Below are 72,089 nucleotides of genomic sequence, written 5' to 3' on the forward strand. Positions count from 1 at the left end.
AAACACAATATTTAATTTTGGTATGACTTTACCTTCCTGACCGGACACTCACAAACACGAAACTCTAAAATGATTGTATGCACAAAACAATATCCAGTTAATAATATTAAAAATAATAATAATAATAATAATAATAATAATAATAATAATAATAATAATAACAAGGGTTGGCGGAGGGTTAGTGCCCCTCCCCGGAAAACAACTAACTAAAAAGATGAACAAGAAGCCTCGGACAAGGACTGACCAAAAGATGACGACCAAGGACCGGACAAAGGACATGGTAATTGCAACATGGGATGTAAGAGGTGCGAATGATGAGGTGATAGAGAGAGAGATTGTCCAGGAGCTTGAGGGTGCGAAAGTTGATGTATGTGGAGTAACTGAAACTAAATGGATGGGTGAGATTATGAGAGAATGGGATTATGGATGGGGTATACGTGCAGGATTAGGTGTGAATGAGAGGACAAAAGAAGGAGTGTGTATAGCTGTGAGTAAAAGATGGAAGAACATAATAGAGTATGGATCAGTTGGGTCAAGGATAGTGTGGGTAAGATTGAAAGCTGGAATGCAAATGTGGGCGGTTGTGTGCGTGTATGCGCCAACGCAAGATCGTGCAAGCAGAGTGAGAGAAGAGTTCTGGACAAATGTAGAAGTGTGCATGGAAAAGTTTGGAAGGAATGAGAGAGTGTTTTTGATCGGTGATATGAATGGTAAAGTAGGGAATGTGAAGGTGGATGGAATAGTTGGTGAGTGGGGTGTGCCTGCTGAGATAGATGAGAATGGCAGTGCATTAGTGGACATTTGTGCTGGGAGGGGGTTGGTGATAGCCATTACCCTCTTCAGGCATAAAATGATCCACAGGTATACATGGCGAGTGATGAGAAGGGTGATGGTGAACTGAATGAAAGGAAGGCAATGATTATGTGTGTGTGGATGAAAGGATGCGAAGGTGTGTAATGGATGCAAGAGCTTATAGAGGTTGGGGGAGTGGACTTTCTGACCACTATTTGGCGGTGGCCAGAATCAAGATCCAAATACGATGGAGAAATAGACGAAGGGAAGGACGGGAAGAAGGAGTATTTGCAAGGAGAGTGGAAAGGTTACAAGAGAATGAGAAGAAGGCAGAATATAAGAAAGAAGTGGAGGAACTTGGCAAATATGAATTGGAGCAGATGGGGGACGTGGAAGGTGTGTGCAGGATATTCACAGAAGAAATATGTGCAGCATGTGATGTGGTGAGTGGGATGAAGAGAAGACGGAGGGGGGTGCAAGGAACAGTGTGGTGGAATGAAGAGGTGAGACAGGCTGTGGCACAAAACAAGAAAGCATACAATGAATGGATGAGAAATAGGGGCACGGAAGAAGTTGAGAGGCGGAAGAAAGAGTTATATGTAGAAAGAAAGATAGAGGTGAAAAGATTAGTAAGAGAGAGTAAGAAGAGAGTGGATGAGGAATTTGGAAGGAATTTGAGTGTAAAGTGGAGGGACTGTAAGAAAATGTTCTGGCAAGAGGTGAGGAGAGTAAGACAGGGCGAAAGTGAAGTCAGCAAGGAAGTGAAAGATAAAAATGGTAGATTACTAGTGGAGAAGGGAGAAAAAGTGAGCAGATGGAGAGAACACTTTAAGGAATTGTTGAACATAGAGGATGGAAGTAATGCGAATATAAGTGGTTAGGGAATGGCTGGGAGAAGGAGGGAGGTGAGAAGACAAGAAAAAAACAGTAGGATAGAAGTTGTGGAAGCAATGAAGAAAGTTAAATTGGGGAAAGCCCCAGGAATTGATGGAGTGTGTGGTGAAATGCTGAAGCATGGGGGAAAGATAGTAGTAGAATGGATGTGGAAGATGTGCAGATTGGCCTGGGTGGAAGGTAGAGTCCCGGAGGATTGGAAGTCAGATATAGTTATTCCCTTGTACAAAGGAAAAGGGAAAAAAGAAGTGTGTGGTAATCATAGGGGCATTTGTCTTCTTAGTATAATAGGAAAAGTGTATGGTAGGATACTTATTGACAGAGTTAGAGAAAGAACAGAGGAATTAGTTGGAGAAGAACAGGGAGGCTTTAGGAAGGGAAGAGGTTGTGTAGATCAGATATTCATTCTTAGATCTTTGATGGAAAAGTTTCTAGAGAAGGAAAAGAAGTTGTATGTGGCTTTCATGGATTTGGAGAAAGCATATGACAGGGTGGACAGACAAGGATTGTGGAAAGTATTAAGAGTATATGGAGTAGATGGGAAGTTGTTGAATGCTGTGAAGAGTAAGTATGATGGTGCTAAGGCTGCAGTGCGTGTGGATGGTGAACTGAGTGAATTTTTCTCTTTGAAGGTTGGGTTGAAACAGGGATGTGTCATGTCTCCATGGTTATTCAATCTGTACATTGATTGGGTAATAAAAGAGGTAGAAGGTAGGGTAGTGGATGTTGGAGTGGCGCTGGTGAGAGAGGGTAGTGTTTGGAAACTCCTTGTACTGTTGTTTGCATTTGATACTGTGTTGTTGAATGAAGACGAAGGGGAGCTGCAAGGCTTGGTGGATGAGTTTGGGAGAGTGTGTAAGAAACGGAATCTAAAGATGAATGTAGGGAAGAGTAAAGTGATGTTCTTTGAGATAGGTAAAGTCAGTGAATGTATAGCGAGGTTGGATGGTGAGGAATTGGAAAATGTTAGTACGTTTAAGTCCTTGGGCAGTGTGATGAGTAAGGATGCAGGTTTGGAGGGTGAAATGCTTGAAAGGGTACAGCAGGGAAGAAAGGTTGCTGGTTCTTTGAAAGCAGTGATAAGAAACAGGGAAGTAAGCATGGAAATGAAAAAGCTATTACATGACAGTATTGTGATACCAACTCTAACGTATGGAAGTGAAGCTTGGACGTTGTTGGAAGGATAAGTCAAGAGTGAGAGCAGTGGAAATGAGTTGTTTAAGAGGACCCTATGGAGTCACATGGAGAGACAGGCTGACAAATGAGGATATAAAGGAGCGTTGTGGTGTGGATGTGGATGTGATAGGAAGCGTTAGGAGGAATACACTGAGGTAGTTTGGCCATGTGGAGAGGATGGAGGGTGAATGACTGACGAAGACAGTGTATGTGAGTGAGGTGGAGGGGGGGAGAGAGAGGGGGAGGACGAGGATGAGATGGAGGGATGGGGTGGAGAGGTATATGAGAGAGAGGGGTATGAGTTGGGAGCAGGGGAGTGAAATGGCGAGGGACAGGACGACGTGGAGACGATTTGTTTGTGGCCACCCCGAACGGGATTGAGGCGTCTGGCAATAGATAGATAGATAGATTGTTAATACTTTATCATTATTATTATTATTATTATTATTATTATTATTATTATCATTATTATTACTATCATTATGATAATGATAATGATGATGATACGTGTAGGCTTTAAAAGAGTATGAATACTCTTTACATGACTCATATTAACATAATAAAAATAAAACGAACGTGCTCTCAGTCAAAGATCACAGACATACCTCTCCCTTTCGCTCCATTGTCCTCACAATGGCTGGGTTCTCAGTCAATAAATATCATTATGCTGCTTCAGGCAACAGTGAACCCAGCCAGAGGGACGAGGAAGAAGGAGAGACGACAAGAGGAGGAAGAAAGCATAATAAGACATAGGCAGGGAAAACAGGGAAACAAAACAATTACGAGGCAGTTAAGTGTACGTGCGGGCTGTGAAGAAGAGAAGGGGATGGAAGAGTGGGGGGAAGGGGCTGACTAGAGAAAGCAAGGACTGGTGAAGTGGGGACGATGGGTGAATATAGAATGAATGAAGAAGGAATGGAGGAAGGGAAGGACAATCACAGTGATAAGATGAAAGTAGAATGGTTGATAAAACTGTGCGGGATGAGGAACGTAGTTGCATTATTTTGCTTGTGGTTGCTATTTCATATATTTATCGTTTTCTTTTACTCAGCACCATTAGATCCTTTCCACCTGAACACTATGTTTGACAAATGGAAGACCATCACGGTTATCTTACGACACTTCTCGCAAAAGAAAATCCCTCAGGATTTTCCGTTCCTCAAGAGTCAAGAGTTTACCTTGCCAGACTCTGATGTGCTCTTCACACATATGGCCTTTGGTATTTACAAGGAAATTCTTAATAAACTACACACAACCCACTCTGCCCTCAATATAATGTTTCCCCTCATAATCACAATACATTTATAATTCATGCACCCCATCCTCACAATACAGATATTCCTTCACATCAGCCTCAGTAAGAATCTTCCAAAGTAGTGGCTAGATTTTTGCCGTTTACTGAGTTCAGCTGTATATGCACCTGGACAAACATCAACCACAACAACACAGGTTGCAATATAAACCCCTGTACGCTAACAATTCACACTTAATTGTCTACTCAGTGTCCATAGTTACATATACAATCTGTTTCGTAATCAGTAATTGTCCACTACCTTCACTCCGCATACCTGCTCGTTTCATCTCTGTACCCACTCCAGTTATCCTGGATCTCTGGCCAACAGTCCCTACTGAATCAAGGTATATTGCAGAACTATACGTTTCTCCTGTAACTACCACATTCTATAATTACCATCCAGAGTTGTAAATGGCTTCCTGGGTATCATAAAATCCTTAGGCTTGTCGCTCACTGTAAAGCCATTTGAAGTGGAAAGAACAGTAATAATAAAAAGTGACAGGAAGGATGTGAGAAATACGAAGAGAGGAGAGCAAACAAAGAAGATGAGTGTTAATTTGAAGAAAGAAACAGGCGGCACTACACTACGTACAGTACCACCATGGAAGAATAGATAATCAAAGTGAGTGGAAAATTATGGAATAACTCTGCTGACTGTTACAGGAAACGTATATGGCAGATGGATTCAGGAGAACGCAAGGAACATAGTCAAACGTCTGGTGGATAATGAAAAGGGAGATTTAGAAGTAGAAGGGAATTTGAGGATTATATATCTGTAGTAAAACAGGTACTGAAGAGAGCATGTGAGAGGGACTGGAAAGTATTCATGGCACCAGTGGATCTGGAAAAGTATGTGACATAGTAAATAGGTAAGGAATATGGAAAATTATTATGCATTTTTTGTGTGGAAGGAAAACTTAAAATACTTCAGTGATTAACCTGCTCTAAGGTCTCACTCGCGTCATATCTCTGTGTGTTTTAGATTACTCCAGTCCTTACACTATCTGCTACGTCATTAATATATCCAATCAATTCTGTCCAAAAAAGTAAATTCTTTTGAGCTTGCTACCTTACAGTAAGATATCAGTCAACTTAAGAGATACTTTTCGGACTGGATGAGTCAAACAGTTTTTAATAACCCTTTCACTACTAGTGAGCATTTCCAAGATGTACAAAAAACTGTTAGATTATTCACAAAAAGTCGTCTTCGTAGTCAATGTATAAATCCTTATTTCCTCAGCTTTCAGGTCGATCTCTTCCCCCTCCCCTTCCACCATTCCCTCTTCCCACGCTAATCCTCTGCAAGTGCTCGGTTGGGTCTGATTATCTACTTTCTCGTCCTTAACTTGTGTCATGCCTTTGCCTGCACAGGACTGTTCCTTTCGTAACACACATTTCCATTCCCGCATCATTAGTCACTGATGGTAGTCCTCTGCTCCTCTCTGGCTATACAATTTCCTTATATCGCAGTTCGTTTCTCAACAGTCCTCTGTTCCTCTCTGCCTATACAATTTCCTTAAATCGCAGTTCGTTTCTCCACACCTTCCCAGTTGAACCCACTTTCATTACATTACCAGCACTCCTCTCTCTCTCTTTCTCTCTCTTCATAAATGACGGCCAGGTCCATTAGAAAGGAGGAGGCGTTAACCCTGGACCCCATAAGGTCATGATGGCAACCCTCGAGACGGATCACCGGCAATGTATTACTACCTGAACTGCAGGAGGGAGAGGGCCTGTCTGATTTGAAAATGAGGCAGGGGGGGCATGGCGTTGTAGAGGCAGGAGGGGGAAGGATGATAGTCTGTGCACCAGGAAGGCCATTGGAAGGTAGAAAATTAAAAAACCTATGACCGATCACTGGGATGACATTTTCTCTTGTTTTTGTTTTTGTTTTCCCTCTCATTTCTTAATTCAGATTCTCGCTACAGAGGTGCAATTAACATAAGAAATGCTACACTGTTGCATCCCTCCACTTGACCAAGCACATACCCTACCCCACCTCCGTGCACGCCTGTCCAACCGCAAAACAGCCCTCACTTCCCCCCCTCCCCCAATCTTTTCTTTAAAGGTGGGGGTAAGAACTCCTTGAGAACACATAACCTGGGCTCATCTGAATTCCTTGAGCAAGTCGCATTGGACTCTCTGGATAAATTATTATATTATTTTTTGTTTAACTTTTCCATTATTTAAAAAATTGTAACAGCAACAATAATAAGACATAGCATTCTACCTATCAAAAGACACCAGTTAACCGTAAGACACATAACTATGTGAAATTTCATGACTCTTTAGTGAATACTTCTGAGTTCTTGCCCTGAAACGAAATTTGTACATCCAGCCAGCCGTCCTGCCGCCCAACTCTACGGACGGACACCTATTGATCCCAGTGATAACAACATCCTCTTCTGACTTTGTCAGGTGGAGGGTGAAAATGGAATGAACCTTTATTTGTGAAAAGCAGAATGAGGACTGTAACAACACCTTCATTTTATAAAATCTATTCTAAGGTGAACGAAATAGTCTGGACACAGCAAGTATGGAGTATAGCATACATTATCTGAATGAAATGGCTAAGAAGGTTCAGAGGAACTCAAATGAAAACGCTAAGATCTGGAAAAAAAAAATTCATGATGGCCATCATTTGTTTTCGAATTTCACACTCAATTACCCGCTGCGACAAGCAGATGTGATCATTTGGAAGCAACGGCATATCTGTGCCCATGTAATAATGCAACTGAAAGCTCACTTGTTTAGTATTTCTACTGTCACATCAAGATAATGTTGTTTTCGTTTAAGTGTACAGCCAACGCGCAACATGTCCACAAATATTACAGTACAAACACGCCGAGTGATATAACTGAACGCAAGCTAAACATATACACTTGAACACTCCTTCACTTACAATGGCACATTTACTAACTCTCAGTAAGATACAGATAGACACAAAGTACCTTGTGTCCTGGGTTAAGAACAACCTGAAGTGAACTATATGCTTGGTAAATCTACCCCTTCTTCCGTGCCCACTTTCTCTCTCTCTCTCTCTCACACCCCAGCCCACAATCATTTCACTCAATTTCTTCCACAGGAAAACAAGGGAAACATTTAGTTTACACAGGGTGCACTCGTCCTTTCTTATTCCACCAATAACGTGTCCACATCACCCATTCGCCACCACTGTTTCATCTCATTACACTGTTCCCTCTCCTTCCACCAGACCCATTTCTGCTCCCAGGATAAAATAATAAAATTGGCTGCCTCGACTACATGCTGGCTTACAGTGTCTGTGACCATAAGGTACAATTCGCACGTGGCGCCCTAGCATCCAACATTATTCCAACCCATCCCACTCTTTCATGTCCGCCGGCTTTACCAAGTCAGTACTAAAATAACATATCAAAACACCATTACACGGGGGGGCGGGGTCTAGCACATGACTTCTTATGCTTAATTCTATTGTAAGCAAGTTTTAATGACATAAACTGATTTCAAGAATCTACAGAGACCCGAATGAACTTGAGGGATCTGAATCTCATATTTCAATGTCCGTCACAACAACAGGGCTTACTTTCGGCAATACCTTGTTGATTAGAACAGATAGGAGTTCACCTGAACTTATAAGGTGAACCTAAAGTCACATGGCCCGACGGGAATCTAATTTTAATGAAGAGGGCCAACATTAATCTACATGGGCTTGAAGATGACGGTACTGATATCAAATGACTAAAATGGACTTAGCTCACCTGGACAGATGTGGTTGAACCTGGAATTACCTGAATATACCTAATGGATGTGAATTGATTTAAATAAACCTGGGATGATATAAATGTGAAGGTCCTGGATGAAAATAACGACATTTTAATTGACTATTGGAAATGAGTGACTCTGAATTCCGACTGTGCATAAACATATGTAAAATATGTGAATGGACCTCAAAATGGTCTAATTTGAACTAAAATGTTCAGCTTTGCTCGATATGCATATGAATGGCCTCCCTCCCCCACCCCCCAGAAAAAATAATGTAATGGAACTGACCAACGTGACCTATCTGGATGTAATCTCACTGGAAGGCGCTGAACTAACTTAAACCTGTCTTACTGGTCTGATTTAGATGAAGAAAAACTAAACAAACACACAGTGACCCAAGTTAACTTTACTAGCCGAAATGACCAGAATGGCCATAAACTGAACTGAATGTGTCTGAGTCAGTGTGATGGGCCAAAATGAACCTCAAGTAGACTTAATTGGACAGAGGACTGATTTATTGCCGGTTACATCATGCTAAATAGTTTTTCACCACTTCCAGTGTTGTTCTGTTGGTTATGCTGGCTGACGGTTATGCTGGTTGACAGTTATGCCGGCACGGCACGGGTTAACGGTCGATGAAGGCACCTATTATCTCATCACCCGAGTAACTAGTTGGCTTCTTAGTTGTATGTGTAGGCTACATATAAAATTATCAGCAGCTTAAGATCCGAGACAACTTCACCTTGACTTCCTTTCCAGTTTTGGTACAGCCTGGGACAAAAGCTCATCTACTCTTGCACTGACTATATTGTACACTTAGTCATGCCAACCACTTTCCTCCTTGACTCATCATATCAAGGAGAATCATCTGTGAGCAGAAAACCATACAAAACCCCTCTCATTTTAGTATAACAGCTAGCAGAGGGAGGTGAGAAATATGAATGATGACATATTAGGCAAACTTTTATTTGCGACTCCACTTTGGCATTTTGATTTCCATGGTGCTCTGGTATACTGGTTTTATTTATGTGCTAAGAACATTAGATTGGATAGCCGACCACTCAATACAGAGGATATATTGTTGTTTGCAAAGGAAGTGTGAATGACTGTCTGTTGGTCGGGTGATGATATCGATAACGACGATGATGATGTAAGTGTGTGTGTGTGTGTGTGTGTGTGTGTGTGTGTGTGTGTGTGTGTGTGTGTGTGTGTGTGTGTGTGTGTGTTTAACCCACTCCATCCCGACAACGTATGGATACATCACCACGTTTTGTCACCTGACACCTGACAACGTACTCATACGTTTTGCAATTGCAAGGTCTGTCATTTGCACATTTTTCAAATCTCGCGAGTGATTTTTGGTATGTAGGCGCGGGACACCTTCCACAACCCACCACCACGTGGGGACACTCCCCAACCCCACGTGACCCGTGTGCTCCCTTGTCTTGGTCACCCACTTGTTAGCAGTGACCCTGAATAGACATGGCGCACCGAGGTCTATCTGACACTGAAATTCAAGCCGTCCTGGACGCCTTCACAGGCGACAGCGATTCCCCACTTGATGACAAAGTGGCAGACAAGGATTACTTGCTTTCCGAGGACGAAACAAGCAGCAGTGACAAGGAAGTACCGTCTCCAAGGAAGCGGCGATACGTGATGTATTGTGAGGCTGGAGAAGGCCAGCCTGGACCCCAGCCACATGCACACACCTCCCTCCAGCCCCGAGAGGAAAGGGAGGACGAGGACGAGGACGGAGCCGTGGAACGTGGTTCTACCTTGTGGCTCAGGAGAGAAAGGATTTCGCTGCTGGGAGCTGAAGGGGCGGTGAGGAGGAGAATTAGGTATGGGCCTTGTGCTTTGTATGGGGAAGGCGAGAGTGATGTGGTAGTAGTGAGTGGTAAAAGCAAAAGTGGTGTGTCGGGAGAGAGCGGTGAAAGTGAAAGTCGTGATGTGAGGGAGACAGCGTGAGCTCGTGCTGTGAGGCAGTGGGGAGGCGAGGAGGAGCTGCTCCTTAGCACATCTTTCGCCCCACAATATTCCCGTGCTTCCTCCCTACAGCCCCGTGATGTGAAGAAAGGAAGGAAAGGGAAGGGAAAGGGGAAAGGAAAAGGCGGGGGGAAAAGAAGAGGCAAAGGCAATGGTAGAGGAGTACCTTCAGAATGGTACGTGCTGTACCTGGACAACTGGTACACTAGCCCCCTTCTCGCACGGTACCTACACGAGCACGACACTGGAGTCTGTGGTACAGTAAAGAGAAACTGTCAGCATATGGTCAAGGTTGGGAGGAAACTTGACATGAATGAAGTGTTTTTTTTTTTTCAAGGCAAATAACATCCTCACCACCCTGTGGAACCACAACAGGGAAGTTTCCCTCCTATCGATGGTACACCGCCCCCTCATGCACCGCACAGACTCTGTGGATTACCCCAGCAAGAGGAGGCGCCACGTCTGGGAATCTGAGTCGGTATTGGACTACAATATCAATTTAAGGCAAGTGGATCAGTCCGACTCCATAATTTCCAGTGTGGAGTGTGCCAGGACCACGATGAAGTGGTACAAGAAGCTCTTCTTCCACTTGCTTGATATCACGGTCCTGAACTGCCACTACCTCCATGCCTTGACAACGGGAACCTCAGAGACCTTAGAGGGGTTTGTGAGGGAGCTGTCCTGCGAAATCATAGCGAAATATGCAGAGGACAGGCCCCACCACCGCCACTGTCCCGCCACTGCCACACAGACTCCCCTATGCCTGATCGCACGCCATTTCCCCAGCACCATACCTCCACAACCAAACCGCCTTAGACCCCAGTGGTGGTGTCACATCTGTAGCAGTTCCCGAGTGAGAGAAACCACTCAGACAAAAAACTTGAGGTACTAGTGTGTGGACTGCAACATTGGCTTGTGCGTTGAGCCTTGCTTCAAAGAATACCACACATTAGTGCATTACTGATACTGTGTGTGCTTGCGATATTGACGTTCTTAGTGATGCAAATATGCGATAATCTGACGCTCACTAAAACAGTAAGGTCTGTAAGTGATAACAGTAATATTAGGTGAAAACTGGTATAGTGTAAGTGGAAAAGTGTAATATAAGTGGAAAATAAAATGTAAGTTGAAACAGTAGTCATAGTGAGTTTGCTCACTATGTATATATGCGATAATCTGACGCTCACTATAATAGTAAGGCCTGTAAATATGCAATAACAGCTATATAAAGTGGAAACGGGTATAATGTTAGCGGAAAAGTATTTTGTAAGTTGAAAAAAATGAAATGTATGTTGAAACAACAGTCATAGCGAATGCGTTCACTATGTAAATACATGCTAATATTATGCTAAATACAATCGTAAGGGCTGTAAATAGGTGAAAACAGTTATATAAAGTGGAAACTGGTATAATGTTATTGGAAAAGTATTATGCAAGTTGAAAAAATGAAATGTATGTTGAAGCAACAATGTTAGCGGATCATTACTGACCAATTGGAACAATTTCGCTAGGTTCGCCCAATGGAACAATGCTTATTTCACCTTTATTTTCGTATAAAAAACAATATACTCTTGTACTACATGTTTTTTTGTTTGTAATAAAGGAATATCTACATATTCTGAATGGTTTCCCGTACTAAGCCCTACCATAGAAAACATGAGAGCCGCAGAGCATCTCCATAGAACACGGTACCAGATGTATGGAAGGTATACCTGAGTAGGCCACTTACAGACCCTGGTGACCACTTTCTTGGTGATTTTCCATTGTTTCTCACCGAAAGTGGAGGTTTAAGCCAAAAAAATTGTTTTCCCAAATCTGCCGGGATTAGGGAGAGTCAGTGGTGGAAAATCTGCTGGGACGTGGCGGGTTAAAAACCAAAAGATAAAAGAGATTTGCTGTGGAATAGATACAGAAGACACAATAGTGTGAGGGCATATAACAACTATAAACAGACAAAAAATAATTATACAAAGATAAGGAGGGAGGCTCAAAGACAGTTTGAGGAAGACAATATAAATAAAATTAGCGATCAACCAGAGCTATTTTACAGCTACATCCTGAGCAAAACCAAAGTTAAAGATAAAATGCATGCCATTACGGACGAGAGGATCATCTGTACACAAAAGACAGATATTTGTGAAGCATTAAATAAAAGTTTCCAATTAGGTTTTACCAAAGAAAATAATTATGAGAGAGATGTTATGGAACATGCATGTCCACACATATTACCAGATATACTAATATCAGAAAAAAGAAGTACAGGAAGATTTAAGAAAATTAGACAAAGGAAAAGCATATGGTCCTGACAAAATTTCAGGTTGGGTGCTACATGAATATGCAGAAGAGTTAAGCAGACCATTATAAATAATATTCAGGGAATCCTTACAGTAGGTCAAGGTAAACTACCTGATATCTGGAAGAAAGCAAACATTGTTCCCTTATTCAAGAAAGGGAATAGGCAGAATCCACTCAATTACCAACCAGTATCACTGACCAGTGTTGATGAGAAAAAATTTGGGTAAACCATCTAGAACAGGGGTTCTTAACCTGGGGTCCATGGATCTCCAAGGGGTCCATGGATGGGTTTCAGGGGGTCCGTGAAGGTCAGAAAAATTGTGAACAATTTAGCGATATTGCATGATGCCGTTTGGCGTCATTAACTAAAAAAAAAAAAAAAAAAAAAAAAAAGAGGAGTCTTGAGTTCTGGTGTTCGTTGACACAAGCCTACTCTCGTCTGGCAACACGAGCTATGGGTGCTCTGATTCAGTTTGCTACTACATACCTTTGTGAGTCAGGGTTTTCAGCGCTTGTTGCTATCGAAACAAAAAGTCGAAATCAACTGGATGTCAGCGATGACATAAGTGTTTCCTTGTCAAAGACCACTCCACAGTTTCATCTTCTTGTTCAAGCCAAACAACAACAATGCTCTAGTTGAAATAAACTTTTGAGCAGAATTAAAGTTTTGTATTGTTTAATTTGCTTAAGTTGGATGTAATTCATTTTTGCGTCGAGTGGCCATTAGTTTTTGCATGAAAAAGATTAAGAAAATAATTCTTTGTAAAGACTATTATATACTTTGTGTATGTCATATACTGCGTGAGGTAGTTTTCAATAAAATAAAGTATATTCATTGCATGCAAAATGCTGTGTTTATGTGCTTATGTGCATTTTTATAGGGAAGGGGTTCATAGCTTTCACCAGATTCTCAAAGGGGTCCGTGACTCAAAAAAAGGTTAAGAACCACTGATCTAGAAGAACACAGTCTGATAACACAAGGGCAGTTCGGTTTTAGAAAGGGTAAATCATGTGTTACTAATCTATTCACCTGTGGCATCCTGGCATTTTTTTTTTTTTTTTTTTTGGCTAAAACCTCATTTTATGAGAAACATTGAAAATTCAGAGAGAAATTGCTCACCTGAGCTTAGAAATGCCTGGTACAGGTGACCCTACCCTCATCTGGTATTGTGTTCTATCGAGCCTGGTTCCAGAGAAGACGTTTTCTATGGGAGGAGTAACTATTCCAAACCACTCAGAATAAGTAGATATTTATTTATTTGATACGAATTTATATGTAGTAAACGTATATTGGCTTTCACACAGCAATACAGGTGATATAAGCATAGTTTCACTCACCAAACACATCAACATACTGCACCTTTTTTGACAACATTACCTGCTCATCACTTCTGCACGTTTCTTCCTCTGACACCACGTAAACTTTGTCCCTCACATTGTCATCAGCTGGAGAATCACTCTTGCCTTGAATTTCGTACTGTGGTGCGGCATGTCTTTACTAGCCAGGTCACTGGTAACAGGTGAGTTGCCGAGACAATGGCGTGAATGGGGCGGAAGGTCACAGTGTAAGGCATTGTCCCTGCCTGGTCTTGGGGAGAGGAAGGTGTCCCGCGTATATGTACCAAAAATCATGCGTGAAATTTGAAATATGTGCAGATGACAGACCTTGCAATTGCAGCGCATTTATAGACATCAGCGGGAGTCACAGTGATAAAACGTTTGGGGGCATATGTACATCAACAGGACGCGGCGGGTTAAATAGAAGCTAGATGCAATAAAAAATGTGAAGCTAAAATAATCATGCACTTATTATATACTGAAATCTTATATGAAACAAGTGATTGCAGGTGAGACAGTTGGCTACTTTGAAGACCTAGCTTCTGGAATTCTGGGTCCCCACCAGACCTGCCTGCAGGGAGACAGTTTGAGGAGAGCAGATTGTAGCACCAGTCGAGCAGGGCAATACTCCTGAGGTGGATGGAAAGCTGATGACAGGGAGTGCTGGAGCTCCCATTTCTTCAGCCCTCAGGACTAGTTCCTGACCATTCTCCTTTGCTGAAATTTTTCAGTGTCTCAGTTACACAGAGAGTAGGCCAGCATGCTCTCCAACACAAATTTCCCTAACTATCTACACCAAACTACATGCACAGTACACACTACACTTCCTTTTCCAAAATTTTTAAAAAATGGCGTCTCATCACCCAGCCTCGGAGACCCCAGGGGGGTGGACCATAAATGCCCCCACCTTCCGCCCCTCTCCCGGTGATGACTCGAGGTGCCTGGAACCACTGTCTGACTTCTTCTTCATTTCTGCAACATTCGCGGCCTTTCCTCTAACTTTCACTCTGTTGAGTACCACCTCCCCTCCTCTAAACCTCACCTTCTTTTTCTAACTGAGTCTCAGCTGTCTGAGGCAACTGACAGCAAACCCTTTTCTGTATCCTCCTACTTTCTCTATACTCATTTCAAAGCCAAAGGTGGCTGTTGTGTATATATACACAACGACTTATCTTGCTCTCGTGTTCCTGAACTCGTTTCTTCTGAATTCTCTACACTCTGGCTTCAGCTTTCCTGTCATTCTCTGACTAAATATATCTGTGCTGTTTACTTATCCCCTAATTCTACTGACTATCAAAAATTCTTCGACTATCTTACTTCAATGATGGAACACATTCTATCCACTTTTCCTTTCTCTGAAATCTCCATTCTAGGAGATTCCAATGTTCACCACCACTTTTGGCTCTCCTCTCCTTTCACTGATCCACCTGGTGAACAAGCCTACATCTTTTCTATCCTTAATGACCTAGAGCAGCTTGTACAGCATCCTACCCGTATCCCAGACTGCCTTGGAGAGAGCTCCAACATACTTAACCTCTTCCTTACAACTAATCCTTCTGCTTACACTGTTAATCTTTTCTCTCCATTTGGCTCCTCCAAGCACAACCTTATCACCTTAACCTGTCCTATCACTCTGGTACGGCCTGTGGACCCTCCAGGGAAACGTCATCTGTGGCATTTTGGAGCTGCGGATTGGGAGGCCCTCAGGCAGTACCTCTTTGATTTTCCGTGGAATGATTATTGTTTCCATGGCCGGGAGTCATCTGAGTGTGCCTTGCACATTACGGAGATTATTCTCTCAGGCATGGAAGCATACATTCCTTTCTCATATCCTTTGACTAACGCAAGAAAGCCTTGGTTTAATCACGCTTGTTCTAATGCTGTCCGCAACAAGGAGAGGGCCTACAAAAGGTACCGGAGCCAACCCACCCTTCAATCACATCATCTTTACGTTTCTGCCCGGAATCGTCCTAAGTCTGTTCTTCGCTCTGCTAAAAATAATTTCATCCGTACTAAATGCTCTCAATTCTTCAACTCAAATTCTTCCTGCTCCTTCTGGGACCTTGCCAAAAACCTTTCTAGCAACTTTACCTCATCATCCTTCCCTCCTCTTTTCTACTCTGATGGTTCTGTAGCTATTTCTTCTACTGATAAATCAGATCTCTTCACACAAACTTTCTCCTCCAATTCCACCTCAGACGATTCCGGTGCTGTTCCTCCAATACTTCCCGCCTCTGACTTCCTCATGGCTGACATTAAAATTTCTTCAGCTGATGTATTTTCTGCCATCACTGGCCTCATTACTTACAAAGAATATGGGCCTAATGGAGTCCCTCCTGTTGCTCTCAAGAACTGTGCTTCTGTGCTTACACCCTGCTTAGGCAAACTCTTTCGCCTTTGTCTGTCAACTTGTACCTTTCCTTCTTGCTGGAAGTTTGCTCTCATTCAGCCAGTGCCAAAGAAGGGTGACCACTCCCAACCCTCCAACTATCGTCCAATTGCTTTAACGTCCTGTATTTCAAAAGTTTTCGAGTAGATTCTCAATAGAAAAATTTTAAGGCATCTTTCCTATCACAACATTCTTTCTGATCGTCAGCACGGGTTCCGTCAGGGATGCTCCACTGGCGATCTTCTCACCTATCTTTCAGACTCCTGGTCATCCTCCTTTCGGGACTTTGGCGAAAGCTTTGCCATTGCACTTGACATCTCAAAGGCTTTCGATCGAGTCTGGCATAAAATCTTTAATTTCCAAACTGCCCTCTTACGGTTTTTATCCTTCTATCTGTGCCTTCATTGCTAGCTTCCCTTCTGGTCGTTCTATAGCCGCTGTTGTAGACGGCCATCGTTCTTCTCCTAGATCTATCAACAGTGGTGTTCCTCAGGGCTCTGTCCTATCACCAACTCTCTTCCTTTTATTCATCAATGACCTTCTAAGCTGTACATCTAACCCTATCCACTCATACGCTGATGACTACACCCTTCACCTTTCCATTCGGTTCCCGCAACGTCCATCTCAGCAGTTACTTCAACAAACAAGGGATGAGGCTATGGCACACCTAATGTCTGACTTGGCTCGTATCTCTGACTTGGGTAAAAATAATTTTGTTGTTTTTAATGCATCTAAGACTCAGTTCTTACACCTATCAACCCGTCAAGATCTTCCACAGGTATACCCACTAATGTTTAATGATATTCAGCTTAATCCTGCATCATCCTTGAACATGCTTGGGATTTCATTTAGTCGGGACTTATCTTGGAAAGATCATATTACATCTTTTGTAAAATCTGCTTCCAAGAGATTGGGTGTGCTAAGCCGACTCCGTTCTTTCTTTAACCCTGCACAGTTGTTGACTCTATACAGGGGTTTTATCCGCCCCTGCGTGGAGTACAACTCGCATGTGTGGGGAGGCTCCCCACATACAGCTCTTCTCAATAGGGTGGAGTCAAAGGCTTTTCGTCTCATTAACTCTCCTCCTCTTACTGACTCCCTTCAACCTCTGTCTCTTCGCCGCACTGTTGCATCTTTATCTCTTTTCTATCGCAACTTTAATGGTCACTGCTCCTCTTCAGTGTCTGCATGCATTCCTCCACCTCCACTACGGGCGCGTAGCACCCGTCTAGCAGCAAACTCTCATCCCTTTTCTGTCCAACCCTCTAATGCAAGAATTAACCGTTACTCCCAGTCCTTCATTTATGCAACGGGTCAACTCTGGAACTGTCTCCCTCTGTCTGTATTTCCTGCTGCCTATGATCTCCAGTCTTTCAAACGCAGTGTGTCCAGGCATCCCGAAATGAATGGATCTTGAATTTGGCTCTCTCTTGTATTTTGTTTTTCTCTTGCAGGGAACTGTTATTGCGGGCTCATGACCTTTGGCTCCTTTTTCCTCGCATAAAAAAAATACAAACAGGTAATGGAGATGGATATCACGAATGCGTTCTACACTTACAAGATTATCATTGCTGTCTTATGTAGAAGTCTCGGTGTCGATTCCCGGTCCGGAGCGTAAAAAAACGTTTGTACTCACACGTGTAATGTGTCTCTCCAATGTAAAGAGCTCGTGTTGTGGCTGGGATGGATTAAAACTGCTCTGTCATTTGCCGGGATGTGTGGGGCTGAGCAATAGTGCTAATATGTTGTGACTGAAATATGACCTTCCATAATGAATTCACATAGTTCATCAAAAAATTCAGGTAGCTTTATCAGGCTATGGTGTTGTGGTAACAGTGCCTGACATTTATCTATAAGTCTTGGGTTCGATTCCCGGTCAGGAACGTAATATATATATATATATATATATATATATATATATATGTATATATATAGATAGATATATATCAAAGCCAGCACAAACATAATCTTATTTATTCTCGCTACGTTTCGATCTTCACAATCATAATAAACAAACCAAACTACAGTACATTGATGCTTTTATCAACAATACCCGAGAAATTTGGTAATATAATGTATTGCTAAATAAAATGAAGGGATACAGGGGTAAATAACAGGAAACTTTGCCTCCCAGAGGGAGAGTAAGTGATATATATATATATATATATATATATATATATATATATATATATATATATATATATATATATATGTATATATATATATATATATATATATATATATATATATATATATATATATATATATATAGTCCCAAACGCACATTGCCACGGGCTCCAACAACAGTAGTTCAGTACAGTAAGGACTTTGCTCAGTGAGTTGTTCTTCCTATGGTCAGCCTTTAGGTGTAGCACACGAGATCAGTTGAGGAGATAATAAACACTGGCTCCTGAAAGTTCACTGTATTTTCCAAATAATTCCACTTAATTCTTTCAACTTCACTGTTCTCACAAGCAACGGAGCTATACACACTTTGCTGATTGCAATTACATTTAATGTTGACTGACACTTCACAATTATTACACTTAATGCTTGACAACACTTCACAGTTTTTCACAAGTACCGAAAATAATCTTCAAAGACAGTAATTACAAGTAATGCTTGCCAGCAACACTTCACTAACAGTATTGCACTACACTCAAACTGAACTGAAAGCCGACTGAACTCTTTCTTGTCTCTTATCCATCCTTATATAAACTTGCATTGTTCTAGAAAGATCTACTTAAACATTCTCGGACGTGCTGGTTTTGTACCTGTCCCTAGCAACAACAGTTAGCATCTAGGAGATATCAAAACATGCTAGAGTTGTCTCACATTACATAAAACTCTAAATAATTAACCATATGAACTTAAACTACATAATTTAACAAGCAATCACTTAAATAAAACATTATAAAGAAAAAGAGCACAAAAATAAAAGCATAACTTATGAAACAACTACGCTCACAAACAGCAGGCGAGCTGGCAATGCTGACAAGTACCGATGCCGGAGCTTACGGTACGAGAAACGTCGAGAAAGGTCTCAGCTACCTGTCTGGCAAATCTCGCTTCTTAATTATATATATATATATATATATATATATATATATATATATATATATATATATATATATATATATATATATATATATATACAGGAATACCCCATTTTAACGATGTAATTGGTTAGGTAAAACCCTAACATTAGGCGGGGTATCATATATTGGGGTACTTTTAACATGTAAAGTAATGTGGAACATTTACAAGCTTAGGGTTTCCCCCTAAACCAGGCCCAAAACCCACCCAAATGAGCTCGAAAACAAGTTTAAAGCCAATCTAAATGGCCTAACAGCTGTCAAGGAAACTAACCTAAACCTAACACCTGTAAATAACTCATTGAAACCAACAAATAAAATATGAAAATCGTCATATATGTCTGGAAAAAATCAAGCTAAGTAAACTGTACCCCAAAATGACGATGTTCATCCCACCTATGGCTAAAACACATTAATCTAAATCTAAAAACAGTTTATAAATCAACCTAAACACACAATTTTAGCCTAGAATATCATCTAAATTGGTAAAAAAAATAAAAACCCATCATTACATGGGGTTTGGCCATCGTTAGGCAGGGTATGGTGGTATTTCTACCCCCATCGTTAACCTGCCACGTGCTGTCTGTTTTTGGCCCTATGGGTCACCCCAGTGCGGGCCATTTTCAATCATTTTTGGGGGGCTGAAATGATAGATTTTGATGTGGAAACAACGAATTTTGCCGTTAAAATGCTCACCAAGGCTCGGAAATGGGTTTTATTCAGTCTGGCACACTCGTATACAGGTATAGCCGCTCTCTCACACTCAATATGTACGTGAGAGAAAGCTGTTTTCTGTGTAGGATATACTCTGGTATTTATGCTGGGAAGGTATAGCAATGTTCAGTACACTTTTCTGATTACTTATTACTTCAGCATCTATCACAATTTGCATGTCTTTCTCACTGTGAATGCATTATCTTACATTACTTGAAGATACGTACAACCTGACTTCGTTACATACAATCCTGGCACTTACAAGAAGGTATTTACAACTTGACTTCACTATATAGTCCTGACACATACGAGAAAATATTTACACCTTACATTTACATGAAAATATTTACAAAATGCCTCCACTATGTACAGCACTGGGTGAGGCACACAGGCAGAGTGAGGCAGAGCGTGCATGAGGGGGGGAGCAAGGGAGTGTATGGCCTTCACAACCTGGGGGATGGTAGAGGAACAGTTACCATACATGCCTGCCAATTATTACTCGTGAATCTTGCAAAATGCAGTCACAGTGAAGTTTTTTATTTTAGACCATTTTAAAACGGCACTGGCACTGAGCGTGCAATTACGTCAGACCGTTTTAAAACGGCACTTTTGCTGGGCGGGTTAAGCCAGTGTATCGCATCTAGGGGTATTGCATATCGAGGTATTACTGTACAGTATCTATCTATCTATCTATTGCCAGACACCTCAATCCCATTCGGGGTGGCCACAAACAAATCTCCTCCACGTCACCCTGTCCCCCACCATTTCACTGCCCTGCTCCCAACTCACACCCCCTCTCTCATATACCTTTCCACCCCATCTCTCCATCTCATCCTCGGTCTCCCCCTCCCTCTCCTCCCTTCCACCTCACTCACATACACTCTCTTCATCAGTCTTTCACTCTCCATCCTCTCCACATGGCCAAACCACCTCAGTGTATTCCTCCTAACGCTTCTTATCACATCCACATCCACACCACTATGCTCCTTTATATCCTCATTTGTCAGCCTGTCTCTCCATGTGACTCCACAGGCTCCTCTTAAATAACTCATTTCCACTGCTCTCACTCTTGACATGTGCCCTTCGAATAACGTCCAAGCTTCATTTCCATACGTTAGAGTTGGTATCACAATACTGTCATGTAGTAACTTTTTCATTTCCATGCTCACTTCCCTGTTTCTTATCACTGCTTTGAAGGAACCAGCAACCTTTCTTCCCTGCTGTACCCTTTCAAGCACGTCACCCTCCAAACCTCCATCATTACTCATCACAATACCTAAGTACTTAAACGTACTCACATTTTCCAATTCCTCACCATCCAACCTCACTGTACATTCACTAACTTTACAGTACAGTATGTATATTATATATATATATATATATATATATATATATATATATATATCGCCAGCCTCATAGCAAGTTTGTCCGCATCTGTGTGTGTGTGTGTGTGTGTGTGTGTGTGTGTGTGTGTGTGTGTGTGTGTGTGTGTGTGTTATCATTGTCTGTGTATCTGTTACCAATATATCACATGAATGGCTTGATCAATCAACATGAAACCTTTGGGTTATCAAGATATTGCCTAAATCTTGGACGAGTTCGAAAATGGGCACTCTGGGTCAAGGTCAAGGTCACCAAAATGGCTGACAAATGTCAACAGTTCTTATTGCCCACCATCAGCCCCATTATATTTCATGAACGGCTTGAGATATCAACATGAAACCTTCAGGGTATCAAGATATGGCCAGAGTCTTGGACGAGTTCGAAAATGGACACTTGGGGTCAAGGTCAAAGTAACCAAAATGGCTGCCAAATGTCAACTAGTTTTTAAAATATGGATTTTTTTTTTTGTGTGAAATGCAGTGACTTAATTCAAAAGAGATTAGCGAATTTACTCAAAATTTGGTTTGTAAGTTGTAATTTGGCCAACAGCATATCCTGATGGGCGATGATTAGCATTTGTCTCCCAAATGCTTTTCTTTCATTATATATATATATATATATATATATATATATATATATATATATATATATATATATATATATGTGTGTGTGTGTGTGTGTGTGGAGAGAGAGAGAGAGAGAGAGAGAGAGAGAGAGAGAGAGAGAGAGAGAGAGAGAGAGCATTGCACTGTGCTTCACTGGAGTTTAATCAAAGTTTAAAGCCAAGACTCTTTATTATAAGTATTGTTACATTTTCACCCCACACTGCCACGGACTCCAATAGCAGTAGTTCAGTATAGGACGTTGCCCAGTGAGTTGTTCTTCCTATGGTCGGCCTTTAGGTGTAAAGTACAGTCATAAGAAAAACTATTGTTACCCTTGAGAGCTATGCACTATGACACAACGCCGATGTGTTGTGAAATGACGGGACAGGAAAGTTTGTACCGCAAACCCGTCAATGTCGGTTATGTGAGACACAGATATTAGAATTCGTGCTAGAGGTAATAAAAGCTAATTAGAGCATTTGGCCTCTGTGCATAGAGACAATACGTTTTATTATCCGGCACTGAATTCATTAAATAAAAATATAACAGAATGGTGTAGAGTCGGCAGCACACATGCAGATGGGCAATGAGTATGTGCACCCATGCCAGACGTATGATAGTACTTCAGCCCAAACAAGCCAACTTAGTAAATTTCAGTGTAATAATGATATATATTGGGTTCTACATATAATAAATGCTGAGCAGAAGGAAAATAATAATACATGTTCAGTCTCATTGCTTTAATATTTTGTATACCCACCCCCTGCTTCCAAAACAGCCTCTAGACGTCGACGCATGGATGCCATTAACTGAAGCATCCATCTGAAGCATTTAACCACCCATCTGAAGCAAACAAATGAGCTCGTGCACCCCTGCTACACTATCATAAGAAAAGCAGTCGATGCCTATAGTTTTAATACGCTTCAAAAAAATTTATATGTTGTATTCTATAGATAATAAGTGTTGAATAGTAGGAAAATAATAAACGTGCCGAGTTTTGTTATTAATCCCCGGTGGGGCGCTTAGGGTAACGCAAACACGTACTCTGTATTTCCCTGTCATATGGCTCATTCTTGCTCATTATTCCAACTCTTGTAATGAGATTGTGATATGGCAGCACCAGATGGGGGAGGGACGAACAGCAAGGACCCGCCCACATAGCCCAGCTAACGTTCGTTTTGCATCGAACATAATTGGGGGTAACGATAGTTTTTTTTTTGTGACTGTACACAAACTCAGCTGAGGCGAAAATAAACTCTGGCTCCTTAAAGTTCACTGTCTTTATTTTCCAAATAATTCCACTTAATGCTTCCAACATCTCTTCACTATTCTCACAAGCACTGGAGCTATACACACTTTACTGATTGCAATTACACTTAATGTTTAACAACACTTCACAGTTATTACACTTATTGCTTGACACTTCACTGTTATTACAAGTATCGAAAATAATCTTCACTGACAGTAATTACACTTAATGCTTCCCAGCAACACTTCTCAAACTTCACTAACCTCACTGACACTGCACTGAACCAAAACCGACTGCACTTCACTCAAACTGACCTGAATCCCGACTAAACTTGTAATATTTTTTTTTTTTTTTTCCTATCGACCATTGAGGCCGGAGCCTCTGGTCATTAAGGCAAATATATATATATGTATATATATTGACACATATATACATATATATACAAACATATATATATATATATATACATACATACATACATACACACAACCATGCATATGAACATACACACTTTCATGCACACGTACAGTCGTCAAACTTTCCACCTGGGCCACCCAGCTGCCAGAGGTGGGTAACGGAAACTGGCAACAGTGTATATGTTTGTTCGTGTGTACATGCTCGAAGAAAGTTCGGATCATCAACTCTCGTCTTCCGTAGTGAACCTCAGCCAGAGTTCATCCCAATATTCAGTAGTAAATTTTTAGCCGACAGAATTTCAAAGGAACTTCTTGAAAGTATTGGATAATGCAAGTATTGAAAACAATAAGTAAAATAATCTAAATGATCACATCTTTACATATATTACAAATTTATAAACGTATTCTTTTTCATGATAAACCCATGGCTCATCACTTAATCATTACGTTGATCACTGTCCTTGCAATGCAAACACGGCAATTGTTTTGATAGTTCATATCGTGTCGTAAAAGGCGACTAAAAGGGGCGGGGTGAGGGGACTAGGGACCCCCTCCTCTGTTTTTTAGTTCCTAAAAAGAGACAGGCCAGAGAAAGGGATGGGGGATGGAGTTATCCCCGTACCCTGAAGATTGGGTCTATGAATGTGCGTGGATGTAGTACAATTGAGACTAAAAGGGAGGAGATCGGGAGAATGTTTGTGAGAAGAAAGTTGGATGTGTTAGCTTTGAGTGAAACCAAGATGAAAGGGAAGGGGGAATCTATGTTTGGAAGTGTGAATGGAAGATTGTCAGGTGTTGATAGAGGAAGGGCAAGAGAAGGTGTGGCCTTGTTAGTGACTCCGGAGGTACAGCAGTGTGTGATTGAATGGAAGTAGGTGTCATCGAGACTGATGTGGGTGAAAGCGAAATTTGAACGTGAGTTGTGGGTGTTTGTGAGTGCATATGGGCCTGGTAGTGAAAGGGATGAAGAAGAAAGGGAGTCTTTCTGGAATGATGTTGATGAGTGTCTGCAGAGTTTTGGAGCGAATGTGAATGTGGTAATGATGGGAGATCTGAATGCTAGAGTGGGAAATGTAGCAGTTGAAGGCGTAGTTGGTATGCATGGTGTGCCTGGAAGAAATGAAAATGGGGAACGAATGATAGCGATATGTGTTGAGCGAGAGATGGTGATTGGGAATACGCTGTTTGAGAAGAAAGATATTTATAAGTATACATGGGTGAGACAGGAGGGTGGAAGGGTTGTTGATAGAGCCTTGATGGACTATGTGGTTGTGTCTAGGAATGTAATAGGAAGATTGTTGGATGTAAGAGTTCTGAGAGGGGAGGGTGGAGGTATGTCTGACCACTAACTGGTGGAGGGAAAGTTAAGAGTAGGTAAGAGATGGGTGAGAGCTAGGAGGGTTAGGTGTGGCAGGGAGGTTTTGAAAGTGAGTGAGTTGGATAAAAGAGAGAAAAAGATAGAGTATCAGGAGAAATTGAAAGATGAGTGGAACGCAGTGAAAGATCGGGAAAATGGCAGCGTGGAGGAGGAATGGCAGTTATTTAAGAGTGCTGTGGTGGGGCATGCAGAAGAGGTGTGTGGTGTGAGACGTGTGGGTGGTGGTGTAAGAAAAGGAAGTGAATGGTGGTGCCAGGAAGTAAGTATGGCTGTGGCTGAGAAGAGACGTGCATATGAAGTGTGGCTGCAGAGGAAGGATGAGATGTCGTATGAAAGGTATAAGGAAAAGAGGAACAGAGCGAGAAGGGCTGTGCGTGATGCTAAAGTGGCAGCAGATGAGAGGTGGGATAGGCGGCTGACAGAGAATTTTCAACAGAATAAGAAAATGTTTTGGAAGGAGGTGAAAAGGGTGCGAAAGGGAGAGTCTGGGAAGGAAGAACGAGTAAAAGCAGAGGATGGAAGGATGTTAATTGAGATGGATGCAGTAAGGAAGAGATGGGCAGAGTATTTTGAAAGATTGTTAAATGTAGAGGAGGAAAGGGTGGCTGAGATTGTGGCGGATAGAAGGGTGCAAGGAATAAATGTGTTGGGAGAGTTGAATGATTCTTTGATCACGAAGGAGGAAGTGGAGAATGCAGTAAAGGAGATGAAAATAGGGAAAGCTGCAGGTATGGATGGGTGTGCTGTGGAATGCCTGAAGGGTGGTGGAGTGACTATTGTTGACTGGTTAGTAAGATTGTTGAATGTGTGCTTTGAGAAAGGTATGGTGCCAATTGACTGGGCAAGTGCTTGTGTGGTACCGTTGTATAAAGGCAAGGGTGGTAAGTATGAATGTACTAGCTTTAGGGGTATAAGTCTGTTGAGTGTTGTAGGTAAAGTGCATGGTAGAGTGTTAATTATGAGAGTTAGAGAGGGTACAGAGGGAGTGATTAGTGATGAGCAGTGTGGCTTTAGGAGAGGGAGGGGATGCGTTGATCAGGTGTTTGCTGTGAGACAAGTGTGTGAAAAGTATTTAGCGAAAGGCAAGGATGTGTTTTGGGCATTTATGGATTTAGAGAAAGCGTATGATAGAATTGATAGGGAGGCTTTGTGGACTGTTTTAAGATTGTATGGACTTGATGGTAGGTTACTAAAAGGGGTGAAAAGTTTTTATGTGAATAGTAGAGCGTGTGTAAGAGTGGGAAATGCTGTGAGTGATTGGTTTCCCGTGAGAGTGGGGCTGCGACAGGGATGTGTGATGTCGCCTTGGTTGTTTAATATTTACATGGATGGTGTTGTAAGGGAAGTGAATGCAAGAGTTTTAGGTGGTCTGAGTCTGGTAAATGTTGATGGAGGAGAGTGGAATCTGAAGCAGCTGCTGTTTGCAGATGATACTGCACTGGTGACTGATTCAGAGGAGAGATTGAGACAGTTGGTAGAGGAGTTTGGAAGGGTGTGTGAAAGAAAATTGAAAGTAAATGAGAATAAGAGTAAAGTGATGAAGTGTACGAGGTTGGTAGATGGTAGGGGGATGAATATAGTTTTGAATGGTGAGTTGCTTGAGGAGGTAGATTGTTTTAAATATCTAGGGTCACATGTTACTGTGGATGGAAGAATAGATACAGAAGTGAAGTTTAGAATAAATGAAGTAGGAAAGGTGCTGGGAGGAATGAAAAAAGTGTTTAAATGTCGTTCGCTTAGAATGGATGTAAAGAGAAGGCTGTATGAGGGTGTTGTGGTATCGACTGCATTATATGGGGCTGAAACATGGAATATGGGTGTAGCAGAGAGGAAAAGTTTGAATGTAATGGAGATGAGATGTCTGAGGAGTATGTGTGGAGTGACGCGTATGGATCGAGTGCGAAATGATGAAGTGCGAAGGAGAACTGGAGTTGTTCGGGAGATGGCTGGTAGAGCTGAGCAGAGGGTGTTGCAATGGTTTGGGCATATGGAGAGAATGGATAATGAGCGATTGGTGAAAAAGATAACTAGGTCTGATGTGAGAGGTGTAAGGCTGAGAGGAAGACCACGAATAGGATGGATGGACAGTGTGAAGAGAGCGCTGGATGCGAGAGGGATGTCTGTTGAGCAAGGAAGAGTGGCTGTGCGTGACAGAAATAAATGGAGAGAATTTGTGAATGAATAAGTGATGACGCAGCCCTGAGGGGATATTCTCCCGCATTTGGTCTGATCAGTTAGTCAGGTCAGGTGCGGGTAAGGGGATGGGTCTGTTATGATGTGGCAGGGGTAAACCAGTTCTGCTGTCGGGCCCTGCTGCGGATGTCACTGATTTTATTGCGCAGTTGACCCTTGTGCGGTGTGATGCGGTGAGGATCTGTCCGTTCTCCCCTTTGGGGCTAAGATGCGAATGAATGTGTTTGAATGGATGAGTAAATGGAGAGTGAGTCTTCCTGTCTCGGCTACCTCCCTTTCCTTGGGGGAAGCAGCCTAGGTATATAGATAGATATATATTAAGTATGTGAAACAAGATTGTGGGTGACGTGATAGTTAACGCTTCCGCCAGCCGATCCGTGTGACGTGGTTCCACCCCGTCAGAAGAGATGGGTTTTTCCTATTAAACACCAGGCCCTTATCTTATGACCTAGGTATTAGTCGCAGCCAGTCAGCAACCAACATCACAAATCCTCGCACCACGGGCCTCGGTGACAGGTGCTGAAGCGCCTCTTCTTGGGATTTAAAAAAATAAAATAATAATAATGATAATAATAATAATAATAGTAATAGATAAAAAAAATAAAAAATCAGTGTTCCACCTTGTAATGATAATTTCATATTCGTTATGTTGCATTTACCAATCACATAAGTAATATCACAGACAATGGTGATATAAATGTCCCAACAATTCATGAATCAATAGCAATTGTGCTTAAAATGACTGGAAGCTTTTGCATACTTTGATGTAGCTGTGGTGTCTTCATCTTGCAATTATGTGAGATAATGTTGTTCAGTGAATAATCGATGAGCGTGTAAATGTGTGACCTCACACAAAAGCGGCACCGCTCACAATCAGTTTTCCCTGTAATGTGTTACTCAGCCATTCGTTAGATCATCGGACTACAAAGGTGTGCTGTAATGGCCATAGTCATATGAAATATGAGACGGTAAGTCATTATCATAGCTGATATAATAGCCACATTCGACAACGGTATGCATAAACTTTTTGCATGTTGAGGTGACAGTATATTAACCTCCTACCTCTTCGTGGTCCACCATAGAACACATAAAAACACATACCTGAAGTACTATCAATGAGGAAATAAGCAACCGTTAACAGTGTCTGAACATCATTCTAAAGTTTATTGGCCAGTGTCATTCATGATGTGAATATGGCAGGTAATCTTACTTGTAGCTGGATGTAGATGTTAGGTAAATGCATTCCCCTTCAACCTATACTGATAATGGTATCAAGCGATCACCATATGAAATGGAATTACTGATATAAGGAGAGAGTGAGAGTGAGAGAGAGAGAGAGAGAGAGAGAGAGAGAGAGAGAGAGAGGCTTGAAGCAATTCTAGTAGATAGTGTATTAACATGTTATGGTAACAGTGTAAAAACAACATAGAAAATAAAATGTTTAGTATTGTTAAGAATGCAAATATTTAGTAGAATGCTAATGGATATCAAAAACTAGTTCGACAATTATTATCACTGACGGCATGAATAACGTAACCCTCCCCCCCCCTCCCCGTCCGGCGCCTGCCCTGGCCTTCACTATGCCAAGCTCACCCCATGATCTAAGTAGGGGAGGTCAGCCAGACAGAGGGGAATCCCCGCCTGCATGACGTCCCACGCACCCCACTGCCTTCCCAATCCTTGCTCTCAAGGCTGGCTGGCTGGTGTCGGCCTGGACGCGCTATCTGAGATTCGACCACAGTGTTTCATTCATAGCTTCATCCCTCCTACAGTATATTTTATGTCTTTATAACCATTTACCATAACAATACTCAATACGTCAGTAAATCACATTAATGTCCGCCTGTTACATTCCACAGCAGGACTTAATTCATGCGTCTCCTATTTATCTATCTATCTATTTTTTTTTATTCAATTGCACCTTCCCACCAAGGTGGGGTAGCGATACGACTAAGGAAAAGAAAATAACAAAATAACAAAAACCTCCACACACAAATACACATTCGATCACATTCTCACTCATCTATCTACCTATCAATCAATCAATCAATCTATCTATCTATCTGTCTATCTATCTGTCTATCTATCTATCTATCTATCTATCTATAAAACTCGAGGAACGTTTATGATGGCTCTTAGAGGGATAAATGAAGAGATCAATGTAATTTCCATCATTTATTTGTGTGAAAAAATACAACCATCATTATTGGTGTATATAATATTCATTCTCTCTCTCTCTCTCTCTCTCTCTCTCCCAGGGCTTGATGCTGTGGTGTCTAGATCATGGTGTCCCCATATTCATTCATGCACGGAATGGGACAAACTGAACCCGCTCGCCACGGGCTGATGTGACGTCACGCGGGCTCACGCAGCGTGCTGTCTGGCTGACCTCCCCTACTTAGATCATGGCTCACCCCTTAAGTAGCTCTCCCACCGGCTAGACCAGTTGCAGGAAACCGGTCGCATGGAATTGTTGTGTGCCACTGGTTGCACGGACCAAGGCCAGATAAGAATAGTATAATATATATTGTTGTATTATATACAATAGTATATATTTATATCATCATATATATTACCGTATTATAAAATTAATATAGTCATATTAAAAAGGAGCGTTGTGGTGTGGATGTGGATGTGATACGAAGCGTTAGGAGGAATACACTGAGGTGGTTTGGCCATGTGGAGAGGATGGAAGGTGAAACTGACGAAGAGAGTGTATGTGAGTGAGGTGGAGGGGAGCCGAGGATGAGATGGTGGGATGGAGTGGAACATTTCCATATGAGGGAGGGGGATGTGAGTTGGGAGCAGGGCAGTGAAATGGCGGGGGACAGGGCGGCGTGGAGGAGATTTGTTTGTGGCCACCTCGAACGGGATTGAGGCGTCTGGCAATAGATAGATAGATAGATAGATATTTATTTGGCCTTGGTCAGCGTGATCTGTGGCATACAGTTTTCCGTGCAACCAGTTTCATACAACAGGCTGAGCCGATGGGAGAGCCGCCTTACTCCTGAGACATTTTTTTCCCCACCCAACTCCGTACCCAGCCATCTATGGAATGAACTCTGACTCCGACAGAGGTTTATTCGGATGAAAAGAGTTGATGATCCGAACTTTCGTCGAGCATGTACACGCGAAAAAACAGATACACTGTTGCCAGCACGGGTTACCCACCTCTCGCGGCTGGGAGGCCCAGGTGGAAAGTTTGGCGACTGTACATATATATATATATATATAATAATTTTTATTTTATTATTTTTTTGTAGTTTTATTTTTATTTTTATTTATTTTTTTATATTTTTAACCTTATATTACTTATAAACAAAAATACCTAATTTAAAGACCCTAAAACTAACCACCTAACAGACAAATCGCTAACCTATACTAAATCCTAAGAGACAAATAACTAGGCCTACACTAATATTCAAAAAGCCTCGACCAAGAGAACACCATCGACTGCAGATATGTAATGCCTTTCTACATTACATACCTGCACTCATCACCTGGTGACTGTCAGTCGAGGCACAACCTAATATAGGGGCCATCAATATATGAAAGGGAACCAGACGAGTCAGGAACATTTCCATATACGTCAGCTGTCGTCCCTAATTAGAATAACTTAAGCGAGATAGTATAATGTATTTACATAATTTGTACAAAAAGTGAAGATCCTCTCCCAGCAGACGACCATCGACTGCAAGTGCCCAATACCTTCCTATATTGCACACTTGCACTCATCAGCTGGTGACTGTCAGGCGAGGAACTTGGCTTAATGTAGGGGACATCTATATTAGAAATAGATCGGTGGGAGGAGGAACTATTTAAAATATGTCAACTGTCAACCCTAATTAATATTACAATATATACATATTTACTGTTCATAAAAACCACAACCACACAGTAAAAAAGTCACATCACTCTGATCAGTCCGGTCTCTCTCAAGAAAGCCATCAATTTATCAGTCATAACAATGTCCTCATCACCCAGGATGGTGGAAAGAGTGAAGGGGACGTCTACTGCGCCGCAGTAATTTGTAAGTGAAGCACGTTCACTAATAAATCGCCGACAGCGCAGGATGATATGACTGATAGATAACACCGCATTACAGATGTCACAGTGCGGTGGGAAGCGTCTTTCCCTATATGGTTTAATGTGGGTTAAAATGGTGTCATTCAGCCGTAACCGTGCCAACACTTTTTCTTCTAGGCGACTGGGACGGTTGGCAGTGTCCCAGTCGCCCAGGTACGGCTTACAAGTTGGAATATTTAGTCTGGTCCACTGACCTTGTCACAGAAGATTTATTGATTTCTTTCCGAGAGAGAGACTCGACCGTAGATCACGAGGAACGTCCCAAGTCTCCTCGAGCTCTACAGCCGACTTTGCAAGTAAGTCAGCCTGCTCATAGCCGTAGATACGACAATGACCAGGCACCCAGATCAGCTTGAATGACTTGTTGCATGAATGCAACTTATTAACGATGCGGCCCTGGATCTCGTGAGAGTCCGTAGTGCAAGATGCAATTGCCTGAAGGGCTGATTTTGAATCTGAAAATATGACAAATGAGTCATGCCTAGAATTGAGAGCATAGTCTATGGCTTTGTCAATAGCAAAAAGTTCTGAAGTAAACACAGATGTATGAGTCGGCAACCGATACCTGAGGGCACATTCAGTCGACCACACACTTGCACCCACACATTCACTCGACCTGGAGCCGTCGGTGTACAATTGATGGGACCCCAAATGACGAACAATGTAATAATCTCTACCCCATCTTATATAAGCTTGCAGTGCTCTCGAAATTTCGTGTTTACTCTCGATGGGCAACAGTTGCCAACTCGGAAACAGCCCAAAACACGCCAATGTTGTCTTACATTAAATAACACCATACGAACTTAAACTACATAATTTAACAAGCAATTACTTAAATAAAACATTACTGAGGAAAAGGGCATAAAAATAAATTCATAACTTACGAGACAACTATGCTCACAAACAGCAGGCAAACTGGCAACTCTGACTCGTACTGATACCGGAACTACTGTACACGAAATACCGAGAAACTTCCCGACTAGCTGACGGGGAAATCTCGGTTCTTAACAATATCTTGTACTTTCCATGGAAAGAAAACCAGTGATGTCAATTCTACCAGCAAGCTCCTGTAGCCCCTGGAGGTGCAGGCAGTACAGTTTGGGAGCCGCTGTTGTAATGATGGCGTTAACACAGTCTTGGTCATTATCGAATGTAATAATGTGTTTTTCAGCCTGTATTTTCCTGGGCCAGTGGCCTCCACTTTATTAAACGAAATGTGTCCCGGCATCTCGTAATGTGGGCAGCTTCATTTTGACTTATTTTGTTTAATATTCCTTATAAATGACAAGATTTTAAGGCCTTATAGTCTTTGTTTCATTGTTTTAAAAGGTGTATGAGACAAGTTCATTGCTGGAAATGCTGCAAGAGTAAAACAAGAAAGAATTGTTCTGATTAAATATTGACAATAGCCATATTACTGGCTAATAGTCGTCTGATCCCATCCCCGATCAGTAGGGTCTAGTACATGCCGGTAACTGTTTGCAATATTTGAGTTACCAAGTTTTATACATAAGCTGATCTTTGGCAGACTCTCGGCCAGATGGTATGATCTCTTCCTAACCAGACTCCGGAAGTGGACTACTCTCTCTCTCTCTCTCTCTCTCTCTCTCTCTCTCTCTCTCTCTCTCTCTCTCAACAGCTGCATAAAGCAGTATGGGCTACTGCAACAGCCTTGTTATATGGGCATTGCAATCTAAAAACGATTAACCCGAACCGAGTTACAACGGTTTTCTTTGTGGCAATTATGTACTTGTTATTACTATACTGACTGGATGAGATATTACTGACATGAAAACTGACCGTTTTCTTTTCCATAAACTTGGGAGCGCGGTGGTTCAGAGGAAGAGCGCCGAGCTCGTGGCCGGGAGGTCGAGAGTTCTAGCCTCTCACTAGTCACCGTGCCGGGAGTGGTAGCTCGCTCTTGTAACCTAGCGGGGCTACATGGCCATAGTTGCCTAGCTCTGGGATTAAATCCCTTTTCCATAAACACTTAGTGGAGACATTAGAAACTCCTTCCGTTCCATATATGTAAAAAGTTTGAGTGGTTCTCTTTGTGTGCTAACACTGGCAAACATGATATTTATAACACAAGCTGTGGCTATTTGGCAGATTACGATAACTTAGTCTAGGGTGAATGTTGTGTAGGAAGGTGATTTAATGAAGGTAACTTATGCGACAACACACTATTAGTGTAAATGACCGTACAATGGTAACAATGGTGGTAATTGTGTAGTATAAGCGATAAAAATAAACTCTAACACCCACATCACAGCAATTGTTTTACTCACACTATCAATAACAACTTTAGTAACTGTATGGCTATTGTCACGAGGTATGCAGTAATTAACTCTAGTAATAAAGGTAAAAAGCACGTTGCAGGTACAACAATTTATGTAGCCACCCCTTAAAGCAAATAATTATGTTCGCCTCCAGCACATGTGGATGAGAAAATATGTGTACCAGAATATACTTAAATTTATTTACCCTCTCATAGTCGGCACAACTCTAGTATTCTATTTCAGCAGGTGCTAATACTGTCACCGTAAACCTTTCTTGGTATTTTATGCCTTATAAGGCTAGACGATTTTATTCAGCCATGAGTATATCCTAGAGGCCTGAAGGTGATAATACTGTCACCGTTAACCCTCTCATGAACAAGAGAACTTTAGTGTTTTACTATGGCTATTTTCAGACAATTTTATTCAACAAACAGTGTGTACGATTATAGGAACAGGAAAGTGTTAACGTTGTCGTTATTAGCCTTTTCATCACCGGGAAAAACCGATATTTTATTCTAGCCAATGCCAGTTGACTGTATTCAGCCAACAGTTAATACACTTACCGTCAACCCTCTCATGGCTGGGCATCTTTGGTATGTTATTATGGTTACTCTGAAGCTATTAAGCCTAAACTAAGCACAAGAGCCTGGGAGTGTTAATCCACTCGCCGCCAACCTTCTCTAAGCCGGGGCATCTTTGGTATGTTATTCTAGTTATTCTTAAGCTATTATTTTCAACTGAAAGTAGCATTACAGCCTGGGAATGTTAATGCTATCACATCTCAACATCCCATGGTAGGGATATCACTACTAGCTTATTGTATATATTGTTAGACGACTTTATCATCCGAAAAGCATGTCATAGGTGCCTAAAGCCATAATACCCTAACGAGGCTTGAGTCGGACTTGGATGTAGGGCCTGCGACTGACTCAAGGGCCAAGTCCGGCTGAAGCCTCGTTCTTGCATTCGGGCTTAAGAGTGATTATCTGCACCTGCAGACAGGTTGGTGATAATAAACACTGATATGTAATTCGTTTCCTGTATTCCTTGCATTGAGCAATAACTTCATGGTGACCCTTCATTAGGTATATACCGTATAAGTAAAATAATCCAGTATAAGAGCTATGTTACCCAGCAGTGAAATATATTGTGAGGCAACACCAGCACCAACCTAACCACAGCACTACAATGGCGTCATTTTTATTTGATTTCGCTACCTCTAAACGATTTTATTCAGCTTATTAGACACTTTTCGAATCGGAAATGCTATAGATCAGCGTTTCTTAACCTTTTCCGACCTCAGCACCCCCTTGTAGTAAGGTCTCAGTCCAGCAGCCCTCTACATCTGGTTACTGGGACTCCAGTTGCTACACTACTGCAGGGTTAAAGTAAAGTGAAGTACTGCCTGGCAGTTCATTTCATACTGTCTCAAAAAAAAAAAAAATCAAGGACGCCAATACTATGCAAATCCAGCAAGAAAAAATATAATGCAGCATTTTCCAGCACCCCCTAAAATTGATTTCAGCACCCCCTGGGGGTGCTAGCACCCCAGGTTAAGAAACGCTTCTATACGTAGAGTCTTCATCAAACCCATTAGTGCCAGAGGTCTTTTCTAAATTAAATGAAGTCATCTGTGGGTGGCAGTGATAATCTATAAAAAGACCTAAACCTGCTGAAAGGTTAATCAATGCTTCTCTTCTATAGCCGCGAAAAATTGTACCTGGACATGGTGGTCGTGGTACTTGTACATGAACCATGCCTATTCGTACCAACATTTAAAATCTAAAGGGACCTGGATTGTAATATCGACGGCTGCGTGTCGGAATCTGGGGCAAAACTCCGACTTATCACAAAATGTAATATCTGTCGTAATAACACTCATGCAGTCGAGAAGCATCAATTTATGCCTCCTTTTGTACACGAGTATGTGAATCCCGAAAGTGACCTTTGTGTGTGTGTGTGTGTGTGTGTGTGTGTGTGTGTGTGTGTGTGTGTGTGTGTGCTTGTGCGCATGCGTGATCCCATGTGAGACGTGGTGAGAACAACAGACTTTGGTTACACCAATATTTTTTTTCTCTGAAAGCAGATGACGGATTATATCAATCAATCTATTTTTCTATCTATAGGCAGATTGACAGACAGATAGATCTATCTTCAGATGATTTTACTCAAATTAGGATAGATTGATTGGATTCTAAATTTTGGTACAGCCTTTATATTCATCCAGATAACACCTTTCAGTAGAAGAATCTTATGGTTCTCACTGTACGTAGGTTGTACAATGACAGGGCATGCTGCACACACACACACACACACACACACACACACACACACACACACACACACACACACACACACACACACACACACACACTTTACTCTTTCCATAATGACTCCTGAAAGAGGCACTGGATCAAGAACCCATTGAGTCGGTTCCGAGGTGAACAAATTTTCATGACAAATTCAAAACAAGAACTGTATAAAGGCAGCGTCGTAACATATGCCTCCACTGTAATATGGATTACAGATTTATCATTATCGTCACCTTCACTCTGCTTCCCACCAACAAACTGGGCGTTAGAGATGCAGCAACAGCGACACGGAAGTGCAAAGGTACTATTAACAGAGTGGCCTGTGAAATGGATCACACATCCATTAACTTGGATGTTATCCTTCATAACTTTCGCTTGTTTATCATGGGACATACAACCAACACATAAAGTGCGCATCATTTTATTGAATTTCTTCCTTTTTTATGAAACACATCTGTGGCCATATAAAATTATATGAATAAAACTATGAATGAGTGAACGATAGCTTGATATGTAGGATGTTTCGAAATAGTTTAGTTCATTATGTTTTTTTTTCAGCAATCATGCTAAAAGCATACCGTTCAGATATGACTACGAATATATTCACAGGTTAATTGGTTTTTTTACACTTAACTTGTTCTGCATAGCTGTATATCTATATTAAAGTGGCAAATGGAATATGTACATTTATTTACAAGCAACTGATATTATAGAAAGGCACAACAAAAAGTGTACCTACATACATTTTATTTCACATTTATACCAGTCCACAATTAGAGACTTCACCAGATCCTGTTTCAGGAATCTGCCGCTAGGTTCGCTTCCGTCGCCCAGCTGTGATGCGGGGTAGGCATTGAAAAAGTAGCCAGTGCTTAATTTCTTTTTAATTTTGACACAAAGTAAAACACCTCAAAACATATTTTACTCATCAAATTACCCAGCTGGCATGATATGCTACAAAGAAATTACAATATGGGAGCCCTTTGATTATATATAATGTATTATAAGTGTCATTTTGTAAACTCAGCCTTCGTCAGTTTACTCATCTCTGTAAGCATAACATAGAGACAAAACCTAGGCAATTTTACTAGAACCATCCATATAGCAAGATAACAGTGATTAAAATATTTGTCATTCGTTAGTATCCACAAAAGAAAATAGATGTGTAGCCGCATATTTAGCAACACCTTTCGATCTGCCGCCCTACCTGACGTATGACTTTTCCTAACAATACGGACCTTTTGGACGTCTTGGTCATCTTAGTAACCAAAGTCTAACACAAATAATTCTTTCAAATGGTTCCCTGGCTCCACTGCACAGTTTAGTAAGTTTAAACTTCAACTCCTCGTACTGTTTTATGATTATAGTGTCGTACCGCACTGCCGTTTGTTTGGATTAATATGGCTGACTCACCAACTAAGCAATCGTTCAGTACATTATTTTCAGTAGAACAGCTTACTACTTTAAAGCATCCTAAATCACGCACATTAGAACTCCTGAAGGTAATCTCCTTTTACTAACTGCACAGATTTATTCAAATATATGTAAATAGACAGGACACTATTTTAGTCCCCAAGCTAAGATTCTCTGAAAGCCTGGTCATTCTTTCTTTACAGGTATAGAAAAAAATATTCCTATAAATAGCAGTATTATTATAAACGTAGTATTAGGTACAGCTTCACAGGTCTTTAAAACCCCGCAAAAATATTTAATCGAGGGTGGGCGATGCTAGACCACCTGGTGGCAGACCGCTGAAACAGATTTGGTGAAGCTTCTAATTTACATCGCTGTGTATTGGGTATTTGTCTCCTACCATCAACAGAACATATAAAAACCATGTACGATACCGGGACCGATAAAATTTTATTCAAGCTACAAAACGGCAATATTGGATTCATTTATCAGTGACTCCATAGTATATGCATTTATTGTACTTACGATAAATACTTCTAATAACGTCTATATACAGTAGTTAGGACATACTGCCAAATAACAGGATATCTGGTAACCTCGGCGCCAACAATACCAGGTAATTCCTAATTACCACATCCTCTGGCTGCAGTTGTCCAATATATATCTCAGTGTTGATTATCAGGCTACATCCCTTGGTGGCATTATATGAGCAAAACCCTCGGTCACCTCTTAACCCTTTAACCGCGGGTGTCATTCCAGAATGACATTGACAAAACTGGACCAAACCGCGGGTGTCATTCTGGAATGATCGTGAATATTTTGAACACCGCGCGTTTTCCCGGCGCGCAAAGTGTCTCGCGCAAGAGTAGCTGTCGAGTTCTTTCACGCCAGCCATCCCACACCTCCCTCCTCCAACCCCGAGGGGGCCCCCCCCCACCCCTTCCCTGACCCGCATCAGTCAGTATCTGTCCAGCTCTGTGCGTGAGAATGGCGCTCCGTCCCGACTCATCGTCGCTTGCTTCCTCCTCGAAAGTGATTAGTGCTAGTGTTCCCTCTACCTCTACACCGGTGTAGGAACTGCCGACGGCGAGGCAGAAGGGGTTGAGCACTCCTGAAATTAGAACTGAGCTGGACAAAACAGTAAGTACTACTCTTGATTGTGGCAGTGAAAGTGACACACTCACAGCAAGCAGTGAAGATTTGGCAGTGATTGGTGGTGAACCATTTTTCATTGATAGTGACAGTGATGAAAGTGATCGTGTTGTTTCCCCCCCACTACCCCCAACTTACTCTGGGAAAGGGAAGGCTCCTATGGGCAAATCTGGTATTGCACGTGGGAAGGGAGTGAAGCGCAGGCTTACGTCTCCCACACCAGGCCCTAGTAAGCATTTCCCATCAATTTCCCGTTCCCCTAGCCCTATTGCCCTCACATCATCATCATCATCTGCCGTGCCCTCTCCTCAGTCTACATCATCTTAGGAGTACGAATTCCCAGAGCCTGCAAAGCGAGGGAAGGCAGGCCGTGCAGGCCATGCAGGCAGGGCAGGCAGGCCTAGAACAAAGGGGATGCGTGGCAGTTCGGAGGGCAAAGCTGGGCGATAAGCGAGGAGATAAGTGAGGTGATAAGTGGGGTAGAAAGGGTCAAGTTTCACCACGCACCAGGTCAGAAACCCCCCCGCCTGCCCCCCCGCTCAGCTCCCTCACCCTCGCCACCCCCCCACTCACTGCCCCCGCACTCACCCCCCTCCCCGTTGCCTCCTGCCTCACCCCCCTCCCGCTCGCCTCCTGCCTCACCCATTGCCTCACCCATTGCCTCCACCTCAGCTCCTTCTCACGGGGAAACGAGTGCAATGCAACCTGCCACTGCCACTGAACCACGCACAGGGAAAGTGGATGCATTTGTTTGGTCTGACGGTGCAGATTTTCAGCCACACAATCCGCCATTTGATATGACAAATGCTGGAATACAGCCTGCCTTCCCATACAATGCAGGAGATGACTTTGTTGACTACTTCCTGGCCTTCATGGATGATGAAATCGTGCAGCATGTCAGCGATGAGACCAATAGGTATGCAGCTCAGTGTGCAGCAGAAGGGCTGGGACCTATTGGCCCACCAAAGCAAGTGTCGTGGTTGCCTGTCGGAATCAGAGAGCTGTATGTTTTTTTTGCACTAATGTTTCTGATGCCCCATATAAAGAGACACGAGTTGGAGGAGTACTGGCTCGTGGATGACATTACTACTATCCCAATATTCGGGAAGTATATGTCACGGGATCGGTTCCGACAGCTGCTTGGATACCTGCACTTCGCTGACAATGCAAACCCGTCCCAAACTGACCCTTTGTGGAAAGTGAGGGATTTTCTCAACAGGATTAGGGATCGATTTATGCGATTTTTCCGGCCTATGCAGAAAGTCGTCATAGACGAATCCCTGGTATTGTTCAGAGGACGTCTCAGATTCATGCAGTACTCGTACATCCCCAGCAAACGCCACCGCTTTGGGATAAAGTTCTTTGTGCTGTGTGACTGTGAGACGGGGTATATCCTGGATTTTGTCATCTACTCGGCTAGTACAATGGACGTGAACGGGAAAGACCCCCTTGGCTTCTCTGGCTCCGTTGTAAAAGTGCTGATGGAGAGGTATTTTAGTGGTAATCATGTGCTGTACACAGACAATTACTACACAGCACCGAAACTCTCCAAATACCTTGCTGAACACGGCATTGGCACTGTTGGCACTGTACGGAGCTATAGGAAAGAGTGGCCAAGTTTCCCTGAAGCATCATCATCATCCAAAGGAGATGTTCACCTGAAGAAGTCAGACAAGCTTCTGGCGATCAGGTGGCATGACAAGGTCGTGAATATGATCAGCACCATCCACAAGGGGGAATTGCAGAGAACTGGGAAGGTCAGCTACAGGACGGGAGAGCCAAACATGAAGCCTGATGCCGTCATTGATTACAATGTCAATATGAGACTTGTTGATAAGTCTGATATGATGATTGGCGAAATCGACTGTCTCAGGAGAAACACCCGATGGTACAGGAAGGCTTGCCTGCACATGCTCGATATGTGCACGCTCAACGCCTTCATTCTCTACAAGACACAAGTCGGGGGCATAAGGCAACCATCACTGAGACAGTTTTCCAAGACTGTCGTGCAGCAGCTACTTGCACGATTTGGTCAGGTGACGGCATTGATCCCGAGGCGACACTCTGACACACAACCTGACCGTCTTGAGTGCCGCAATTACATGAGCCGGCACCAGCTTGTGAAATTGCCTCTTACAGCAGGCGGCAGGTTGTCACAGGGCCGCTGCAGTGTATGTCATAACACCACACGGAGGCCTAGGACGAGAAAAATGAGCACACACCAGTGCCTGGAATGCCAAGTCGCTCTATGTGTAACTCCGTGCTTTGCCGAGTACCACTCTCTGAGTAAATACTGAAAGTGACAGTGATATATAGTTGTGCGACAGTGACGTGCTTTGCCAATAATTGTATAATGGATAATGTAGTAATAAGGGATATTTTGCCTAGAAAAAAATGTAAATATTGGCCAGTATAATAAGTGATGTTGTAATAAGAGAATCTGCGGCACTTGTGTAATTCTGCGGCACTTGTGTAATTCTGTGATGCGACAGTGACGCAATATAGTAATAAGTGCAGTGTAAATATAATGTATATTGCCCAGATTATATGTAAAATAATATTAGAAGTTAGAAATAATGAAAAGATCGCAGGAAACGTCAGTGAGCGGGTGCCGCCGCAGTGAAGTGAGGCGCAGCCCCGGTGAAGAGCGGGCGCAGCCGCAGGGAAGTGCCTTTTACCTACCTCAGTGAACACAGAGTGGGTGTTTATCGTATGTACAGTGTTCATATATGTTTATATTACTATTATGAGAGAGTGGTTGGCATTTGGTACTGGTGTGTGGGGCGTAAAATAGTTATTTCACACCCCTCACTTCTAACGGCTCTCCCTGTCCTGTGAAAGTCAACAAAGTCATGAAACCTACATCAATGGAAAGCTGAAGGTTAGTACTTTCTAATGGTACCTTATTTTTTTCCTCTAGCTTTATTCTGTGCAGAGTTATTAAGGTTTAAAGGTTTGTTTACATTTGGCTGAAACCCCCGCGGGAGAGGACAGTCAGACCAAAACAATACCCCCGGTGAAAGGGTTAAGGATGGAACCAGTGGAAGGCCGTCACTCCAGCTGGGGCGTTCTAACTGGTGGTGGAGCTAGTGAACGAGCAGGGGTGCCGGTTGAACACTGAAAAAGACTGGGGGGAAATTATTGCCTTTTGCGTATTGCACTTTGTAAAACACACACACACACACACACACACACACACACACACACACACACACACACACACACACACACACACACAAGAGGGGGAGGCCTTTCGCACAGTACAGTACACGTTTGGTTTTTATACGTTTGTTTTATAATTTGAAAGAGAGGTTACAAAAACATTCCATCAAGGGGCGAAGCCCGTGGACAGCTCTCGTTCTGTCTTTATATCTTCGATATTGACCTTCGCCCTTGCTGTAGATAACATTCTATGTGAGTTCCCAAGGGGTTGTTGATTGCTTCCTTGTGTGTTCGAGAAAGTGTGAAGAAACGACAATTCAAAGCTTCGTGAATTTACACGAACAGAATTGAGGTAAAGTAGCACAGTGGTGATGCATGGCACTGAAGGCATGGAAATAAGACAAGGGAACTATAATGGAGTGCTGGAATGTACAGTTAATATAGGGAACCCCTCATGCCCAGTGACAGTGATGCAGTGACGTTAGGGTAAAACAGAGAAAGAAATTAGGAAAGCACACTGAAATATAGAATTACGGTGAAGGTATACAATGATTAAAAGTAACTGTAGTGAATATGTGGGATCACAGGTGGTGAAGCATTTTAAAGTTTCAGATGCACAATAAATAATTTTGAAAAGCAACGAAGTACCCCAAAATCTTGGTACAGTACTTATGTCTGTGGGAGGTCTTGCTCCTTGAGATATTTGTCCAGCGAAAGTTGCAGTCTCGGACATAATATGTTTATAAATGCCTTTCGTGTTTCTGACAAATCCTGGATGTGCATTGGTGATTGGGCAACAGTGCCAGCAGCAAACCTGTGTTCTGTGATTCCCTTTCACTGAAATCTATATATTGCAGAGCTGCAGCATCAAAACAGATTCGATTTCCTTTTATTGAAGGAAAGTTTTTAAAATGGAAACACTGCTATTCTCACACAGTACAAAAAATTTAAACAAAAAATACAATAAAATCAGGACAGATAATCCATAACAAGGTAGGCCTTATGTAAACTCGCAGAATTATAAAGCCAAGAGGCTAGTACTCAGAGTCAGGGGAATGGTACTCAAGATTAATCGCCTGACACTCAAGGTCAAGCAGTTGGCACTTAGTACTCAGGATGACGGGCAGTAAGCATACTGGTTGCTGGAAGCCACCTCAGTCACAAATAATGGGCAAATTGTTTAACATTATTTGCCCCTCCCCCCAAAAAAAGTCCTAAAATCGCCACTGGTTCTAGCCACACCATAGGCAGTCATGTTCATAATTCTTTTGTCCCATTTTCCCTTCGACAACAATGTACGGAAACGTATTCTCATAAATCCGCGATCGGTAACGGGTTCATCTTTATCACTCCACATAAATATTTAGATGAATAGAAAAATACTCATTTACACAACCGCTCAAACATTTACTGTCAAATGAATTTTTGGGATCATGCATTGTAAGTCAGAAGGTTAAACCTAAAACACACACACACACACACACACACACACACACACACACACACACACACACACACACACACACACACACACACACACACAACACACACACACACACACCAGGTTGCTATAGGCCCAATCAAACAAGATGAATCCCGAATAGAAGTAAATTCACAAAAGTCAAACCTCTCCCCAGTGTTGATCCCCGCGGTTGCTTTGGTCTGGTAACACTAAACCTTGGTACAGGAGAGAGACGAATTGAAGTGATGGAGTCGATATGACTAGGCGGTGAAACTGTCTGGTAATACAAAGAAGAAGAAAAAGAAGAAGAAGAAGAAGAAGAAGAAGAAGAGGAGGAGGAGAAGGAGGAGGAGGAGGAGGAGGAGGAGGAGGAGAAGGAGGAGAAGGAGGAGGAAGCAGAAGAAGAAGAGTTCGGTTGAATCTGTATCGACTGCACGCGTTCGTTAAGGCAGACAATCAATCAGTATCTTATCAAGTCATTATCTTCACCTACAATAAGACACGTAACAATGGAATTTACATCAAAGTCTCAAACTCTGCCATTGGGCAAACGGAAAAGAATGTAATTTATATAAAGCACAATAGGCATGCATTTCATACTATTGTGATTATATACACCATGGCTGAGTGACTTCACATACAGCTGTACAGCTCTTCAGGGGTGAAAAAAAATAATGCCATCTATATGCATGACAATGCTGTTGACTGAAGTTGGCAGGTGATTTCCAAATGTTTAGGTGGTGGTGTTAGAGTAGTTACGGCGATGGTGTGTGTGGGTGGTGGTGTATGTGAATGGTGGTGTGTGTGGGCGGTGGTGTATGTGAAGGGTGGTGTGTGTGGGTGGTGGTGTATGTGCGTGGTGGTGTTTGTGAGTGGTGGTGATGTTGGTGGCCAGCTGATGGTGCTGGTAGTGTCCAGTTGATGGTGCTGGTGGTGTATGGTTAGTGATCATGGTGGTGATGGTGGTGAACTGTGGTAATGGTAGTGTTGTGGTATTCATGATGGTGGTGTGGTGCTGTTGATGATGGAGATATGGGTGGTGGTGATGGTGATGTGTGGGTGGTGGTGATGGTGATGTGTGGGTGGTGGTGATGTTGATGTCTGAGTGGTGGTGATGATGGTGTGTGAGTGGTGGTTTTGATGGTGTGTGAGTTGTGATGATTGTGGTATCGGAATGGTGTTGGTGATGGTGATGATTATGTGGTGGGGTTGATGATGATTGTGTGACTGGTGGTGATGGTGATGTCTGAGTGTTGATGATGGTGATGTCTGAGTGGTGGTGATGACGGTGTGTGGGTGGTGGTTTTGATGGTGTGTGGGTTGTGATGATCGTGGTATCGGAATGGTTTTAGTGATAGTGATGAAGGTGTGTGGGTGGTGGTGATGATGGTGTGTGGGTGCTGCTTTTGGTGGTGTGTAGGTGATGGTGTGGTGGTGTGTGGGTGGTGGTGATGGTGGTGTGTGGGTGGTGGGAATTATGGTGTGTGGGTGGTGGGGATGGTTTTATGTGAGTGGTATTTGAGATCTGGACATGATGGTATATAGATGTGGTTGTGATAAAGATACTCTCAGGAGCTGATACAAACATCACCAGCTCCATAGACACACACTGTTTTTGTCAGCACCGCTCAATACCACCAGAATCATCACCACCTTGACAGCACCGTCACCATCACCCAGATACCGCCAAAAGTGCCACCCAAACACTAACATCATCATCATCACCACATCCTAGAAAGTATCACCACCACCCAGACACCACCAAAGATAGCATCCAAACACTAACATCGTCACCACCATCATCGCCACGGACTCCATCAAAAGTGCCACCCAGACAATATCATCACCATCACTACCATCTAGATATCTTCATTGTCATCCATACATTACCAAAGGCACCATCCAGACATCAACTTCACTACCATCACCATCATCCAGGCAGCGTCGCCATCACCCAGATACTACCAAAGTACCATCCAAACACTCAACACTATCTCCACCACTAAAACACCACCACTCACGCACCACCAACCAGACACCACTAACACCGTGACCTGTTGTACAGTTCATACTCGTCCTACCATCAACACCACCAACTCATCCAACGTTAATGAAGGTCATGAACAGAGTGATCACTAATCAGGTAGACTAATAATCGTTGTTCTGTTTACTCTGAACTCTTTGAATCCAGTGACGATGTACATTCTTGCTGTTTGCTGACGACTTCATTCAACTTACCGATGGTCTCACGTCTCAAAGGACTTCGATGCCTGTATTTAACTTGAACAGTTCGAAAAGTCTATCCCATAGCTGAATAAAATCATCCTTAGAAAATAAGAATGAAATTAAAGTGGGATTCTCTCGAACCTTTGGCTTAGTGAAACTGTTGATTGTGATAACACAGCGCTGCTATTACGCTGATGTATTATCGCAGAAAAAGCTCTTCTGAACCCTTAATTACCACTTTAAGTTTGCGGTAGATTTCACTAAACGACTGCCAACAGACAATCCCTGAATATTGCAAGTGCCTCGTCATACTGGAATTAGAATAGGAATTATTCGCACACCAAGTGTCGGGCCGCCTAAGTAAATCACCCATTACACAGGGCAACATTATGGACCAGCCGTGTATCACTGCCAGACATAATGTAAGTGAGAGTAAGAAACATCTTGTCCAGATCATGGTTCAGTGAAGCGGGGGTTTCTTATTTACTAAGACTAAGGGCACATACACACTGAGGCAAGATCTGAACATATCCAGACGCAAACTGTCCGATCGTGTGGGTCAGGATAAAACCTGCACGTATTACGTCTCGTTTCACAGGCCACACTCAGCACATGTTTATTTAATTTTATTTATTTTTTTATTGCCACAAGCAATGTAGTTGTCACTGAGAAACGAAATGGCCATTAAGTGAACCAGTGGAATGACTTTTTTTTTTTCTTTTTTTAGTCCATTTTTTATCCCAGCCTATATGATCGTACAGTTTGTCTCAGAGCAAGTGCATTCTGGCCTCTGTGTGAATGCACTGATACACGACCGAACAAATCTAAGTCAGGTGGCTGTTGTATGGAAAGGTCGTTCCACACACTATGTCTGGTAGGACTTATTCTGGCATTCCTTGCATCTGTCTCAGTGTGCGCTTGTTGGTCCCCGGCAATCCTCTTCTGCTTGAGCTGGTTCTTCCTTTTGAACCTGCTTATTTTGGCCCCTGAGGCTTTGCGTTTTTTGATCAAGCCGGTAATTGAAGTCACCTTGTTCTGTACTAGCCTACTCGCTTTCCTGTCTCGCATGGCAGTGTTGTTCGTGTCTCCACTTAAACTCTAGAAATTTACATTGGCGTGTAAGATGTGGAAAAAGCATACTCACATACGGAAAAGGTCTTTACTCAGGTGATACAGTACAAAAGCTGAACCGAAACTGATTCCAAAATGAATAACTTTTCCATATATGACCACAGTTCTTACACAAGAATATTTCATGGCGGTGCTATCAAGACACATCTAATATTCACAAAAGTCTATGTTTGCCTACTATCTGCGGCCGAAGATTATCCCTACCAAGAAGACTTTTATCCTGTCCTCAACAACTACATTAAAAATGCCTACATCACACCACACCATCCACACACAACCACAACGTTCGCAATAAATGCTCTGTAACACGTCACTGACATTCTGTGCATTCAGTCTAAATTATATAAGCACATCCTTCCAACCAATCCACGTACAACCAAACATTACGCTAGGAAGCGACACACACACACACACACACACACACACACACACACACACACACACACACACACACACACACACACACACACACACACACACACACACACACACACACACACACACACACACACACACACACACACACACACACACACACACACACACACACACACACACACACACACACACACACACACACACACACTGTATCTTACCTTGTCAGATCGTTCAGAGTACAGAGCCACGGTTTCGCAACGTTAAAAGTCAAGATACTTTGACTAATCTTGATATCGTATATTGACTCCCGTGCTAATACTCGTTTTCGCGAGCACCATAAGTCAAAACGATTTTGAATTTTGAGCATGACTAGTCAAGATTAGTCAATGTTCCTCCCGAGGTATTTTGACCGATTTTGTAATCAAACACAGCGCTACCGAAGTCGAGCCAAACTCGATAAAGAAGAAGAAAGAGTTTATTGCTTTCTGTGACAAAATTGAGCCCATACAAGTTCATATGATATGGAGAATAATTCAAATTTTGCTGTCAGCTGACAACTGTGGTGGTGCCACCTAGCAACAACTTCAATAACAGTTCTTCATTTCAGCCCATCGAGACATAAAAATGGTCCCATATCTGACATGGCTAGTTACATTTACAGCAAACTGTTTGAAACAAGAGCCTCGCCGCAGGTCCCAGAGCAATTCTAGTGTTGTTTTTCCCCAGTGCAACCACAACGCGAGGGTCTTGAGGATTTTGACAATTTTATCTTGTGTCCAACAACAGTGGTACAGTTGCGCTTTCGTCTGACACCAAAATGTCAAGCAAAAGCCCCGTCTTGTCGGTCACATGACGAATGATATCATTTAATTCCTCTACTTGCAGAAAATCTCCCAAAACAGCCATATGACACACGAACGGATGATTAGAGATGGCGCTGAGTTAAAGGCAATACAATCTTGCCGACCCGTTGTTGCGAAACTCACTTGAAACTCAGTGACAGTCAAAATGGATAGCAAGATGATCTTGACTTGAAAATGTCGCAAAAAGGAGACTCAGTTCTCGCACAGTAAGATAATTGGCTCTGTCCCATACCCTGGCCTGAGATACACAAACAGACCTATGATAAATCCATATTGTATCCATTCGTTCATTCATCACCCTATCCTATATTGCCCCATGAGGAACGTAGGAGCCCAGGGCTAGGCAAGTTGGTCCTGACATTGATGATCAGAGTGCCCAGCCTCATTCATCTCTGAGTGGTATTACGTGAGCAATAAACCTCAACCATTCTTTGGACATAAACCTTCACCGGCTCAATCCGATTGGAGCGCCGTAATTACCCACTAAACCACCAGGCGCCAAAATTTGGTTGTATGGTTACCACCCTACGTAGTAATGGTTTCCTGGTGTACAGGAAACCATTCGGCTTGTCACTCAGTGTAGAATCACCCACAGGCAGAAGGAAGAGGAAATAATGTAGGAAAGAAAGACCGAACAGGGAGTGTAAAGTCACCCGTTGGCAGCAGGACGAGGAAAGAATGAAGGAAAGACAGAAGAGGATGGAAGTAAAGAAGGATGGAGGGGAGGAAAGGGCAGACACCCGAGAACAGCACTACAATGAGTGAGTGGATGGTGAGCGCCCCCACCTTCCCATAATGTAGGCTCATTTATTTCAGTAGAAAAAACGACGGCGGTCCAGGGTCATCCCATGTCTATTGTTTATCATGCAAAAACAGATCTTGGTTTCGAAATAATTTTTTTTTCCCAGAACAGACAAGAGAATTGAAGAATTTTCCTTGTCCAAAGATCTTCCTGCAAAAACAAAACTAAGATACGACAAAGACTCAATCGAAAATATGTTTGTGATTCTCTCCACTGGCTGACTGACCATCACTCACGGTTTATGAAGCTAAAGGACAGGAATAATAGAGCAGCTTATGCTTTTAGTCAGGGTTGCTATAGCCTATTCGATCAAATCTGAGAAGTGACGAGCCTTAAGCATATGAAAGCTGGCAGCTGAATGGTTGTCCGATTGCATTCATTATTAACGACATATTTTGCATTTTTATTATATGGGTGTCATTAACCGTTGACGAAAAGATTGCCCATTTAAAATATAATGTATAGTTATTGCATAATTTTAAAACGGAATCTAACAAGTTTATCAGGTGGCGTAGATACGTGTGAAATTTTGAAATCTCGGGACAGGGCAAAACATTTCCCCCATGTTCAGGCAAATCAAGGTAAACTGCGACATCATGTAAACTCTAATGTAGTAAACATTGGATTTCCAATGAAACATGAAAGGTAGACACGGGTGAAGATCCTGTGTCACCCGTCACTTTTAAATGCCCCAAAGCCCATACCTTGTCACAGATCTGGTTTAAGTTGCAGCTAGGTAATCGAAACTTAAAAGACGGAAAGCTTACTGATGATACGAAAGTAGCAATCATAATGCAAACTGATGCGACAGCAAAACGCTCTCACGCAAATACGAATGTTCCTCTGCTTAGTCAAGAGGGACATCCCATGAGCGTCCTCCCCCCCCCCTCCTTCATTCCCCGTGTCAACCATTCATCAAAATTCAGGGAAAATGTTCTTTTTCATTGGAACTCCGTTGTCTTACTACGTTAGATTTTACATAATGTCACAGTAATGATACAATTTACCTTAATTTACCTGAACATGGGGGAAAAAATCACGATATTTATAAACCTTAACCTGGAAGTCTGTTGCGTTGTCCCAAGAATAAATAATTTCACACATATCTCGCGACTTTATCTTCACCTCTTCCACTTGCATCGAATTCCACTCCGTTTTGTCTCCACGCTACTGGGGGACCACACCAGTGACTATATATATATACAGTATATATATATATATATATATATATATATATATATATATATATATATATATATATATATATATTGCCACACGCCTCAATCCCGTTCTGAGTGGCCACAAACAAATCGCCTCCACGTCGCCCTGTCCCCTGCCATTTCACTGTCCTGCTCCCAACTCACACACTCCTCTCTCATATAACTCTCCATCCCATCCCTCCATCTCATCCTCGGCCTCCCCCTTCCTCTCCCCTCCCTCTACCTCACTCACATACACTCTCTTCGTCAGTCTTTCACCCTCGATCCTCTCCACATGGCCAAACCATCTCAGTGTATTCCTCCTAACGCTTCCTATCACATCCACATCCACACCACAACTCTACTTTATATCCTCATTTGTCAGCCTATCTCTCCATGTGACTCCACAGGCTCCTCTTAAATAACTCATTTCCACTGCTCTCCCTCTTGACTTGTGTCCTTCCAACAACGTCCAAGCTTCACTTCCATAAGTTAAAGTTGGTATCACAATACTGTCATGTAGTAACTTTTTCACTTCCATGCTCACTTCCCTGTTTCTTATCACTGCTTTCAAGGAACCAGCAACCTTTCTTCCCTGCTGTACCCTTTCAAGCACTTCACCCTCCTAACTTCCATCCTTACTCATCACACTACCCAAGTACTTAAACGTACTTACATTTTCCAATTCCTCACCATCCAACCTCGCTGTACATTCACTGACTTCACCTCTCTCAAAGACCATCACTTTACTCTTCCCTACATTCACCTTTAGATTCCGTTTCTTACACACTCTCCCAAACTCATCCACCAAGCCTTGCAGCTCTCCTTCGTCTTCACTCAACAACACAGTATCATCTGCAAACAACAGTACGGGGAGTTTCCAAACACTACCCTCTCTCACCAGGGCCACTCCAACATCCACTACCCAACCTTGTACCTCTTTTATTACCCCATCCATGTACAGATTGAACAACCATGGAGACATGACACATCCGTTTCAACCCAACCCTCAAAGAGAAAAATTCACTCAGTTCACCATTCACGCTCACTGCAGCCTTAGCACCATCATACATACTCTTCACAGCATTCAACAACTTCCCATCTACTCCATATATCCTTAATACTTTCCACAATCCTTGTCTATCGACCCTGTCATATGCTTTCTCCAAATCCATGAAAGCAGCATACAACTTCTTTCCCTTCTCTAGAAACTTTTCCACTAAAGATCTAAGAATGAATATCTGATCTACACAACCTCTTCCCTTCCTAAAGCCTCCCTGTTCTTCTCTAACTAATTCCTCTGTTCTTTCTCTAACTCTGTCAGTAAGTATCCTACCATACACTTTTCCTATTATACTAAGAAGATAGATGCCCCTATGATTACCACACACTTCTTTTTCCCCTTTTCCTTCGTACAAGGGAATAAATATACCTGAATTCCAATCCTCCGGGACTCTATCTTCCTCCCAAGCCAATCTGCACATCTTCCACATCGATTCTACTACTGTCTCTCTCCCATGCTTCAGCATTTCACCACACACTCCATCAATTCCTGGGGCTTTCCAAAATTTAACTTTCTTATCCACTGCAGGACCGGCCTATCTCGACCGAAGTCGGGATGATACAGACAATGTATCTCTACCAAGTGGCTTAGGCTGTCTGGTAGAGATGGTATGTAGGGTGAGAAGTGCTTGTAAGTGTAAATGTAGTGTTCGAGTGGCTTTGGATGTGTGTGTAGTCTGTGAACCAAGTGTAATCGGCTCACGCATGCCGACTGGGTGCAAACATACTTTAAAGTAAGCAACACTGGTCAACCACAACACCCCTTGTGTCCGCCAATGCAGTACATGGCCGGGTGAACACTCCCAAAGTTTATTACCCAGGCGGGGTGTAAATCCTGGCTCACCCGTGTACGAAACGCACACTCTACCACTGTACCACAGAGGCTCCATATATATATATATATATATATATATATATATATATATATATATATATATATATATTGTTACGGAACAGAGATAATGAACACTTCAAGTGAGAATACTAAATCACTACTGTCCTGCAAAGTTCCAGGTTCAAAACAAAAGAGTTAGGTGAAATTACAAGTTAAAGTTTAATGCTGAAACTAACAACTAAACATTCAGGACTCATAAGGATAATGTAATGGCAAAAAACAGGTTAAATATGTGGTTAACTGCAATAGCCTCTATTAACACGAAATTAGCAAGAATAAATTTATCTAAGTCAGCCCTGATAAAGTGAGAAAACCGGATAATGCTCAGTTAATGCAAGATATATTATTACAGATAAAAAATATTTTTACTACTGGCTGACAGTAAAAACTTTACATTAATCACAAAAACCTCACCAGGCCTATGAATTAACACCTTATGCTATACAGTACAAGATAAAATGTAATAACACTTATACTCAAATTACACAGCTGCTAGATGGTTGGAGACTTCCTGAGCACTCACAAAAATAATAACAACTGTACAGGGGAGGATAGAGATGTGAACAAAATGAGGAGTAGATCTAAGTGGCAATTAATGCAGAGACTGAGCTCATTATATAGTGGCCGGCTGAGCATGATACAACTTGTAAGAAGGACGCGCAAATGAAGCCATAGGGGACAAAGAGTTGACACTCCTGCTCTGAACAACAGAAAGAACGACTTACTCTACTACAAGGGGGAAAAGGGGGAGTGAGGCAGAACATGCAAGTCCGGTCACTATGGACGCCACGAGGCGAATCGTGATCAAACATGCAGCACACTGTACGTTAGAATTATACAAAGGATGATGAAATCATAGGCTATGTAACACCTCCCCACAAAAAAAAAAAAAAAAAAATTTACAAAGGAAATTTCTTATTACTCTAAAACAATCTGTCTAAAGTCTAGATAAGGAATCAGCAATAACATTTTCTTTCCCCCTGACATGTTGTATGTCTAATGAATACTCCTGAAGAAGTAGACTCCATCCTGTCAATCTCTGATTTTTATCTTTAAACTTACTAAGGAATTTCAGTGGGTTATGATCGGTATAAATAACTATGGGGTCAAAACCAGAACACAAATAAAATGAAAAATGCTGTAAACCCAAAATCAAGGCCAAAAGCTCTTTCTCAATAGTTGAGTAGTTCTTTTGAGGTGGAGTGAACTTCTTACTGTAATAAGATACAGGGTGTTCAATATCCTGATCATCCTCTTGCAGCAAAACAGCCTCAGCTCCTGTATCACTTGCGTCAACAGCCATCTTAAAAGGCTTAACAAAATTTGGAGTACCGAGCACTGGCTGACTTAATAGGATAGCTTTAAGTTTACTGAAAGAGGATTCACAGTTATCAGTCCAGACAAATTTAACTCCCTTTTTCAGTAGGTCTGTAAGTGGTGATACAAGAATTGAAAAGTTAAGAACAAATCTCCTGTAATAACTTACCATTCCCAAAAATCTTTGTAGCTCTTTCCTACTTTTAGGTCTGGGAAGATCACTTATAACCTGAACCTTAGCTCCTGGTGGTGCAACGTGTTCATCACCAATTACGTACCCAAGGCACTGAACTTTAGCTTGACCAAACTCACACTTTGATAAATTAGCTACAAGATTAGCCTGAACCAAACGCTCAAGAAATTTACTGACATGGCATAGGTGATCTTTCCAGTTGTCACTGAAGATTAATACATCATCAATATAAACAACACACCCTGCCAAACCCTCTGTTACAACATTCATGAGCTTCTGAAATGTGGCTGGAGCATTCTTCATACCATATGGCATTACAGAACATGCAAAAGTCTTTCCTAGTGTTACAAAACATGAGATCTCCCTAGCACGTTCAGTCATAGGTACTTGCCAGTATCCCTTTAACAAATCAAATTTACTTATGTACCTAGCCTTTCCGATCTTGTCTATGCAATCTTCCACGCGAGGGAGAGGGTACGTGTCTGTTTTGGTTATCTGATTAACACGCCTGTAGTCGATGCAAAGCCGCTGTGACCCACCTGGCTTAGGGACTAGAGTGACACGAGAACTCCACTCGCTCTGACAGGGCTCAATCATCTTGTGGTCCAACAGGTAGCCAAGCTCCTTCTGGATGAGAGGAACTTTCACTGGGTTCACACGGTAAGGAGGCAGTTTAATTGGCTTTGCGTCTCCAACATCGACATCATGCATCAACACAGTGGTTCTTCCTGGAGTGGCACGGAACACTTGCGGGTACTCCTGCAGTAATGCCGAAAACTCCTGCCTTTCCTCGGGAGCTAGATGAGAAAGCTTAGTCTGGAGATCATTCATGATATCAGGATTCTTCCCCAAACTATCACTCAGGCTCATGCTGCATGGGAGAACTTCACTTGCAGACTCGGGTGGAACAGCTACAGTGCAGACTGGGTTATTTTCGTCCCGCCTGTGATATAACTTTAGCATGTTGATGTGACAAAGTTGCTTGTTCTTTCTACGATCTGCTGTGGCGATGACATAGTTGACATCACTGAGTTTCTTCTCCACGAAATAAGGACCACTAAACTTGGCTTGAAGAGGTTGCCCATGCACCGGTAGCAGAATCAAAACCTGATCTGGCTAAAAGTGGCATAACATGGACTTCTTATCATAACAAGTCTTCATCTTCTCCTGAGCAGCTCCTAAATTCTCTCTCGCCAGCTGTAAAGCAGTGGACAGCCGTTCTTTGAACTTCATCACATACTCCAGCAGGTTGACGTCATCTTCCTCCGACAGCCAGCATTCCTTGATTAGCATAAGGGGTCCTCATACTTCATGGCCAAACAGTAGTTCAAAGGGTGAGAAGCCCAGTGATTCATTTGGAGATTCTCTTGCGGCAAATACAACGAATGGAAGACCATTATCCCAGTCTTTCTGATGTTCCAAACAGTATTTCTTGAGCATCGATTTGAGTGTTTGATGATATCTCTCCAACGCTCCTTGGGTCTGGGGATAGTAAGCTGAAGACGTGATCTGGGTGATGCCCAACTCTTTCAGAGACTGCTTGAAAACATTTGACATGAAATTACTTCCCCGGACGAACTGTACCTCCTTGGGCAGACCAAACTTTGTGAAGAACCCTAGCATTTCCTTAACCACGTTCTTTGCTGAGATATTTCTAAGTGGTATGGCTTCAGGATAACGAGTAGCCATATCAATCAGGGTCAACACATAAGAAAATCCTGAAGAAGTCTTAGGAAGAGGGCCCACAATATCCTCCAACACACGGGTGAATGGCGCCTCAAAAGGATGAATGGGAACTAGAGGTGCAACCTTTTCGATCTGATTACACTTCCCCACAACTTGACAGGTGTGACAAGACTTACAATACCAGGAAACATCTCTCAAGATACCTGGCCAGTAGAAGTGTTTCAAAATGAGTGCCACAGTCTTCCTCACTCCAAGGTGTCCTGCCAAACTGGAATTATGAGCCACTCTAATGATATCCTGCCTACAAACACGAGGGATGACAACTTGATGTACAACCTCCCATTCACAGTCGGCTGATGCTGTTGGGGGTCTCCACTTCCTCATAAGTACTCCTGACTTTATATAATAACAAGTAGAAGCACCAGCTGACTCTTCCTCACTGCAAGCAGAGTTAGCTAGACCTTTCAACTCAAGGTCAGCAACCTGCAACTCAACCAACTCTTGACGAGACAAATTATCAACACTACGGGGTACTGCCTCATCTGGTGAGTGGTCCAAATTAGCAAGAAAAGTGTCAGCTAGGATAACATCATCATCATTATCCTCTATGTCACCAGTAACTTTAGACTTAGCCCTGGTGACAGCACATGCAGAGAACACGTCAGGGATATCACAGTCCTGGGTCGCAGTCACTGGTTCACTAGACAACTGAGGAGCTGGACACACTTGACTTCCACCAATATCATTTCCAAGTAAAAAAGTTACACCTGACATTGGGAGTGTCTCAACCAACCCAACCATAACGGAACCATTAACAAAACCAGACTCTAAATTCACTCTGCACAGAGGGACAGAGAAGTAATTATTCCCTACACCTTGTAAGATTACAGTTTCATCAGAGGAATTAACATTAGAGCCTAGAACACTGGTCAACATAAGGGATTGGCAAGCACCTGTATCATGATATATTTTAACTGATTTACTCTCATTACTGTCCAGAGGACTCGCAAAACCATCAGACAGGAAATTAGCACATGAACTCTTCAGAGTGTCACCCACGTTACTGCTCAAAAGAGGAGCTCCATCATGAGAATTTAACTTACCCCTCAAAGCAGGTTCAGTTAACTCGGTTAAAGAATTCTGGGAACTCTCAAGGGTAGACACTAGACCAATTGACTGAATATATAAAGACTCTTTTTTGTTCACATCACGCTGTCTCCTGGAACATTTCTCCGTAGTATGACCAAGCTTACTACAATAAGTACATTTACTTTTCTGAAATCTAGAGGTGAAGCTGGTATTTACTTCCTGAGAAACATCATCATTATTCTCTTTCCTGTTACCTGTACTCTGAGTAGAGGCAACGTACTTACTCTCAGCTTTCCTTTTTTCTTTAGAATATCTCTTGTGAGTGAGAACATATTCATCAGCTAAAACTGCAGCATCAGACAAATTATCTATTCTTGTCTCATCAAAATATAGGCTTACATCATTATTAATACACCTTTTGAAGTCTTCCAGCAAAATCATCTGCTTAAATTTATCAAAATCAGAATTCACATTCTTAGAATTTAACCACTGCTCTAACAGATCTTCTTTGATTTTTGGATACTCAACATGGGATTGCTTATCTTGCTTATAAGTTGTCCTAAATTTTACTCTATAGGCTTCAGGAACAAGCTCATAAGATTTAAGAATCAAGCTCTTAACTACATCATAATTATCAGATTGATCCTGAGGCAAAGATGCATAAGTTACTTGAGTTTTACCGGTGAGAACAGTTTGAAGGAGTACCGGCCAATACTTTTTGGGCCAATTAAAACCTGTAGCTACCCTCTCAAACAACTGAAAATACTTAGTTAAATCAGATTCATTAAAAGGAGGGACAAGCTTAACAATTTTAGCCACATCAAAATCATCAGAGCTAGATGATCCAGTTCCACCTTGTTTCATGCGATACTCATTGTCTGCCTGAATCCTAGCAATTTCAATTTGTGCCTGTACCTCCTTAGAACATGCCTGAAACTCAGCCTCCTTAGCACGAGCCTCCTGCAGGGCTAGCTGTAACTTAGCTATTTCAATCTGCGTTTGCTCATCTGGAGGAGTTACATTAAACATGCTTTCATTAATCATGTCAACAATTTGATCTTTAGAATGATGAGAGCGAACAGGAATTCACAATTGTTGAGCAACAAGCTTAAGTTCATTCTTTGTTCTGTTTTCTGCATCACACACTGTTTGCACATTTGACAAAAAATCTTTGGCTTCATCAAGAGTAGTAATAGTAGACATCATGAATAAATCACAGTCACAAAATATCAAGCAATTTCCTTATGATAATATCCTGAATATCCTGATAAGAGGTCGCCAAATTTATGTTACGGAATAGAGATAATGAACACTTCAAGTGAGAATACTAAATCACTATTGTCCCGCAAAGTTCCAGGTTCAAAACAAAAGAGTTAGGTGAAATTACAAGTTGAAGTTTAATGCTCAAGCTAACAACTAAACATTCAGGACTCATAAGGATAATGTAATGGCAAAAAACAGGTTGAATATATGGTTAACTGCAATAGCCTCTATTAACACGAAATTAGCAAGAATAAATTTATCTAAGTCAGCCCTGATAAAGTGAGAAAACCGGATAATGCTCAGTTAATGCAAGATATATTATTACAGATACAAAATATTATTAATGATGGCTGACAGTAAAAACTTTACATTAATCACAAAAACCTCACCAGGCCTACGAATTAACACCTTATGCAATACAGTACAAGAAAAACTGTAATAACACTTATACTCAAATTATACAGTACAGCTGCTAGATGGTTGAAGACTTCCTGAGCACTCACAAAAATAACAACAACTGTACAGGGGAGGACAGAGATGTGCACAAAATGAGGAGTAGATCTAAGTGGCAATTAATGCAGAGACTGAGCTCATTATATAGGGGCCGGCAGAGCTTGATACAACTTGTAAGAAGGACGCGCAAATGAAGCCATAGGGGACAAAGAGTTGACATTCCTGCTCTGAACAATAGAAAGAACGACTTACTCTACTACAAGGGGGAGAAGGGGGAGTGAGGCAGAACACGCAAGTCTGATCACTATGGAAGCCACGAGGCGAATCGTGATCAAACATGCAGCACACTGTACGTTAGAATTATACAAAGGATGATGAAATCATAGGCTATGTAACAATGTGTGTATATATATATATATATATATATATATATATATATATATATATATATATATATATATATATATATATATATATATATATATATATATATATATATATGTATATATATATATATATATATATATATATATATATATATATATATATATATATATATATATATATATATATATATATATATAAATGGTGGTTGAATATGTGAAGAAGAGAGGTTTGGAAGTCGGTGAGGCTAGGGAACTGACAAGAGATTGAGCTGGCTGGATGAATTTTGTGAGAAATGCATGATCAGGGATTTTTGGCACCCCTTTTTAACGTGGCAGCCTCTGGATTGACTTTGTCGGATACGATTATGTGAAGCTACAGAACGTGGTGAATGTTTTTGGCATATGCGATAGAGCCAAGATTCCGGGTGCTTGAATGATGAGTGAATGGAATCATGGCCCATTGGATTGGGCAATTTTGGGCTGTCTGGACATTGCTACTACTCACCCTGCCTTTGGGTGGGAAAGGAGGTCTGGCTGATGATGATGATGATGATATACAGTCGTGGCCATGAATAATCACCTATCCTCCTGAACGCAGTGCCTCAGACTGGCTCCTTTATGTGCGGCAAGTCACAGTGGAGTAAGAGGGGCTGAGAAGGGAGGGGCGAGAAAGAGAAGGAAAGGTGGGTGGGGGGACGAGCGATGATGCGGGGGTGGAGTGAGGGAGGGGAGGGAGGGTAGGTAGGGGAGGGAGAATGATATGGGAAGTTGTGGCCACATTGTCTGTTTTCTTTCATTCAGGGCATCATATAAAGGAGTTACTATTCGGTAGATAATGCTGCATTACAACTTGTGTAGCGGCGTCAGATAACAAGCTTTGGAAAGGTGGTGATATCAAGACTGGCTCGTGAGAGAAATATACTGACGTGACAGATCAAATTAATATTACTGGAGAGCCATCGCGATTGTGTGGGCCCAGATTGTCAATACGTGGATAAGGCGACAGGAGTCCCGCTTTCTTTAAACATCTGTCCCGGTTTTTAAATTGTGACTAAAATGTCCTGCTTTTTGTGCAAATTATCTAAAATGTCCCGCTTTTAGAAAATTACTATTACATTAGGAATTGTATGACCTTTTATGAAATTGTGATGAATTAGTAAAATTATGCATAATCCAAACCAAATGAAATACCAAATTGTTAATATAAAATTTGTAATACTAACTGGTTACTTTGGTCGGCCCATTCACCGTACCGTACTGTATATTGGTCAATGGTCATTGGAGTTCGTTTGAGACGTTAGTGTTTGATTAGCAGCCTCAGGGTGAGGTGTTGCGTAGAAGCCTTCGCTGTCACCCGCAAAAGTTACTGTCTCTCTCTCTCTCTCTCTCTCTCTCTCTCTCTCTCTCTCTCTCTCTCTCTCTCTCTCTCTCTCTCTCTCTATATATATATATATACACACACACACACACGTGACAATGTTTCGCTTTTAGCTCCAATAAATCTGGTCACCTTATGTGTGGAAGCCAGAGAACGAGAGGACACAGGCCCGCCTCCTCCGGCACACCTAGGACGAGTGGGAGCTGTTCAGACGAAACCAGCAAACCATCAACAACATTGTTTTCCCGGTGCCGGGACGCCTGCATGAGGTTTTAAAGGCATGAGGCCACTGGTCTACTTACTAAGGTGTTCCTGGTTGCTTTGGCTTGACCAGTGTCGGTAAACATTGACACAGATATATTCTGGGAGTTTGGGTAGGATTTTGTTTCATTTTCCCTCTGAGAGATTATGAGAAATACCGTTACCATATCCACCCATGAGCACAGACATCAAATTTATTTACCTTTTATACATAGTTATTTTAAATAGCCTTTTCATATAGAGATGTCATAAAATAATAATTGAATTGACATGATGGTGACTGTATTGAGGGGGTGTATACCGCGACGGTGATCATAATTATTGTGGACACAACCATGTCAGAAGTTGCATATAATATTTAGTTCCAAAAATTAATCACACGTAAGGGTAGAGGATGTTTCTTACACAAACATTCGGAAGTCAGTGCCATCCAGATTCCATTCTGCGTCTGAATTCAAGATACACGGAAAACACAAAGATCTGGCTCCGCACTAATGTTTAATGTCACGTCAGTATAATTCACGAGCCAGTCCTTGATATCACCACCTTTCCAAAGCTTGTTATCTGACGCCGCTACACAAGTTGTAATGCAGCATTATCTACCGAATAGTAACTCCTTTATATGATGCCCTGAATGAAAGAAAACAGACAATGTGGCCACAACTTCCCATACCATTCTCCCTCCCCTACCTACCCTCCCTTCCCTACCTCACTCCACCCCCGCATCATCGCTCGTCCCCCCACCCACCTTTCCTTCTCTTTCTCGCCCCTCCCTTCTCAGCCTCTCTTACTCCTGTGTGACTTGCCGCGCATATAGGAGCCAGTCCGAGGCACCAGGTACAGGATGATTGATAGGTGATTATTTATGGCCATGACTACATATTTATATATATTTATACATATACATTTATATATCTGATATATATATATATATATATATATATATATATATATATATATATATATATATATATATATATATATATATATATATATATATATATATATATATATAATCATCATCATCATCATCATCATCAGCCGTTTGAGTATCCACTGCAGGGCCGGCCTATCCCGACCGAAGTAGGGACGATGCAGCCAATGTATCTCTATCAAGTGGCTTAGGCTGTCTGGTAGAGATTGTATGTAGGGTTAGCAGTGCTTGTAAGTGTGATTGTAGTGTTGTGGTGGTTTTGGATGTGTGTAGTCTGTGAACCAAGTGTAATCGGCCCGCGCAAGCCGACTGGGTGCAAACATACTTTACAGTATGCGACACTGGTTCAACCACAGCACCCCTGGTGTCCGCCAAAGTAGTAACTGGCTGGGAGAACGCTTCCAAAGTTTATTACCCTGGCGGGGCCGAACCCTTGCTCTCCAGTGTACGAAAACGCACACTTTACTACTGTACCACAGAGGTTCCATACACACACACACACACACACACACACACACACACACACACACACATATATATATATATATATATATATATATATATATATATATATATATATATATATATATATATATATATATATATATATCAATCTATCTATGTATCTGTGTCTATGTATATATGTATGTATGTATGTATGTATGTATGTATGTATCTATCTATCTATCTATCTATCTATCTATATATATATATATATATATATATATATATATATATATATATATATATATATATATATATATATATATATATATATATATATATATATGAAACCATTTACTGCGCTTGGTGGTAACCTGGTAACACTATAGGTAAAGGACGCCTTGTGGTTGAACGGGCTGAGGCGTTCCCACAAGAGTGAGGATGTATGGGATTATATCAGAGGTTTGCTTGGAGTTTATTGCACACATAATGCCACGTGGGGCGAGTGAGGCCGGTCAACCTCCCCTTAAATTGCTACAGTGAGTAGCCTAACCCCGGTTTCCTACGTTCTTGATGGTGCAAAAAGGGTTGGATGATGATGATGATGATGATGATGATGATGATGATTAAGTTTTTTGTGATAAGTGACTTACCATTTGTGTGTGTGTGTGTGTGTGTGTGTGTGTGTGTGTGTGTGTGTGTGTGTGTGTGTGTGTGTGTGTGTGTGCCAGAGAGAGAGAGAGAGAGAGAGAGAGAGAGAGATAATGAGTTGTCTCAGGGAAAGCGACCCAGCAAAAACAGGGAGGGAATGTGAGGTGAGAGAGGAGGGAGAACGCAAAGGTGAAGGGTTGATGAGAGTTTAGGAGAGTTAACTGAGGGGAATGAAGAGACTTATGGCTGGGATGATGAGGAACGAGAGAGCTAAGGAAGATGGCAGAGGTAGGGGAGGATGTATGTTTGGTATGGGGGGAGAAGTGAAGAATGGATGTGAAGAGAGTAGAGAGAGAGAGAGAGAGAGAATAGGAATAAATATGAGAAAGCATGTATGTTTGGTAGTGGGAGAGGCCTAAGAATCAGACAGAAACTAGATAGGTGTATATCATGAAAGAAGAAACAGAACTACTGAGTAGGGCGAAGAGTGGGTTAAGTTTGGAAGTAGATCTAAAGAATGAAAAAAAGATGAGAGAGGGTACTTGGCTGTAACGAGAAGAGAGAGTTAAAAGAACAAAATGAACCAGTGATGTGTATGTTTGGCAGGGGATGGTAATGAATACAATATAAAAGAGAGAAAGAGTACATTTCTGGAAGGTGATGAGAGAGCTAAAGCATAAACGGGAGATGCGTATGTTTAGCCGGACAAAGCAAAACAATACAATACAGAAGAGAGAGGGTACCTGTTTGGAAGGAGAAGAGAGAGCTAAAGAATGAAATGAACGATAGATGTGTATGTTTGGCAGGATGGAGCTAAAAGAAACTGAACAGAGTTGGGAGTGTGTGTTTCTGGACGACTCGGAGAGTTGAACCGAACAGAGACCTGAGAGGGTGTGTATGTGTTAAGAGATTCATTAAAACAAAGCACCTCATCATGACCCGAACAAATTTTTAGATGAGAAGCCAATTTAACTTCGCAACTGTTGCCATCTTCTGGGGAAGTGAAATTTACCCTTTGGTTGTGCCGCCTTTCTGCGAGCTGAATGAAATCATCCGTCGTAAGCTGGAATAAACATGGGGAATTCTTTATTCTCCTGCAAAACCTATGTGAAATTATTGATTTTTTACTAGATAACGTTATCACTATTATTTATTTATTTATTTTTCTCATGTGTAGGTTCCTTTTAGGTGAATGAAATCAGCCATCATTCTCAGGACCAAAATCCAAAGTTCATAATTTTATATCGTAGTCAGTGGAGTGTTGTTGTTACCTTTGTGGTCCTAGGCTCATCTGAAACATGAACCCAGTGTACTGCAGACTGAAATTGCCCTACTCCTGTAGTCCGACATCATCATATTCGGGGATGGCGAGTGAGTTAAGGAACATTTTTTAACGCTCAGTGGAACAGCCCGGCTGTATCGATGTCACCACATACAAGCAGTTCTCTCCACCACCAGTCAAAGAATAATAGGCGAAACATATAAAGTGGGAAGAGATCGATGTGAAATAAAAACAAAATCTGAATACTAAAAAAAGGAGCAGAATGAGCAGCGTTCAGCCCAGTACACACGTGGCTAAAGTGATGCATGAATGTGTGGATTTGATTGGCTGGTGTGGATGGATGTTGTCGTGGACAGAGAGATGGTGTGGAGGGAAGATTGGTGTGAATAGAAGGTTGGTGGGGATAGACAGTTGGTGCAGATGGTAGGCTGTGATTGATATATTCATGTGGTTGATTGATTGGTTTGGATAGTTGGTTGGTGTGGATAGTCAGTTGGTGTAAATTGTTGATTGGTGTGGATAGTCAGTTGGTGTGAATTGTTGGTTGGTGTGGATAGTCAGTTGGTGTGAATTGTTGATTGGTGTGGATAGTCAGTTGGTGTGAATTGTTGATTGGTGTGGATAGTCAGTTGGTGTGAATTGTTGGTTGGTGTGGATAGTCAGTTGGTGTGAATTGTTGGTTGGTGTGGATAGTCAGTTGGTGTGAATTGTTGGTTGGTGTGGATAGTCAGTTGGAGTCACTGTTGACTGGTGTGGATAGTCAGTTGGTGTGAATTGTTGGTTGGTGTGGATAGTCAGTTGGTGTGAATTGTTGGTTGGTGTGAATAGTCAGTTGGTGTGAATTGTTGGTTGGTGTGGATAGTCAGTTGCTGTGAATTGTTGGTTGGTGTGGATAGTCAGTTGGTGTGAATTGTTGGTTGGTGTGGATAGTCAGTTGCTGTGAATTGTTGGTTGGTGTGGATAGTCAGTTGCTGTGAATTGTTGGTTGGTGTGGATAGTCAGTTGGAGTCACTGTTGACTGGTGTGGATAGTCAGTTGGAGTGCACTATTGACTGGTGTGGTTGGTTAGCTGGCTGGTGTGGACGGACTGTTAATAAGGGTGCAGAGTAAAATAAAGATGGCGGAGGGGGGGTAACACAGATATTAATGATAACATCGAATGATGACTCTTGATAATAGGGTGATTGAATGTGTGAGAAAACAATGTAAGGGCAAATATGTGAGGTAAGGGCAATGTGTGAGATAAGGGCAATGTGTGAGGTAAGGGCAATGTGTGAGGTAAGAGTAATGTATGAGGTAAGAGTAATGTATGAGGTAAGAGTAATGTGTGAGGTAAGGACAATGTGTGAGGTAAGGGTAACGTGTGAGATAAGGGCAGTGTGTGATGTAAGGGTCATGTGTAAGGTAAGGGTAATGTGTGAGGTAAAGGTAACGTGTGAGGTAAGGGCCATGTGTGAGGTAAGGGCAATGTGTGATGTAAGAGTAATGTGTAAGGTAAGGGGAATAATTAAAAACAAAATAACGAGAGAGGGAAGAGAACTGATTAATCCATTCATTTTAATTTGGAAAAAATTTCTTCGTTTTGCAGTTCATTCCACCTTAACTCAGTGGTAGAAAATGACAGTACTACGACTCAGCATCCTTTTTATAGCCTCTCTTCCTAAGCAGCATCATATTCTTTTATCAATCTCTTATCATAGCACACCATTCAAAATGGAGAGATGGCAAATTTACGCATATTTAAAGTAAACATTATGTAATTAAGGAAGACGAAGACTGCATTAGTGGAAGAAAAATTGTGCTGAGTATATAGAAACTGTCAGAGGTTATCACTGCGTGCAAAGGGGAGGGGAAAGGGATCTGGAACTCTAGCCAAGCAGCCCATAGTTGACGTGTTACTTTATCTGATTGTCGGAAACCAAACTGCGTGGCGGGTTTGAGGGAGATTGAAGAGCGACACAATCGATGTGCATGCTGAGGTAAGGAAGAGGATGGGTGGGGTAGGGAGAAGGTAGACATGAAACAAACGAGGCAGGGGAGAAACAGACGTGAGGAAGGATTGGAGGGTGGATGAGGCAGGGAAAGGCACGCATGAAACAGGAAAGCAGGCTAGGTAAGTTAGGGAAAATGTAGATTTGCAGCAGGAGTGAAAGTTGAGTCTGAAGGTATCAAGAATGTTGTAAAGCGAGAAAGACCTAATCGTAGTGAAGGCGCTGGAGTTACGAGGGTTAAGTCACCCTGAATGCTGAAAGAAACTTTCAATCTATTCTTTCTGAATTAGCGTAGAAAGTTACCGGGCTGCATATTTCCAATATTTTAAGGAAAATCATTACCATCCTTTTCATCATCCGAACCTCTCTCTCCCACCCAAGGATGGAGTAAGGCAGGGGACCAGAAACCCAGAAAAAAACATGGTTGAGGAAGAATTAATCAACGGTATGCCAATGACATAAGCCACACACTCATTTATTTACCATTCAGACTTCCGGAATCCTGACTCTACCTCACAGGCACTGTGCGACTTCTGTCCTCACAGTGTGCATACGCAACAATCACCGCCACCTGCACCTTCTAAGACTGCAACCTGACATGCATTCACCTCCACGTGACACATCGATGTTCTTGCATTCCGCACGACCATTCGCCATTCATCAACAACGCAACTTCACTGTCTACGCGCACTCATACCAAATCTTACACACATCACACTTCCACACTCATCCACATCACACCAATCGTCCACGCTCACCCATATTTAACATTACACAATTCACACACACACACACACACACACACACTCTTATATATATATATATATATATATATATATATATATATATATACAGAGAGAGAGAGAGAGAGAGCGCACACACACACACACACACACACACACACACACACACACACACACACACACACACACACACACACACACACACACACACACACAGCAAGGAAATGGAAAGGAGAATGGAAAATTTCTCCATGTATCTTGTTCTTTATGCAAATTAGAATCGGAGTTATGAGAGTCTGAAACATCATGATAATCCCCGGCAAAGAAGTTGGAGTGTTATGTGTCTCCCTTGGTTGTCTGTTTATTGCTTTTTTGTCCACAAGATTTCTGCAAGATACCGATGGATTTCAGTGAAATTCTGTGGATATGTAGGGCATGGGGCAAGGACGAGCTAATTAAATTTGGTTGTGATCTGAGTCATCTGGTATAAGCGCTGGAGGATTTGGGTGCATTCTGAGCAGTGTCTAGTTTTATTTTTTAAGCAAAGCTCTGTCTGGCAAGAAGTACAGGACGCTGAAACAACCATTTCAAAAAGCTTCAGCACCAAAAAGAAGACGAGCACAAATAAGAAGACGATACTAGGAAGAACAAAAATCGTATTAATGATGGGACACAGAAGAAGGCTTTGATATGTGTTGACTACACGACGGTCATAAGGCAGAGATTCGGTTCTTGCTAATTCCCAATATTTCCCTCATTCTGTTGTACCCAACCATCCAATTTGCTGTCCAGGTTGCTAATTCAGTTCTACATACGAACAGGCTGGAGTACAAAATACAGTATCATGACGTAAGAACTAAGAGCAAGCCAGGGAATCGAACCCCGGTACCTCTTGGTTGTTGGACGGGTGTGCGTCACATTGCACCACCGCCACCCTACTGAATGACTAATAACTATAGAACATTTACCCTAACCTGACAGAGGTTCCAAACCCGTTTGAACTTGGTTAATGGACATGTATAGTCACACTGGAAGGTTTCTGTGACTCAGTAAACAAAGAAACTCATATCTAATTCATCGAATTTCACAGAACCAAAAGTTGGTGTTTACACTGTGGGAGTAGCTTTTTTTTTTGTTTTTTTTCAATAAAAGGGACTTGTTACAGAAAAATGTATGGGCATCAGAAATCTGAGGTAATCGAAGTGTAAAGCTGGAAAACTGGATATTTTGCAAAAATACATGGTTCGTTTCTGTAGAAAAGAAAAGCAATAGTTTAATGACTGTACTGATGGGGAGAAGGAAACAGGAAGTAAAGAACCAGGGAAATTCTGAGAAATTGCCAATATGCCGGGAACCGAACCCAGGACTCTCAGGTGAGAGCCAGGCAGCATACCACTACACCACGACCTAGTAAGAGTTGAGTTACGTTGTCACAATCTTGTAACCAACGTCCCTCCGTCCCTACTGTGGCCTGAAGAGGGTGAGTTAACCCCCTGGCACTCGGGCAACGTGACTTAATTCTTACCTGGTCGTGGTGTAGTGGTATGCTGCCTGGCTCTCACCTGAGAGTCCTGGGTTCGATGCCCGGCATATTGGTAATTTCTCGGATGATTTTTCCTGTGTAAAATACAGGTTTCTCTCTTCATTCTGACTTGCCGTAAGTGCTTGGGATAGATTAAAAGCATCTACTTGCCCGAGTGCCCGGGGGTTAACTCACCCTGTTCAGGCCCACAGTGGGGGCGGATGGACGTTGGTTACAAGATTGTGACAACATACATTATATTTTACCTGGTCGTGGTGTAGTGGTATGCTGCATGGTTATTTGAGAGTCCTGGGTTCGATTCCCGGTATATTGGTAAATTCTCAGATGATTTTTCCTGAGTAAAATACAGGTTTCTCTCTTCAACCAGGGAAGAGTGTAAATAATCCTGAAGTAATATATGAAACAATCAAAAATTAATTTTAAAAATAAGACGAACGAGAAAATGCATAAACAACAATAAAGCAGGTGAAGGAAGCGATACACAGCTTATGAATACAGTAGTATAGTGGGGCACCAATTTTCGCGCCTAATTGGGTCCAAAAATAATGCGCGAAAGTGGAATTAGCGAAAGTTGGGGCATTGTCTTTATGGCAAAAAGGCTAATTGGTTCCCGGTTATCCTAAAGTAACATCAGATTTTCATTTTCACTTGCAATACAGTACATCAAATCACTATTGTACATTGCATTGTGAGATACAAACAACTATCTTCCTTTTCATTTCATTATTATACTGCCGTTTCTTCACTCCAACACGATTCTCTCTTTTAGCCTTGGCCTTTCCTCCCGACTTTGAATGTCCCGGCCACTTTTTATCACCACCACTGCCTCCCGGCCCTCCCCCCACACCACCAGGCTCTCCCCCCACACCACCAGGCCCTTTCCCCACACTACCAGGTATAGTAGAGGCCATTGAACCGTGAGAATCCAACACAGTGGAGCTAGCACGCTCGTACACAATGGCGGGAATGGGTGGACAGAGTGTTGACATGACGTCATTCAAGATGGCGGTGGGTTGCGGGCGGGCGGTGCAGGAAATTCAAAGTTCAAAATATTGTCCCAAACCCAAAATTTGTGCGAGAAAATCGATTTTTTTCAAGCGAAAGTGGAAGTTAGGGAATATTTGGTGCATGCCGCGAAAGTGGATTCCGCGAATCCTGCTGTAGCAAAAGTTGGTGCACTACTGTACCCGTTCCAATATACCGAAGCAAAAATCTGTACCCAAGGAGATATTTCCATTTGTTGCAATCACAAGAGACGCCGCACTATATTCCACTGTGACAGTTGGATGGAGATATATTCTATGTTAACTCCAAAACTCTGGCTGCAACAGTGCATTCCATTTGGACTGAAATAGATAAAGACATGCTCATTGTTAATACCACAGCACTGGCTGCCCTCGCCTTGGTTTTCCTGCTTTACGTTAACTCATAACTATGGCTGCCACGCTGTAGCTTTACTGCTTTATATTAACCTGATAACTCTGGCTGTCTCGCTGTGGTTTTTCATATGTGGCTGTGAAAATTGTAATTTTATTCAAAAGAGACAAAAATTAAGCAACATTGACTGCTATTAGTAGTAACAGCAGCAGTAGCTTAGTTGTTGATGTTGCCGCCCCAGGCTAACCCAACAGATCGTGGAAAAGTAAAGATGAACACCATCCTTCTTCTGGGAGACGAGTTGAAGGAAATTTGTGCATCTGGGCAAGTCCTCCATCCTACTACATCAGTGCCATCACATGAAGGCACCGCCCTTTAGTCCTAGTTGCAATGAGTAAAAATAGTGAGTACCAGAAGTGATAGCTACTGTAATTTAGTTGGCGTAATGAAAAGAAGTGGGATGGATATAAAATATCAAAGTGGCACTTTAATAAAATGATGAGAGGATCATCAGATAGCGGGTCATCACTCAGTGAAGCAGCTACTGCTAGTTTGTTGAAGCTTGGGTACAGCTTAACCCCAACCCCTTGACTACACAGGATCTCTCCTCAGCTCAGTGCTATTATCTGGTGGTATCATGAACAAAACAAAAAGATGATCATTGAAATGATGAAGATCATGGATCCTTACTAATCCCTCCTTTGTGGTCTTTCTTGAGCTGAATTAAATCACTTAAGAATGGTAAAATCCAACTGAATAAGACGTCATAGTACTGAAGGAGCAGGTGGGGTGAAATCTAAATCCTCCTTTTACGCTGTAATGAACCGGTCTTGAGTAACATCATAAACTTTGGAATGTGGATAAGCTAAGCCCAACTTACTGTGACAGAAGGATGGATTAACAGTTTTATACTGCCTGTGAGTCCAAGATGATTTTGTTATATTGCTAGGAAAAAAGAAGTACCAAATGAAAGGGACAGAAATAATCGAATTAAGAAATACAGACGTTTTAAAACTTACACTCTGAAATACGGAATGAGAAACTGTAAGCTGAGAACTGAGTTGCAGAGTTATTAGGAATTAGTTTCACTAGGAAGTAGGTTTTGTATTGTGCTAGATATCAGGTACTTAACCCCCCCAGTGCCAGTGCCATTTTAAAACAGTCTGATGTAATTGCGCGCTCAGTGTCAGTGCCATTTTAAAATGGCCTAAAATAAAAAACTTCACTATGACCGCATTTTTCAAGATTGACGGGTAAAAATTGGCAGGCATGTAAGGTAGCTGCTCCTCTACCTTGCCCCAGGCTATCAAGGCCATACACTCACTCGCTCCCCCCCTCACGCTTGCTCTGCCTCACTCTGCCTGTGTGCCTCACCCAGTGCTGTACATAGTGAAGGCATTTTTTAAATATTCTCACGTAAGTGTAAGTTGTAAATATTTTCTTGTAAGTGTAAGGACTATATAGTGAAGTCAAGTTGTAAATACCTTCTTGTAAGTGCCAGGACTGTACATAATGAAGTCAGGTTGTACCTGTCTTCGAGTAAGTGTAAGATTGTGCATTCACAGTGAGAAAGACACACAAATTGTGATAGATGCTGAAGTAATAAGTGATCAGAAAAGTGTACTGAACATTGCTATACCTTCCCAGCATAAATACCTGAGTATACCTTACATAGAAAACGGCTTTCTCCCACGTACGTGGTGAGCGTGAGAGAGTGGCTATACCTGTAGACGAGTGTGCCGGACTGAATAAAACCCATTTCCGAGTCTCGGTTAGCATTTTAACAGCGAAATTCGTTGTTTCCACATCAAAATCTATCATTTTAGCCCCCCCCCCAAAAAAAAAAAAAAGACGAAAAATGGCCTGCACTGGGCTGACCCATAGGGCTAAAAATAGCTGGCACGTGGCGGGTTAAACTGGAGTAATACACCTGTATGTTAAAAGCACATAGGTAATGATAATGAATACGAGAGAACAGGTACAAAGGAGTACAAAGGAAAGCAAACAGCAACAGACCTGTTGGTCCTTTTGTGGTTGTTTGTTACAGGGAAGGTTGACTAACAAACCCATTCTACACGTTAAGGACAGGGATAGAAGAGCAGGAAGGCCCTCCCCCCCCAACCACCAAACTCTCCAGCCGAAACCGGCAGGAAGTGGTGAGAAGGATTACCATGGAACATAGAAAAACTGCCATGGAAATATCATAGGAAAGAGGGAAAGAATATTGTAATTTAATCTATCTACCTGAAAAGCAAATCAGCAGTATTTATCAATGTTTTTTTTCGGGTTACATCATACGGGCTCTGAATATATATATATATATATATATATATATATATATATATATATATATATATATATAGATATATATAGATATATATATAGATAGATAGATAGATAGATAGATATATCGTTCGTTTCACAATCTGGGTATCATTTTGGTCACCCTTCGTTATACTTTTAAGTTCTTCTATATCTTTTTCGTAATAAGGCGACCAGAACTGGACACAATACTATACTTGTGGGAGAACCTGAGAATTATATAGGGTGAGGATGATATTATTAGATTTATATTCGAACGCTGCACCAATGAATACGATTAAGTTGTTGGCTTTCTTAACAGCCTCAGTACACTGCATGGTTTAAGACCATTGTTTATCATAATTACTGTAGCAACAAGAGCCTGAACCACAAAAAAGTGTCACCAAAATAAAAGGGTTAATAAATCAAAGATGACCTAGTATTCATAGTAGTAGCAGCCGCCCCAGGTTCATCTGAAGTGTGATCCCAGTGAACACCAAGGTGAAGTCGCCCTTCTCCTACAGTCCACTATCTTCCTTTTGGGGGATGCAGAGTGAGTTGAGGACATTTTTATAATCAGGCAGTGGAGCCACATGGATATATCAGTTCCGCAATATAAAGACGTCCTTCTCCAGCACTTAAAGGACCTAAACAGATCTTATCTGATCATGGCTGAATTGCTTAACCCTTAAGGCGTGGGAGTTTAGCGAGCTGAGCTCTTCCCGTATGTGTGCGTGTGTGTGTGTGTGTGTGTGTGTGTTTAAGTAGCCTGTTTTCAACCAAACATAGCTCTGTATCTACATCACCTAGGACGTGTACAATTAATGATCATAGTACTCACCAATCCTTCTCCTTTCCATTGCAAGTGCCCCGAGGTCTCTATGTGGAGGCATTGTAAAGGCAGAAAGTGATAACTGGAGGCAGTTTTAGGGGCACACAAGACTGTGCCTATATAAGTATGCGAGTTGGTAGCTACAGCATGCAGACCATGCACCTACCCCACCCAGATGAGATACCCAACTTGCATTCGCTCTTACTACCCTTTGCTCCACTTGACCTTGACACTCCTTACATCAAACCCTGCCACTGCCACATGAATGAATCTTTTTTTTTTTTTTTTGCCTATCGACCATTGAGGCCGGAGCCCCTGGTCATTAAGGCAGAATATGTACATGTATATACATTTACACATATATACATATATATATGAACATATATATATATATACATACATACATACATACATACACATGCATATGAACATACACACTTTCATGCACACGTACATATATATATATATAATAATTTTTATTTTATTATTTTTTTGTAATTTTATTTTTATTATTTTTTGTTTATTTTTTATTTTTTATTTTTTTCTTAACCTTATATTACTTATAAACTAAAATGCCTAATGTAAAGACCCTAGAACTAATT

This window comes from Coenobita brevimanus, chromosome 78, assembly GCF_032717465.1.
Source record: "Coenobita brevimanus isolate Jiangsu-jjx chromosome 78, ASM3271746v2, whole genome shotgun sequence".
NCBI lineage: Eukaryota > Metazoa > Arthropoda > Malacostraca > Decapoda > Coenobitidae > Coenobita > Coenobita brevimanus.